This window comes from Canis lupus, chromosome 34 (assembly GCF_048164855.1).
Source record: "Canis lupus baileyi chromosome 34, mCanLup2.hap1, whole genome shotgun sequence".
In the NCBI taxonomy this organism is placed as follows: domain Eukaryota; kingdom Metazoa; phylum Chordata; class Mammalia; order Carnivora; family Canidae; genus Canis; species Canis lupus.
The window spans coordinates 11,630,027-11,702,115 of record NC_132871.1 but is presented as its reverse complement, the minus strand read 5'-3'; the positions used below and the strand labels follow the sequence as shown (position 1 = coordinate 11,702,115).

Below are 72,089 nucleotides of genomic sequence, written 5' to 3'. Positions count from 1 at the left end.
GAATTTTCCACATTCTGGATTTTGCTAATTTTATCCTCATGGTGTCATTTAACGTGTTCATCTGAACTCTATACTTTCTATAAATTGATAGATGGATCTAAAGGCTTGGTCAGCTTTTTTTCTTCTTAAAATACCTTTTACAGGTGGTGTTGAGTACTTCTTATGTGCATCATTTAGGAGATACATAATGTCTGGCTGTCTTTTTTCTGATATTAAAAAAATTGATCAATGTGGGTGCCTGAGTGGCTCAGTTGGTTGGGTGTTTGCCTTTGGTTCAGGTCATGGTCCCAGGGTCCTGAGATCTAGTCCTGCGTTGGGCTCCCTGCTCAGTGAGGAGTCTGATTCTCTCTCTGCCCTTCCTCCCTGCTTGTGATCTCTCTCTCTCACTCACTCTTTCTCTCTCAAATAAATAAAATCTTTTTTTTTTTTTTTTTTTTAATGATAGTCACACAGAGAGAGAGACAGAGAGGCAGAGACATAGGCAGAGGGAGAAGCAGGCTCCACGCACCGGGAGCCCGACGTTGGATTCGATCCCGGGTCTCCAGGATCGCGCCCTGGGCCAAAGGCAGGCGCCAAACTGCTGCGCCACCCAGGGATCCCTCAAATAAATAAAATCTTTAAAAAAAATTGATCATTGAAGTCAGCCTCAATAAAGTTTATAAAGTTTCCCATCAGCTTTTTACTTGATGATTTTAGCAGTCATTTATGATTACTTCTGAGATCCATTATTCCTTAGGATTGAAGTATGACAATATTCTTTTTCTATCATTTCTTATTCATTTATTAGCTCAAATTATTCTATAAAGAAGAGCTTTCCCATATCATCTATTTTTATTTCCTTATATTACAGTTAGGACAGACAAGACGGAATAAATAGTTGATTCTTTTTCTTTATAGATTTCAGAATAATGAGTTATATATCATTTAAATCATCAGGAAATGAATATCAAGTGATTTATCCTGTAGATTAAAAGTAGGTGCTGTATCTTTAGGGAACTCTGAATGATTTTCTGTTTTTGAAAGAAGCCTGGATCAGGTGATTTCTGAGGTCCCTTTGAGCTCTTACAGCTCATAATTTTTCTTCCTCATGAAAAACATGTATGCCTTAATTCTCAATTTAAAAAAGAATTAGTTAATATAGTCCAGTGATCTTTAGAGAGTAGACGTTCCTTTAACATGTAGCATAATTTGCCAAATAATTTGCACTAATTTCGTGGGTTTGTCTCAAATACTAGTTACCAGATTTTTGTTTTTTTTTTTTTTTTCAAGAGAGGGAGAGGGAGAGGGAGAGAGAAAGAGTAGAGGGGAGGGGCAGAAGGAGGGGGAGAGAGACAATCTTAAGCAGACTCCATGCTAAGTGCAGAGGCTGACTGGGGCTCAATCTCATGACCCTGAGATCATGACCCTGAGCCAAAATCAAGAGTCGGACACTTCACCGACTGGACCACTCAGCTGCTCCTACCAGATATTTTTTGAGGGGACTACTTCAGTGTCTTCTCAAATTTTTGTATAAAATATTTAAACCTAGATTGTTAAACTTTAAATATTGCAAAAAGAGAGCAGAAAACTATTATTCTTCTGTCCTGATTCATCAATTTTTACCATTTTCTATACTTTTTCATATTCTTATTCTGTCTGTAGATATGCACACACAGAGCATATGTATAGAGTTGTCTATAGTCATAGACATCTATTATCTATACGTGCATGCACACATAGTACACATTTTTCTGAACTATTTGAGAGTAGGTTGCATGCATCATGCCCCTTAATATTTCTTTTTTATTTTTTTATTTTTTTTATTTTTTTTATTTTTTTTTATTGGTGTTCAATTTACTAACATACAGAATAACACCCCGTGCCCGTCACCCATTCACTCCCACCCCCCCTTAATATTTCTATGTATATTTCTTAAGAATAAGAAGATGAGATGCTCTATATACAAATATTGCATCATTATGCTATACACCTGAGACTAATATAATGTTATATGTCAACTATACAACCATGAAGATAGATTCTGTCATCACAGTTTACCTATCAAATTCAGGAAATTTAACTCTGATAAAATATTTTTATTCAATCTGCAGTCCACATTCTACTTTCATCTGTTGTCCCAGTAAGGTCCTTTATAGAATTTTGTCCCTCTAATACAGGATCCAGTCCAGAATTACATATTGTACTTAGTTGTGTCTCATAACCTGTTATAATCTAGAATATTTCTTATTCCTTCTTTGTCTCTCATGACATTGGCAATTTTAAGGACTACAGGTTAACCTCACTCTTTTTCACTACTATAATCATACACATTGTTTAGTTCTCAGTCATAAGTCATAAATTGCTAATTTAAGCAAGAGATGAGTTTCATTGAAAAACTTTTCGGGAACTCCTAGAATTTCAAATAATCTCAATAAAAATATTTTACTTTGCATATATAAATCAAATAATATTGTTTACAGGAAAAAAATGATAAATGATACTTTATTAAGCACTTACAATGTGCTAGACACTCTCCGTATCACATTAAATGCATTGTCTTATCTAAAATAGCTCCATCAGGTAAGTTTCTTTCAAATACTCTTTTTTTAAAAAAAAGATTTTATTTATTTATTCATGAGAGATACAGAGAGAGAGGCAGAGGCACAGGAAGAGGTCGAAGCAGGGTCCCCACAAGGAGCCCCATGTGGGACTCGATCCTGGACCCTGGGATCCTACCCTGAGCCAAAGGCAGATGCTCAACTGCTGAGCCACCCAGGCAACCCCTTTCAAATACTCTTAACTCCCAGTTTAATAATGAGGGTAAGTGGATTGCCTGGGACAATTTATTAGGGACGAAGAGTTCAAAGTGAAGTTTTGTCTGACACTAAAGTCCATCCTTTTTCTATCCCACACTTTTAAAAGGCAGCATAACTTGAAATTTTTCTTATATTTGCTTGAAAATAAATGATTTGTGATAATCTGATTCATTAAGTATTGCTTCAGCTGATAATACATAATAAGACACGTATGCTGAAAAACATATATACTTTAATAGCTTTTATCATCCTTAAAAATACTTCACAGACATGACCTAATATGAGAAGAGCTGACCAGAAAATCTTCAGCATGCACATCAAAATGTACCCACTTGGGGGCACCCACAATGCAGCTTTTCTGCCTGTTTTCCTGCCCAGAAGCTTCAAGCCCTGCAGAGCTGGAGTGGAGCCAGCTGATGAATTTAGTCTGCTTTCCAGGACCCAGCCAGCCAGATCTGATGTCTCAAGAAATAGCCTTCTGTATCTCCAACTTTGCAGAATATCTCACTTAGCATGTTGCCCACACAATAAACTATTATGTGCTATTTAAAACATTAATAATGAGTGCACTCGCTATAGGCCAAATGTGCTAGATATGTTAGTAAGATTTAATAACCAAGAACCAAAAATAATTTGCTGACTAAAAATGATAGATTTGTCCAAAGAAGTTTTTGGATTATTGTTATGCCCAAATCAGGAACATAATCATTAACTAGCAGGGGTAAAAATGTGTCATACAATAAAGCTAAGTGTTTTATTTTTCAAAAAGATTTTATTTATTTATTCCTGATTGACACACAGAGAGAGGTAGAGACATAGGCAGAAGGAGAAGCAGGCTCCCTGTGGGGAGCCTGATGTGGGACTCAACTTCAGGACCCTGGGATCATGACGTGAGCCAAAGGCAGAGCTCAACCACTGAGCCACCACCCAGGCATCCCAAAATAAGTGTTTTAAATAGATTTTAGTACTCACCTGAGCCATGCTCTCTGATATGGGTACAACTGGTGATTCCTAGAGGAGGGGAGGTTTCTGCAGGTATTGGTGCTGATATAACCTCTAGGTCAGTCATGTGGTCTTTAGCTGCATCACATAGTAGAGATGCACCTGAAATATACGCCAAAGATGTCACTGACCCAGATGCAGTTACTGTGACTCTGCCTGGAAAGTGGTTATTATTCTAGAGCAGAAGGAAAGAAGGTATAGAAATGAGGTTGTACTGGGCATGGCTATCACAGTTTCTTTTCTGCCTATCACCTCTGCCAAAGAGGCAATTGAAGGTGGCTGTGTTTTTGCACCATATAAGTCTGTTTCTCATGTGTATTAGAAGAGAGCCGCAATGCAGGCTGGGGACATCATGTGGGGTGGCCTGGCTCAAAAACCTCTATTTGATGAGGGACAACCAGACTAATCACAGACATACTCATGGGAACCTAATTTGGGAAACAAAATATGAGGTGGGAATCAGAAAGAACTGATAAGAAAGGATGTATAGAGGGGATATAATGTTGGATAGAAGCCCCGATAAAATCTGGGTTATAAGGAAGCCACACTCTGACGAAAGTGAGACAATAATTAAGCAGAAGCTAGAAGAAGGAGAAAAGACAGAGTAGAGGGATTCAGTTTTTAGTGCAAGAAGTAGCAAGACATGGGAGGAAGCAGGGAAGGGAGAGGCTGGGGCATGTTTGTGGTGGAGCACTTGAGAGAAGAGTCATAGCTCTTGCCCCTGAGGGTCCTTGGGTTTCTCTTCCAGTCAGGTCTCTGTTCACTGATTGCCATGTGGTCCTGGCTCCAGCCTCTTACAAGAAACAGCCGTTACTTGTGGAAACTTGAGTGAATATTTGTTCCCTTGCTACCAAACCAACTGACTAGAATAGGAGTAAGATGAAAGAATAATATTGCTGCTTTGAGTCTTTAAAAAATTGTGATAAAATATACATAACAAAATTTATTGCTTTAACCATTTTTAAGTGTAGAGTAAGGGGCATCAGGGCCATTTGCATTGTTGTGCCACTAGTACCACTATCTTCCCAAATTCGATACCCATTTTTTTAAAGTAAGCTCTATGGCCAACATGGGGCTTGAACTCACAACCCCGGGATCAAGAGTTACATGCTCTACTGACTGAACCAGCCAGGTGCCCCGGTATCTGTTAAAAAAATCCCTTCTTTGCAACCGTTGGCCGCCGCCATTCTACCTTCTGTCTCTGTGAATGTGGGCAGCGTCTTTTTTGAATAAATACTATTAGTATTAAATGGTTAGGATATTATTTATGCAGCAAACCTGAAAATGACAAAACCACTGCCCAGAGTATTGGGAGCCGGAGTTACCCCAAATAGCCTGGAAAGTGTAAACTATTTATTGTGTGTAGTCAACTGCAGAAGGAACACAAACCAGACAGGAAACCAAACCTGAGTGGGAGGCTCCCAAGGGAGTCTGAGATGTTGGGCTACCATCTTTTGCCATGTTCTAGCAAAGGGGTTGCTATGTTTAGAGGAATACTTCCTTGAAGTTTGAAGTAAAATGACCATATCTGTGGGAGTAAAGACTAAGATCTGGGAAGAGAGGAAGCCAAGGAGATTGTGGGTTAAGGTCTGTCATCTGTATATGGCTAAAATAGAATTATTGTAGCAATATGACTCCTCAAAGTTATACTTTGGAAACATCCTTCTAAGAGGCTTCAAAGTGTCATGGAATGTATACCTTGCCAGTGGTCATCCTGGACCCTTAACAGTGGGCCTATGAGGAGATGGGAATAAACTTAAGCTTTTAAGGGTTTGGGGGACTGACCTCATCAATTTCCAAGGAAGCTGGACCGGAAGTCCAAATCACAAAACTCAAACTAAGGCATTAGATAAGGTGAGCTGGGATCCTGCAGCAAGACTTCCTGAGCAGTAGCTATGCTGGTGAAACTCAATGGGTGACATCATTTTGGTTCAGGTGAAAACAGGATCCTAGTGAGCATGCAGGGATCAGGGACACGGTCCCTGCAAAAATAGATCAACCAAGACTAGGTGAATTGATAGAGTCCCAGCCAAACAAATGCATTCAAGGCAGGTCTGGACGACTGAATAAACCAGAACTGGTGTCAAAAACCCATTCCTACCAACTCAATTTCTATGACAGAGATTTATGTAGAGGCTACTGTTTGTCCCTTTTAAGCAAGATTGATGAGAGAAAGAGAGAGGCAGCACCTAAACATAGCCATGTTAGGTTCTCTTTAACAGACCAGTGGAATGAAACTAAGCCAGAAGGTTGAACATTTTAACCGCCTAACCCTGGGCTTGAGCACCCAAGAACAGAGAATGTGACAACCAGTATCTTGCTGCAGAGTCTGGAAAAATTCCATGGCTTTATTGACCAATCCCCTCTTTCAGACCATGCCAAGTAAGGCTAACTGGGCATTGTCCTGAGAAAATGCAACTTTCCTGTGTCAGTGGCCATCAACCAAACTCTGAAAGTGGGACTAATATGTTTGGTCAGGGAACTCACGCTGAAAGCTGACCTGGAAGAGAGCGTTGTTGCACGTACCACTAGGATTCCACATTATTCTACATACTTTGTCTATCCCTGTTACACACCATTCAGATTCTCTTTTAATGGAACGTATTAGCCAGCTATTAGGAGTGTGGTCAGCAGACAGCCTTCAGTTGTTAGCCTGTTTAGCAGTTACCTAACAAGGAGAATGGTCTTGCCCAAGATTATACCCTTTCCAGGGCAGCCCATGTCCAGTGATTGATTAACGGGGGATATAAAGACACTGACATCTCAGCTCAACTTGAGGACAACTTTGCAGGACCATTCTAGCTTCAGCACTTCCGTAGAGTCAGCTGAGGCAGCTTGATTTCTGTCCAATCTACTTCTGCCTCTGGTATGATCTGAATGTCTGTGTTTCCCCCAAATTCGTATGTTGAAATCACAACCCCAGAGATACCTGGGTGGCTCAGTGGTTGAGTGTCTGCCTTTGGCTCGGGTCGTGATCCTGGGGTCATGGGATTGAGTCCCACATCAGGCTCCTCATGGGGAGTCTGCCTATGTCTCTGCCTCTCTCTGTGTCTCTCATGAATAAATAAATAAAATCTAAAAAAGAAAAGAAAAGAAAAGAAAAGAAAAGAAAAGAAATCCTAACCCCAAAAGGTGATGGTATTGGTAAGGGGTATTTGGGAGGTGACTAGGTCATTAGGATAAAGGCATCATGAACGGAAATAGTGGTCTTATAAAAGAGATCCCACGGAGCTCTCTGGCCCCTTCTACCATATTGAGGACATAGTAACAGGTGCTGGCTATGAACCAGAAAGAGTTTCCTTTCCAGAAAAGGTTACCAAGCTGGTGTCTTGATCTTGGACTTCGAGATTCCAGGATTGTGAGAAATAAATTTCTTTTGTTTATAAGCCACTCAATTGGTGATGTTTTGTTATAACAAATAGACTAAGATAGTCCCCTTCCCTTCACAGATGTTTATCTGAAGGGTGTCCCTTTATAAACAACCTTACCATGGGCCTCAGTTTTATTTTTAGTGCTCACTCTTAGTTCTTGTTCTTATGCCTCTCTTCTGGTGACCTGCTTTATGCCTAGTCAATACTGGGGCCTACATGGTTCTGCTCTTTGTTCTCAATGTGGCTGCTATTGCCATTTCGGTTTCCATTCATTTGAGGTCATGTAGCAACACTGGCTAAACGCTAGTAGCTGCGTATAACCAGAAATGTTTCTAATGGCTCAGTAATATCCCATTGTATACATAGACCACATCTTCTTTATCCATTCATCTGTCGATGGACACCAAGGCTCCTTCCACAGTTTGGCTATTGTGGACATTGCTGCTATAAACATCGGGGTGCAGAGTGTTTTGGTTTTTCACTGCATCCGTATCTTTGGGGTAAATCCCCAGCAGTGCAATTGCTGGGTCGTAGGGTAGCTCTGTTTTTAACTCTTTGAGGAACCTCCACACAGTTTTCCAGAGTGGCTGCACCAGTTCACATTCCCACCAACAGTGCAAGAGGTTTCCCCTTGCTCCACATCCTCTCCAACATTTGTTGTTTCCTGTCTTATTAATTTTTCCCCCTTCTCACTGGTGTGAGGTGGTATCTCATTGTGGTTTTTGAGCATTTCCCTGATGGCAAATGATGTGGAGCATTTTCTCATGTGTTTGTTGGCCATGTGTAGAGACAGCCCATTTAAAAACCATTAAGTCAGAATACCACCCCAGGACCCAGGGGCTTTGTGCTGAACCCGGCCTAGAACCTTGTTCTCTGAGGGCAAAGCATGCCTTATATGCCTGGATTTTGTTGTGCCCTGTTGTGTTCATCTGCTAGAATGGTTGAATAATCACACCTCAGTAGGTCCATCTGTTGGAGCCAGGTGAGACTAAGGCAAGGAAAATGAGGCTGAGGGCTAGTAATAGGTCCACACAACATTGTCATTACATGTAACTACTGTTAATGAGAATAGTGACCACTTAATCTTGGTTTATTCTGGGCTTTTATATATTAGTTACCCAATGAGGTAGGAACCTCAACCACCCTATGAGATAGGAACTATCATTTCTCCATTTAATGGGTAGGGAAATTGAAGTACAACATGACTGAGTTACTTGCCCAGGTCCCACAGCTGGTAGGGGGTGCAGAACCAAGATGCCACCACAAGAAGCTGGGTGCACTCATTTGCTTCAACGTGGATGGAACTGGAGGGTATTACGCTGAGTGAAGTAAGTCAGTCGGAGAAGGACAATCATTATATGGTTTCACTCATTCAGGGAATATAAAAAATAGTGAAAGGGATTATAGGGGAAAGGAGAGAAAATAAGTGGGAAAAATTAGAGAGGGACACAAAACATGAGAGACTCCTAACTCTGGGAAACGAACAAGGGGTAGTGGAAAGGGAGGTGGGCAGGTGGATGGGGTGACTGGTGACGGGCACTGAGGGGAGCACTTGATGGGATGAGCACTGGGTGTTATGCTATATGTTGGCAAATTGAACCCAATAAAAAAATATACAAAGAAAAAATAAGCTGGGTGCATTCAACCTATCACTTCCCTTTTTTATTTTCAGTGTTAAGTGGGACCTTAACAAAGTCAATAGTAGTGTAAAGGGTTATCGTCATCATTTTGCAATAGATTAGTTGCTGAAAAGTTGAAGGGAAACCAAATATTTGTCTCATAAGATAAAATCCTAAGATTTTATTCATGAACTTGAACTGTCATCAATTCAGAGCATCCTAACAGTGAATTTAGTGTGTGTGAGATCCTAATCTCTTGCCCTCTTGCCCTCTCTTGCTAGGTGGCCAGCAGCCTCTTCCATTCCTCTGCTGGGATGTGCAATTATGATCATGTCTGTGTGTGCCTTCATGTGAAATAGGGAGTAAAAGCACAGAAAAATGGTGGATATTTCAAGTTTTTCTACTCTTGCCTTCTTAGTCAAATACTTGTACTATTGCAAATGTAATGGGTAAGTTTTAAACTTACAGGGGCTTATTTATTTATTTATTTTTTAATTAAATCTCAATTTAGACTGAAGCCTACATTTTTGGATATGAGGCTTCCTCCTAGCTGAGAAATGAAGTTTCAGCATTTGAAAGACACAGAGGTGTGAGGTACCAGTAGTGAGTTTGGGGATATTACATTAGAAGACGTCAAGATAAAATTGAAAGAGCACACTGAAATCTGAAATCTGGAGCAACTTCAATATGGTGCTGTGAGGAAGAGTCATCTTGAAAGTGACTCACAGAACACATAGGGCTTTGCTTAAATCCACAGATTACATAAACATCTAAGGGCTTAAAATAAAGTGAAGGGACCAATCAAAGAATTATTTAGGCTAAGATCTGTATAAATGCTCTTTCAATGAAGACTTACCTGCATTTGCCAAGGTCTGAAGGACTCCTCAACGCTTCTGTGAGGTATTCTGAGTAGTTAGAACAACTCTTCTCAAACTTTGCTGCACATTAGAATCACCTGGGGAAATTTAAAAACTCTTGAGGCCCAGGCTTCCCCCTATGCCAACTATATTAGAATCTCTGGGCCTAAGACATAGGCATCGGTATTTAAAAAAAATTCTCGGGGGATCCCTGGGTGGCTCAGCGGTTTGGCGGCTGCCTTTGGCCCAGGGGCGATCCTGGAGTCCCGGGATCTGGTCCCGTGTCGGGCTCCTGGCATGGAGCCTGCTTCTCCCTCTCCTCTGCCTGTGTCTCTGCCTCTCTCTCTCTATTTCTATCATAAATAAATAAAAATAAGTTAAAAAAAAAAACTTCTCAAGTAACTCAAACATTTGAGAATGTGGTTGAGAGCGGTGGTTCTCAAACTTGAGTTGTGCATTTGAATCCCCTGGGAGTCTTGTTAAATCCCAGATTGCTGGGCTCCACCCCCAGAATTTCTGATTCAACAAGTCTCAGGTGGGGCCTAAGAACTTGAATTTCCAGTAGTCTGCTGAATGGTGCCAAAGCTGCTGGTCCAGGGAACCACACTTTGAGAAGTACTAATTTGAAAAATTAATTTACATATTCATTAGTGCCATTTGAAGATATGCAAGTCATAAATTTTTTGCTGGGCAGCTTAAGTAGATGCAACATCCTTGGAAAGGAATCTAACCACAGTTGTGAGCTCACTGCACACACTGGTTCTTTGGCAGGATTACATTCATGCCCATCTGTTAGGCTGGCAGCGTGCCCATGAAGAATGTGCTATGCCAACTTCAGCAGGGCATAGGTGCTAACCAAACACGGTTGTAGAGGGGCAGCTTTCATCACACAGCAAGCGCCATTTCTTGGGCCAGGCAATCCTGCTGTTTGCAAACAGCTCCAGCCTGAGGCCACATGCTTCTTTACATCTGTAGATGGTTGAAGACATGATTAAAAAAATAAATAATCAACAAATGGTTGATTATATTTCTCCCTCAATCTGCCTTAGTGCTGTAATTTGGCATGTAGTGAAGGACTCTCTCTTCGGTGAGCTGGAAGCCATTCCTAAGGACTGCATGTGCAGTGCTTTAAAACTAAGATTTGGATCAACTGCATTTATTTGTTTGTAGATGTTATGGTCTTTTTTTGCTTTCTTTATATTTATTTACATTTAAAATTTTATTTCTTTTTTATGATTTAAAAAAGTTTTTTTTTCCTTAGGTTTTCACTCTATTTCTGAGCTTGGCATCCCCATCATAAGTTTTCTGAAGTATCTGATTTGATTTTTAAAATATAGAAGAGTCCTATTAAAAAATTAGATCAGTACTGGGGAAGTTTCTGCTACAGAATTCCAATTACATTATAAATCAACTTCATTGATTATAAATGTAAGTGTATATATTATTTTATTTGGGCCATCATCAAACCTGGGCTATGAGATCTTTGAGCACTTTGAGTTAAAACATTGGTGTTTAGGTTAAAAATTGCTTGAGCTTTTTAAAATAAATAAAAAGTAAAACACTGAGAAAGAAATCCATTGATTCATGAGACAGAAACTCTTTGATTTATAAGAACTGCAAAAATGTTATTTTCTTTTAAGAAGGCATAGTGACAATGCTGGGTTTGGACATGGGAACCTATGGCTGTAGAATGAATGTGCAAGGAAAAATGAGAAGAGGCAGCCCTCTCTCTTTACTATGGTTTGATTTTATATTGGGTTAAGTGGACTTGAAAGGGGAGTCAGTGGTCTGAAGCATTATGTACCCCAAATTCCAGGGAAAAGAACCTCTGGCTGTAAGATCCAAAGCAAAGCTGAATAATGAATTGTGACTATGGAAAACCTTTTTTATCAGTTATCCCCCCTTGGTTGGATGAGGAAAGTCACAAGTAAAAGTGAATTCAGAAATGAGAGAGAGGGCAGCCCGGGTGGCTCAGCGGTTTAGCGCCGGCTTCAGCCCAGGGCCTGATCCTGGAGACCTGGGAAGGAGTCCCACGTCGGGCTCCCTGCATGGAGCCTGCTTCTCCCTCTGCCTGTGTCTCTGCCTCTTTGTGTGTGTCTCTCGTGAATAAATAAATAAAATCTTAAAAAAAAAAAAGAAATGAGAGAGAATCAACTAACATTCCTCATTAGCCTCTAAAGTCTTTGAAAGTGTCTAGAAGTATCCCTCACGATTTCCACATTGACCATTTCTCCAACTTCTGTATATAAACAAGTACTTTCTCTTGATGGCAAGTTTTGAAGTTAAAGAAAAAAAAACTCTTTAAAAAATTAAGTGTTATTTACTTTATTAGTAATAAGTATTTTTCAAGAAATTTTTCATTCCTTTTTCTTTTCTTTTTTCTTTTTTTTAATCAAGTTTTTTTTTAATTTTTATTTATTATGATAGTCACAGAGAGAGAGAGGCAGAGGGAGAAGCAGGCTCCATGCACTGGGAGCCCGACGTGGGACCGATCCCGGGTCTCCAGGATCGCGCCCTGGGCCAAAGGCAGGCGCTAAACCGCTGCGCCACCCAGGGATCCCTCTTTTTTCTTTTTTTTTTTTTAAGATTTTATTTATTTATTCATGAGAGACACAGAAAAAGAAAGGCTTAGACACAGGCAGAGGGAGAAGCAGGCTCCAGGCAGGGAGCCCGACGTGGGATTCGATCCCCGGTCTCCAGGATCACACCTTGGGCCGAAAGTGGTGCTAAACCACTGAGCCACCTGGGCTGCCCTCCTTTTTATTTTCAAGGTTGGATTTGTGGCCATATTCAAATAGAATTTGGGGAATGAGTCTATGGACTTGTTTAGCATGTGCATCATCATTCCTTTGTGAAAATATGATCCAAGAGTGGAGCACACAGCTCAGAAATAGACAAGGAACTTGGGAAGACAATCTATTCAAAACTTGTGAATCACCCGCACTTGAGTCTTATGAGTAGGTATTCAGCACACTAGGTATACTTTTTTTTTTTTAAGATTTTATTTATTTATTCATGAGAGACACAGAGAGAGAAAGAGGCAGAGACACAGGCAGAGGGAGAAGCAGGTTCCATGCAGGGAGCCCGATGTGGGACTCGATCCCGTGTCTCCAGGATTACGCCCTGGGCTGAAAGCAGGTGCTAAGCCACTGAGCCACCCAGGGATCCCCTAGGTATACTTTTAATACACTTCTCAGAATAGTATGCAGTTCACAGACTAAATTACTATTCTGCTACAACCTTAAAGAAACGTTCTCTTAGAACAATTTCTAATTATTTGAATAAATCCACTTTGTTTAAAAAAATTTTTTTTAATAAATTTTTGTTTATTTATGATAGTCACACACACAGAGAGAGAGAAAGAGAGAGAGAGAGAGAGGCAAAGGGAGAAGCAGGCTCCATGCTCCGGGAGCCCGACGTGGGATTCCATCCTGGGTCTCCAGGATCGCACCCTGGGCCAAAGGCAGGCGCCAAACTGCTGCGCCACCCAGGGATCCCATAAATCCACTGTGTATACAGAAAATCTATAGTTAAGAATCTGTTTCTTGCATTCCTCTCTCTCTTTTCCCCTTTGCTCATTTGCTTTGTTTCTTAAATTCCACATATGAGGGATCCCTGGGTGGCGCAACGGTTTAGCGCCTGCCTTTGGTTCAGGGCGCGATCCTGGAGAGCCGGGATCGAATCCCACGTCGGGCTGCCGGTGCATGGAGCCTGCTTCTCACTCTGCCTATGTCTCTGCCTCCCTCTCTCTGTGACTATCATAAATAAATAAAAATTAAAAAAAAAACATTTAAATTCCACATATGAGTGAAATCATATGGTATGATTTATGGTTTTCTATAGGCCTTTCTCTCACTGACTTATTTCACTTAGCATGATACTCTCTAGCTTCATCTATGTCATTGCAAACGGCAAGATTTCATTCCTTTTTATGGCTAAGTAATACTCTATCGTATGTATATACCATGAATCTCTATATAGAAAACCCAAAAGACCCCATCAAAAAACTTCTAGAACTGATAAATGAATTCAGTGAAGTCCCAGGATATGAAATCAACATACAGAAATCTGTTGCATTTCTATACAATAATAATGAAGCAGCAGAAAGAGAAATTAAGGAATCAGTCCCATATACAATTGCACCAAAAACAATAAGATATCTAGGAATAAAACTAACTAAAGGAGTGAAAAACCTATACTCTGAAAACTGTAAAATGCTCATGAGGAGCGCCTGGGTGGCTCAGTCAGTTAAGCATTAGACTATTGATCTCAGCTCAGGTCTTGACCTCAGGGTCATGAGTTCAAGCCCCACCTTGGGCCCAATGGTGGGTGGGGAGCCTACCTAAAAAACAAATAAACAACAACAAAATACTGGTGAAAGAAATTTAAGATGATGCCAAGAAATGGAAAGACGTGGCAGGCTCATGGATTGGAAGCACAGATATGGTTAAAACATCTATACTACCCAAAGCAATCTACACATTTAATGCAATCTCTATAAAAATGCCAATAGGATTTTTCACAGAACTAGAACAAACAATCCTAAAATTTGTATGGAACAACAAAAGACCCTGAGTAGCCAAAAAAAATCTTGAAAAAGAAAAGCAAAGCTATAGGCATCACAATTTCAGACTTTGTTACATTACAAAGCTATGGTGATCAAAACAGTATGATACTGGCACAAACTAAACACAGAGATCAGTAGAACAGAATAGAAACCTCAGAAATGAACCCACAACCATATGGTCAATTAATATTTGACAAAAGATTATCTAATGGGAAAAAGAATATCCAGTGGGAAAAAGACCATTTGTTCAACAAATGGTGCTGAGAAAACCGGGCAGCAATAGGCAAAAAGAATGAAACCGGACCACTTTCTTACACCATACACAAAAATAAATTCAAAATGGATTAAAGACCTAAATGTGAGACAGGAAACCATAAAAACACTAGAGGAGGACACAGGCATTAATTTCTTTGACATCAGCTGCAGCAACATCTTTCTAGATATGTCTCCTGAAGCAAGGGAAACAAAAGCAAAAGTAAACTATTGGGACTTCACCAAAATAAAAAGCTTCTGCACCGTGAAGGAAATAATCAACAAAACCAAAAGGCAAACTACCAAATGGGAGATGTTTGCAAATGGCATATCTGATAAAGGGTTAGTATCCAAAATATATAAAGAACTTAGACAACTCAATACCCAAAAAACAAATAATCCAGTTAAAAAATGGTTAGAAGATACAAATAGACATTTCTCCAAAGAAGACACAGATGGCCAACAGACACATGAAAACATGCTTAGCATCACTGATTATCATTCATGATTTGAAATACAAATCAAAACCACAATGAGATATCACCTCACACCTGTCTGAATGTCTAAAATCAACAACACAAGAAACAATGAGCGTTGGTGAGGATGTTGAGAAATTAGAACCCTCTTGCTCTGTTGGTAAGAATGCAAACTGGTGCAGCCATTCTGGAAAACAGTATAGAGGCTACTAAGAAAGTTCAAAAAAGATCACTGAGCCTTTTAAAGTGCTCTTAAATTTTGTACTCTACGTGAGTGCCTCACTACTTCACTGACTATACTAAAAAGAAAGAGCTCAATAAGTAACCTAACTTTTCACTTTAAGACATTTTGAAAAGGAAGAAGAAACTAAACCTAAGCTAGGAGAAGGAAATAAATAATAAGGATGAGGGCAAAAATAAATGAACTAAAGAATAGAAAAATAATAGAGAAAAATCAGTGAACTGAAAAGTTGGTCTTTTGAAATGATCAGCAAAATTGACAACTTTTTACCTAAACTAACCAAGTAAAAAAGAGAGAAGACTCAGCTTCCTAACATCAGGATGAAAGAAGGAATGTAACTACTGATATTAAAAAAATCAAGAAGAGGGCAGCCCCAGTGGCGCAGCGGTTTAGCGCCGCCTGCAGCCCAGGGTGTGATCCTGGAAACTTGGGATCGAGTCCCACATCAGGCTCCTTGCATGGAGCCTGCTTCTCCCTCTGCCTGTGTCTCTGCCTCTCTCTCTCTCTCTCTGTGTTTCTCATGAATAAATAAATAAATAATTCTTTAAAAAAAAATCAAGAAGATTATAAGGAAATGCCATAAACAATTACATGCCAACAAATATATAATCTACATTATATATATACATTATATAATGTAGATGAAATGGATGAATTTTCGGAAAGACACAGACTATTAAAACAGACTCAAGAGGAAATATAAAACCTTGAATAGACATACAACAAGTAAAGAGACTGAATCAGTAATCAAAAAAACTTCCCATAAAGAAAAGCCAAGGATCAGATGGCTTCACGGATAAACTCCATCAAGTTTAAGAGAAAAATTAATATCAATCCTGTAAACTCCTCCAAAAAACAGAAGTAGAGGGAACACATTCCAACTCATTTTGTGAAGCCAGTGTTATCCCCAAACCAGAAAAAGACATTGTAAGAGAAGAAAATTACTGCTCAATATCCCTAATGCATGTAAAATTCCTCAACAAAACTACCAAACTCAATGCAACAAAATATAAAAGGAATTATATTCCATGATCAAATGGTACTTACCCTAGGAATGCAAGGTTGGCTTAACCTTTAAAAAATCAATGAATATAATATACTACTTTAGTTGAATAAAGGACAAAAACCACAAGACTACCTCAAAAGTCATAAAAAAGCATCTGACAAAATTTGCCAACCTTTCATGACAAAAACACTCAACAAACTAAGAGTAGAAGAAGACTACCTCAACCTGTTAAAGGGATCTATGAAGAATGCACAATTATGTTATACTTGATGAAAGACAGAATGCTCTTCCCCCAAGAGCAGAAACAAGGCAAAAATATCTATTCTCTCCACTTCTACTTAACATGGTACTAGAAGCTCTAAGGCAATTAAGCACGATTAAGGAATAAAAGACATCCAGTCTGAAAAGGAAGAGGTAAAAATATCTTAATATGCAGGTGATATGATCTTATATATAGAAAATCCCATGGGATTCACTAAAAAGCTAATAGAACTAACCTATGAATTCAGCAAGTTGCAAGACATGAGATTAGTATACAAATCAATTTTATTTCATATACTAGCAATGAACAATCTGAAAATGAAATTAAGAAAACATTTTCATTTTTAATAGCATCAAAAAATAAAATACTCAAAATAAATTTAACAAAACAAATGTCAAATTTGCACATTGAAAACCATAAAACGTTGAAAGGAATTGAAGAATATTTCAATAGGTAGGAAAACATTCATGCATGTGGATTGGAAGACTTAGTATCGTTAAGATGACAATACTCCCCAAATTAATCTCCAGATTCAACACAATCCATATAAAAATTCCAGCTAACTTTTTGTCGTAAATGACAATCTGATCCTAAGATATATATGAAAATGAACGAGACTCAGAATAACCAAAATAATTTTAAAAAATAGGAATAAAGTTGGACAATTCACATTTCCTGATTTCAAAGCTATAGCAATCATGCCAGTGTATTGCCAATATAAGGACAGACATATAGATTAATGGAATAGAATTGAGAATCCAGAAACAAATTTTTACATTTATGATCAATTCATGTTTCGGCAGGCGTGCCCAGACAATTCAATGGGGAAGAATATTATTTTCAACAAGTAGTGCTGGGACAACTGGATATCCACATACAAAAGAATGAATTTGGATGCGTGTCCCATGCCATATACACAATTTAGCTCTAATTAGATACAAAACCTAAATTTAAGCAATAACATTACAAAGCTCTTAGAAGAAAACATAGTCATAAATCTTCATGACTTTGAATTAGTCAACAGTTTCTTAGCTATTACACAATAGAAGAAAAAAAGATAAATTTGACTTCATCAAAGTAAAAAACTTTTGTGTTTCAAAGGACACTATCAAAAAGTGAAAAGATAGCCCACAAAGTAAGAACACATTTGCAAATCATATATCTGATAAGGGTCCTGAATATATAAAGAACTTTCACAAGTCAAGAATAAAAAGACAAATAGTTCAATTAAAAATTGGCAAAGGATTTTTTTTTAAGATTTTATTTATTTATTCATGAGGGACACAGGGAGAGAGAGCGAGAGAGACAGACAGAGAGGCAGAGTCATAGGCAGAGGGAGAAGCAGGCTTCTTGCAGGGAGCCCGACATGGGACTCGATCCTGGGACTCCAGGATCATGCCCTGGGCCAAAGGAAGGCGCTAAACTGCTGAGCCACTCAGGTGTCCCAGCAAAGGATTTGAATAGACATTTCTCCAAAGAAGGTATACAAATGGCTAATAAGCACATGAAAAGATGCCAAATATCATTAGCCGTTAGGGCAATGTGAATCAAAATCACAATGAGATACTACTTGTTGTGGGTTGAATTGTGTCCCCCAAAAAGATGTGTTGAAATCCTAACTGTAGTATCTGGGAATATGACTTTATTTGGAAATAGAGTCTGCAGATGTAGTCAAGTCAGAATGAGGTCATACTGGATTAGGGTCGGTCCCAGTAAGATTGCAGAAGAGACCCAGAGACACAGTAGGGAATTTCATGTGATGATAGAGTCAGAGATGAAAGTGATGCATCTATAAGCCAAGTAATGCTAAGCATTGCCGGCAACACAAGAAATCAAGAGAAAGGTATGGAATGGCTTTCCATTAAAGCTCTTAGGAGAGCATGACCTTGCTGATGTTTTGATTTCAGACTTCTAGCCCCCAACACTGTGAAAGAATAAATATGTGTTATTTTACATCACTCAGTTTGTGATAATTTGTCGCAGCAGCCCTAGAAAGCTAATACACCACTTCACTCCCACTAGGATGACTATAATAAAAAAGATAGACAATAACAAGTGTTGTGGAATTGTGAAGAAATCAGAACCCTCATATACTGCCAGTGGAAATGTAAAATGGGGCAACCACTGTAGAAGACAGTTTGCAGTTCTTCAAAAAGTAACCATATAGAGTTACTGTATAACCCAGCGATTCTACTTCTAAGTATGTACCCAAGAAAAATGGAAATGTGTGTCCACATAAAAACTTGTACAGGAATGTTTATAGCCACACTCTTAATAGCCAAAAAATGGGAATAATCCAAACGTCCATCAACTGTGGATTGGATTAACAAAATGTGACGCATCCATATACTGGAATGTTATTTGGCAATGAAAAGGAATGAACTACTGAGCCATGCCACAAAATGGATGAACCCTGAAAGCATTAGGCAAAATGGAAGAATCGCAAAAGACCATATATCATATGATTCCTTTAATATGAAATGTCCAGAATAGGCAAATCCTATGGAGGCAGAAAGTAGATTAACGGTTGCTTAGGGCTGGGGGTGGGGAATGGGGAGTAACTGCTAAAGGCGATGGTGCTTCACTGGAGGCTGATGAAATGTTCTAAAATTAGATAGTGATGATGGTTGTACAACTTTGTGACTATACTAAAACTCACTCAAGTGTACCCTTTAAATTGGTAAATTTTATGATATGTGAATTATATCCTAATAAAGCTACTAAAAAGGAATCTGTTCTATGGGCACTTTTCATTTTAGCTGTGCTGAACTCACTTTGCTGTTTCCCATGTCTGAGATCTTATACATGCTCTGCCTGGAATGTTCTTTCCAGTTTTATCTACTGGTAAATCCTATTTATTTTTCAAAACCCAGCTGGTGCATCACCTCTTCTGTGAAGTGTCTGTCCTCCCAGGAAAGTAAGCACTTTTCTCTATTGCCTCTTCTTGTTTTTTAATTGATATATAATTGACATATAACATTATATTAGCTTCAGGTGTACAACATAATGATTCGGTATTTGTATATGTTGTGAAATGACCACCACAAAGTCTAGCTAACATCCATCACCACCTATGGTTACATATTTTCTTTCTTATGATGAGAAATTTTAAGATCTACTCTCTTAATATCCTGCTAAGTGAAATAAGTCAATCAGAGAAAGACAAATACCATATGATTTCACTTATATGTGGAATTTAAGAAATAGAACAAATGAGCAGAGAGGAAAGGGAAGAGAAAAAGAGAGAGACTCTCCAAGAAACAGACTTTTAACTATAGAGAACAAACTGATAGTTACCAGAAGGGAGGTGCGTGGGGGATGGGTTAAGTAGGTGACAGGGATGAAGGAGGACACCTGTGATGAGCACCAGGTGTTCTACGGAAGTGTTGAGTCACTATGTTGTGCACCCGAAAATAAAATTACACTGTATGTTAACTGGAATTTAAGTAAAAGCTTAAAGAATGAAAAAGATCTACTCTCTTAGTAAGTTTTTTTTTTTTTAAGATTTATTTTAGAAAGAGAGAGCACGTGTGAGCATGAGTAGGGGAAGGGGGAGAGGGAGAGGGAGAGGAGAATCTCAGACTCCCTGTTGAGCATGGAGCCAGACACTCAGCCCGACTAGGCGCTCGATCCCAAGACCCTGAGATCATGACCTGAGCTGAAATTAAGAGTCGACGCTCAACTGACTGTGCCACCTGGACACTCACCTTAGTAACTTTCAAATATGTAATCCAGTATTATCAACTATAGTAACCACACTGTAAATGACACCCCCAGGAGTTCTTTATTTTATAACTGGAGGTTTGTACCTCTTGACTACCTTCACCCATTTTGCCCACCTCCCTACTCTCTGCAACTGGCAACCACCAATCAAATATGAGTTTGTTTGTTTTAGATTCCACATGTAAGTGAGATCATACACTAGTTGTCTGACTTATTTCACTTAGCCTAATGCCCTCGTGGTCTTGCCTCTTGATTTGGTCCTCGTGGGAACAGTTGTGTGTTCCTCACTGTATTGCCACATGGGTTTTTTCTGCTTCCGCTTCCCCTGTAGATTGTGTTTCTCTCTGAGGATGAGAAACGTGGGCATCTTACCACACTGTAGCTATCCAAAGTGCTTCTCACTGTGCCTGGCACATAGCAGGTGCTCAGCGCTTGCTAAATCCGATTGAATGATGTGAAAGCATATGGAACAAAGCTCAGGAGTAAACGGTAAAGAAAGGATTACGTAGCTTGTGGTCATGAATAACATCTCCTAATTAGACTGCTACGAATGTGGTAACAACATGGCACTTGAGGCATTAGCTTTCATTCCTTTTTTCCCTCCTCCTCTTCCCAGTCTCTTCCTCCCTTTTTAGTCATGAGTCAACAGATTCATGTTTTTCCTATTAAAAAAATGTTTAGAGGCACCTGGGTGGCTCAGTTGGTTAAGTGTCTGCCTTCACCTCAGGTCATGATCTCAGGGTCCTGGGATTGAGCCCCACATCTGGCTCCCTGTTCAGCGGGGAATCTGCTTCTCCCTCTCCCCCCTGCTCATGCTCTATCTCTCTCAAATAAATAAATAAAATCTTTAAAAAATTTTTTAACTTTCCATTTTGAAATAATTTCAGCTTACAAAAGAGGATTGCACGAATCAAAGAATTCTCATGAGCTCTTCATCCAGCTTCCCAAATGTTAACATCTTACAAAACCACAGTACAATGATCAAGACCAAGAAATTAATGTTGATACTATTAATTAACTTACCAACATTAAAAAAAAAAAGACTTATTTATTTATTTTAGAGAGAGAGGGAGAGAGAGCACACATGGGGGCGGGGTAGGGAGAAGGGCAGAGGGAGAGGGAGAAGGGGAAAGGCAGACTCCCTGCTGAGCATGGAGCCAGACACCAGACACACGGCTTGACCTAGGGCCCGATCCCATGACCCTGAGTTCATGACCTGAACTGAAATCAAGAGTGGGACATAACTGACTGAGCCCTCTGGCAGCCCCTAACCTACCAACCTTATTCAAATTTTGCCAATTGTCCCATTAAGGTTATTTTTCAGGTTCAGGATCCAATATAGGATTAGAGTCAGGCCTTCTTAATCTCCTCTACCCTGGGACAGTGTCTCAGTCTTTCATGATCACGACACTTTTATGGAGTATAGGCAATGGTTTTGAAGAATGTCTCTTAATTTAATAAAAGTATAGCAGATATTTTTAGGTGGACACTGTCCTAGTCTCTGGAATACCTTATGTTCAGTCTTTGCCCCCCCGGAAGCTGATCTTTCAGAGGATAGAGGTGCACAAATTTACAGGCAATTACAATACAGTGTAATAAATGCAGTAAGGGAGACAACCACTGAGAATGGACAGGGTGTTAGGAGGGGCAACTGACTATCTCTTGGGGGATCTGGAAACACTTCTTACAAACAATGACATCTAAACCAAGTGAGCAATGCAGAAATTGGGGGCCCAAGACAGAGGAATGTTCCAGACAAAATTTAATACAGCAAGTATAGCAGAATATTGCAGCCGTTTTAAGGAACAACCTAAATACTCTTTGTAAAAATCTTTATAATCAGGACCACATTTGAACATGTTGAAATCTGCTTTGACCTTTTCTGTCTTGTCAGAATTCATTTAAAAACCCTTGACCGCTGACATTCATCCTTGTGCTTCGGCAATTTCAGAAGCTCCGATGATAAAATTAACTTTAAGAAGCACGATAAATGTGAAGCTGAAGAAAAAGAAAGATTTTTTTATTGGGGTGAATTAATACAAGTAAATTCTGAAGTACATGAGCCTCTGAAGAGAATGATGAAGGGAGGGTATAAAATGAAATTAATTTATCAGAGGGACTCTGGCCTTGGTCATGGCCAAGATGCAATCACATAAATGTCATCATAAAGTTAGACAAAATCATGCAGTTGTGTAACCTTTTTGTATCTTGTAATATCCAACAGGAACAGTCTCCATTTGAACACAAGTGTTATAAGAGGTTCCATAAGAGACAGTTGGGCAGACTGATTTAAGGCTGGGCATCCTCAGGTTGACTTGCAAACTGGAGTCTATCATCGCTCAGGTTCAACTGGTTTTGGTTAGGAACCTTTGGATAATATTCTTGGTTGTGAGTTAGGAACAAATTATTTAAGGATGGGGCTATAGGCAAACTGTATACCTAAAGTACATCTCCTTTCCTTTTCATCTTCCTCCTTCATCTTCTTTTTAGTTCTCAACTTTACTATTAATTAAGAGAATGCAAATTAAAACCACATTGAGATAGCTTGGCAGAGTCATTAGACTGGCAAATGTTAACATGCTGGATGATGCCACATGTTGGAAACTACATGGAGAAATGGAAACTGACCTTTGCTATGGCAGGGCTTAAAATATTTATATCCACTCTGGAGACCAATTGGGTACTTGTAAGTGTGAAATTTGCACATCTCCCAGAGGTGAAAAATTGCAAGACACTTGCTTTCCTAGCCTACTGTGAAGATGGGAGGCATGTGTTTGACCCGGTCTGCCAAACAGGTGCATCAGCTCCAAACTTTGAAGATGGTGTTAAAAAGGAGGGACCAAGTGGAACCTCTGTAATTAGGGTGGCAGCAGTGAAAGTACACAATCTTTGGAGGCAGCAATGATTATAGATCAAGAAACAGGCCAACATCCGGCATGTGTCACTTTGGAAATAAAAGGGGGCAGTACCTGTTCCTTTAAGCAGAGTACCATTGTCCTCATTAGGTCAAGTCCATGGTGTGATATTAGATAGTTTATTTTCAAGTTAGTTCACAAGCCTTTCCTGAAATTCTGTAAGCTATCTAACATCCTTTAAAAAATATTTACCTTGTTTACATAATCTATAATGACTTTCTGTTGCTTATAACTAAGAATCTTGACTCATATAGAAAGCACTTTGGTAAAATCTATTAAAACAGAGGCTATGTGGGACGCCTGAGTGGCTCAGCGGTTGAGCGTCTGCCTTTGGCCCAGGGTGTAGTCCCGGGATCTGGGATTGAGTCCCGCTTTGGGCTCCTTGCAGGGACCCTGCTTCTCCCTCTGCCTATGTCTCTGCCTCTGTTTCTCTGTGTCTCTCATGAATAAATAAATAAAAACTTAAAAAAAATAAAACAGAGGATACCTTACAAACTCAGCAATTCCTCTACTGTATATATATTTTAGAGCAGTATTGTCCATTAGAAATTTCTGTGATGATGGCTATGCCATCCAGTATGCTAGTCACTGGCCACTAGCCACATGTGGCTACTGACCACTTGAAATGTGGCTACCGTGGCTGAGAAGTTAAAAATTTAATGTTATTTGATTACTTTTAATTAAATGTAAGTAACCACATGTGGCTAGTAGCTACTTTATTAAACAATACGATTCTAGCAAGACTCCCACGTACACAAAGAAGTTCATTGCAGCAATATTTGTAATAACAAAAGATCAGAAATAAGCCATATCTTCACATATAAATACCATAAAGCTGTCAAAAAAAGGAATTGAGTTTTTATTCCTAACATGGATAAGTCTAAAGACCATAATTTGTATTATGATAGATACAGTGTGGTACCACTTTATGTAATACAGAATTATTCTTCATATTGTTTATTGATTTAAAATGTAGAAAAATTTAAAAAGAACAAGAAGGGAAGACTTCTCACTAAATTCACAAGTGTGTTCCCTCTGGTAAGGGAGGGAAGAGAATTAGAGTCTTCCACTTATAAATTCTAAGATTTGTCAATGTGGGGATGAGCACCATTTTACGTTATTTTATTATATTAGAATTTTTATCCATATCTTTAAAAATATTAAAATGTATATATCTGTACATACATTTTATACATTGAGTTACAGACTAACTTGCCTCTTCAGGCTTCTTTCATTCCAGTGGCCATAAGGATTATCTGTCCTTTCAAATCCATTCTCCTCTTCGTCTGTAATCATGGAGATGAGGCTAGGATGAGCCTTCCCATTTCCTAGCCATCCCTTGCAGCTAGGTGTGGGTGTGTGGGGGAATTCATGCCAACAGAAGGGAGATGGAGGCCATGTGAGCAACTTGCCTCTCACCGACTCCTGGTCCTGGAGTTCTAGGCATCTGCCCTCCTGGTGGCTGGAATGGCAACAAAGTGGCTTTGGAAGCTACTGAGAGAGTCTCAGGCTATGTGGAAGGGGCTTCCTGCCTACCTGTGACTGTTACCTGAGAGAGAATTAAGGTGCCTTGTTTCTTAAGCCTTATTATTGTTGGGTCTCTTTACAGCAGTTCCTTTAGATATGTAATCATCTCTCTCTTTTTTCATTTATTGTGTTCCAAATTATTTTTCTGATATCTGCACTGGTCATGGTGTTAATGTTCCCTTTACTAAAATATGGAATTAGATTAAGTATAATAGCAAATGTCACTCCTATTTTGGAAATTTAGAAGGTATGGTAAGTTTTTACAACAGCCAGAAATAGGATCATGATAATATCCTATTATAAGATAGTATTATCCTATAATATCCTATTATAAGATAGAAGATAATATAAATATAGCATTTTCAGGGGCGCCTGGGTGGCTCAGTTGGTTAAGCGACTGTCTTCAGCTCGGGTCATGATCTCAGGGTCCTGGGCATCCCTGCTGGGCAAGGAGCCCTCTTTTCCCTCTTCCTTTACCAGCTGTTCCCCTGCTTGTGCTCTCTGTCAAATAAAGTCTTAAAGAAAAACAAATAGTATTTTCACAACAGTTATAATTTACTAAGAATTTCACATGTGGCACATGTGGGCCTGCCTGTAGTTCCAACCTCTCCTTTACAATAAAGACACCATGGCCCAATGTTGTATTTTACTAAGGTCACCCAAGAGTTAGGGGGAGAACCTCTTTATTTATTTCCCATTCCATTCCTCACCTCCTACCACTGCCTCCCTTGCTTAGAATGGAACATTGAGATAACTTGGTTGATGTAAGATGCCTTGAACTCTACCCACAATAATGTATTGAAACATCAGGACAAGACACACATACTCTTGGGAATTTATATATCTGAGCCACTCTGAATGCTCGCTTGTACACATATCAGTGGAATAAACTTCTCAAAACTAGTTAAAAGTTATGATACATGGTAATAAGTCTGAATAGAAATTCTGCTGCACTGACTCAAAGGTAAAAGTGATAATTTTCATGTTGGAAGATGAGAATTCACTTTCTGAAGGTAAAGGTCTCTCCAACTTTTCTGTTAAGCTTCCTCAGTGACCAGGAACAACCCTTTATGTGAGGGGACAAGGGGAGAGAAGGCTTCTGGCCATGAAATCTAAAGCTCTTTCCTCAAGAACAAAATTTCTCTGAAGTGTTGTATTTTACTTTTAAAATTCATGTTGATTTTTCCATGCTGCTCTACAACAGCATTGGTATAAATTTTAAAAGAATCTTGGTATAAATTGGTATAAATATTGGTATAAATATAAAAAGAATATTTTAAATTGTATAAATACAAAAAGAATCTTTTAAATTGTCAGTTAAATTTCTTAATTTCCCCTTCAAAATCTTCTTGGAAAGTTGCTACTGAATTTGCCCTGTGTTGGATATACTTCCTCATGTCCAAAAAGGCATCCTCCACTTTCTAGTCATAGCTGAAATATTTGGCATTAAAGTACTTGACATTTTTTTATCTCAGAATATCATTTCTCCTTCATCCCCCTTCCCTTGAAATTCAGGTTAAAGTTATTTAAAATTCAAATCTTTTTGTAGGTAGGGTTTTTTTTTTTTTTTAATTGCAGTAACTAAAAATCAGCCAAGAGATTCACAAAAGAAAAGAATGTATAGTGTGACACCATATACCTAAAATGTGGGAGAAAGAGGAGTAAAAAATAGGTTAAAAAAATAGGTTCAAACTTGAATGACCATCAACTTAATATAGACTGCCCAATATGCAGAAGATGTTACATACAAACTGAATGGTAACCGCAAATCCAAAGCCAATAATAAAAATATGAAAATAAAGAAAAAGGAATCCAAATATATCACTAAAGAAAGCCAATTCCTTGTGAGAGAAGAGAGCAAAAGAAAAAAGGAACGGAGAAGATCTATAAAACAACCATAAAGTAAGTAACACAATGGCAATAAGTACATACCTATCAATAATTACTCTGAATGTAAATGGATTAAACTCTCCAATCAAAAGACAAAGGGTCATAGAATGGATAAAAATGCAAGACCCATTTATATGCTGCCTACAAGAGACTCATTTTGGACTTAAAGACACACATAGATCGAGGAGCGCCTGAGTGACTTAGTTGGTTAAACATCTGACTTTGGCTCAGATCATGGACTCAGGGTCCTGAGGTCAAGCCCCCAACAGGCTCCATGTTCAGTGGAGAGTCTGTTTCTCCCTCTTCCTCTGCTCCCCATCCAGCTTATGCTCTCTCTAGAGCTTTCTCTCAAATAAATAACATTTAAAATAAAAAGATGCATGCAGATTGAAAGTGAAGGGATGGAGAAGTATTTATCATGCAAATGGATATGAAAGTGAAAAGAAAGCTGGGGTAGCAATACTTATATTGGACAAAATAGACTTTATAACAAAGACTTTAACAAGAGACAAAAAAGGACACTATATAATCATAAAGGAGACAACCCAACAAGAAGATGTAACAAGTGTAAATATTTATGCACCCAACATGGGAGCGCCCAAATACACAAAGCAGTTAATAACAAACATAAAGGAAGAAATCAACAGAAATACAATAATAGGGATCCCTGGGTGGCGCAGCGGTTTAGCGCCTGCCTTTGGCCCAGGGCGCGATCCTGGAGACCCGAGATCGAATCCCACATTGGGCTCCCGGTGCATGGAGCCTGCTTCTCCCTCTGCCTGTCTCTGCCTCTCTCTCTCTCTCTCTCTCTGTGTGTGACTATCATAAATAAAAAAAAAAAAAAAAAAAAAAAAAGCTTACCTACACTCTGAAGAAGGCCATTGAAAATCACTGTATTCAACTCAGATACACGTGAGTTCAGGTCCGACGCTTCCACATGCTTTAAAAAAAAAAAAAAAAAAAACAAAAAAAACAATAATAGTAGGGGACTTTAATATCCAATTACTTCAATGAACAGATCATCCAAACAGAAAATTAACAAAGAAATAGTGGCTTTGAATGACACACTTCAAGAGGCAAGAAAAATCTCAAATAAAACAACCTACCCAAAGGAGCCAGAAAGAACAAACACATCCCAAAATCAGTAAAAGGAAGGAAATAATAAGATCAGAGTAGAAATAAATGAAATAGAAACTAAAAAACCCATTAGAATAGATTAGATAAATGAACCCAAAAGCTGGTCCTTTGAAAAGAATCAAAGCTGGTTCTTGAAAAAGATCAAGAAATTGATCAGCCTTTACCATGACTCATAAAAGAGAGAGAGAGAGAACTCCTATAAACAAAATCAGAAATGAAAGAGGAGAAATAATAACTGACACCCAGAAATACAAAGGATTGTAAGAGAATATTACGAAAAATTATATGAACAAATTGGACAACTTAGAAGAAATGGATAAATTCTCCCAAATATAATGTACATAATATAATTATTATAATATAATACCTCCTAAAACTGAATCAGGAAGAAATAGAAAATTTGAACAGATTACCAGCAATAACTTGAATCAGTAACCAAAAAACTCCCAAGAAACAAGAATCTAGGACCAGATGGTATCACAGATGAATTGTACCAAACAGTTAAAGAAGAGTTAATGCCTATTCTTCTTGAATTATTCTAAAAAATAGAAGATGAAGGAGAGCTTCCAAATCCATTCTTATAAGGCCAGTGTTACCCTGGTACCAAAACCAGATAAAGACAGTACATAAAGAAAAAGAGAACTACAGGCTAATGTCTCTGATGAACATCCATGAAAAATCCTCAATAAAATATTAGCAAACCAAATCCAACAATACATTAAAAATATCATTATTTACAATACAGTGAGATTTATTCCAAGGATGCAAGTATGGTTCACTATTTGTAAATCAATCAATGTGCTACATCACATCTACAAGAGAAAATGGGCAAGACCCATTAGGTTAGGGGTGCCTGGTGGTGCCTGGGTGGCTTACATAGGGGTTAGGGGTGCCTGGGTGGCTCAGTCGGTTGAATATCTGCTTTTGGTTCCAGTCATGATCCCAGGGTCTTGGGATCGAGCCTCACATCAGGCTCTCTGCTCAGTGGGGAGCCTGCTTCTCCTTCTCCCTCTGCCTGCTGCTCTACCTGCTTGTGCCTTCTCTCTCTGTCGAATAAATTTAAAAAATTTAAAAACCATTAGATCATTTCAATAAATGTAGAAAAAGCATTTGGCAAAGTACAAGATCCATTCATGATAAAAACCCTTAACTAGGTAGGTTTAGAGGTAACATACTCAACATAATAAAGCTATATATGAAAAACCCACAGCTAATATCATACTCAATGGTGAAACACTTGAAAGTTTTTCTCCTAAGATCAGGAACAAGATAGGATGTCCAAATACATCACTCACCACTTTAATTCAATATTATATGGGAGTCGTAGCCACAAATTAGTAAGGAAGAAATAAAACTTTCACTATTTGTAGAAAACCCAAAAGACTCTGTCAAAAAAACAGCTAGAACTGATGAATGAATTCAGTAAGGTTGCAGTACATAAAATCAGTATACAGAAATCAATTGCATTTCTATATACTAGTTATCAATCAGCAGGAAGAAAAATTAAGAAAACATTCTCATTTACAGTTGCACCAAAATAATAAAATACCTAGGAATAAACTTAACTAAAGATATGAAAGACCTGTACTCTAAAACATCGATGAAAGCACTTGCAGATGACACAAATGGGAAGACATTCCATGCTCATAGGTTGGAAGAACACATGCTGTTAAAATGCCCATACTACCCAAAGAAATCTACAGATTCAATGCAGTCTCTATCAAAATACCAAGAGCATTTTTCACAGACTAGGACAAATCAATGTGATACATCACATCAACAAGAGAAAAGATACAAATCCTAAGATTTGTATGAAACCACAAAAAACCCTGAGTAATCTTGAAGAACAAAGTAATCTTGAAGAACAGAACTGGAGATATTATAATCCATATAGCAAGATATATTCCAAAACTGTAGTAATCAAAATAATATAGAACTGGCACAGAAATATAACATGAATCAATGGAAAGACTAGAGAGCCCAGAAATAAACCCCGATTAAATGGCCAATTAATATTTGACAAAGACAAGAATATACATGGGAAAAACTCTCTTCGAGAAATGGTATTGGGAAAACTGGACAGCTACCTTGCAAAATAACGAAATGGAACCATTTTCTTAAACCATACACAAAAATAAATTCAAAATGGATTAAAGACCTAAATGTGAGACCTGAAACCATCAAAGTCCTAGATGAGAGCATAGGCAGTAATTTCTTTGACATCAGCCATAGTAACATCTTTCTAGATATGTCCCTTGAGGGAAGGGAAACAAAAGCAAGGATAAATTAGTAAACAGTAAAAAGCTCCTGCACAGCAAAGGAAACAATCACATGAAATGGGAAGATATTTGCAAATGACACACCCAAAACAGGTTAGTATTTAAAAAATATAAGGAACTTATACAACCCATTATCAAAAGAATAGTCCAATTAAAAATGGTCAGAAAACATGAACAGGCATTTCTCCAAAGAAGACATCCAGATGGCCAACAGACACATGAAATGATGTTCAACATCACTAATCATCAGGGTGATGCACATCAAAACCACGAGATATCATCTTACACCTGTCAAGATGGCTAAAATAAAAAACACAAGAAAACAGTGCTGGCAAAGATATGGAGAAAAGGAAACCTCACACATTGTTGATGCAAATGCAAACTGGTGCAGCAATTTTGGGAAACACTATGGAGGTTCCTCAAAACATAAGAATAGAATCACCATATGACCATGTAGTTTTACTGCTGGGTATTTATCCAAAGAATAAGAAAGCACTAATTCAAAAAGATATATGCACCCCTATGTTTATCACAACATTGTTTAAAATACATATAGCCAATGGAATATTACTCAGCCATAAAAAGAATGAAATCTTGCCTTTGCAACAACACGGATGGACCTAGAGAGTATAATGCTAAGCGAAAAAAGTCAATGAAAGACAAATACCATATGATTTCACTCATATGTGGAATTTAAGAAACAAAACAAACGAACAAAGGGAAGAGGAGACAAACCAAAGAACAGACTCTTAATTATAGAAAACAAACAGATGATTACCAGAGGGGAGGTGGGGGGGATGGGTGAAATAGGTGATGAGGATTAAGGAGGATACTTATCATGATGAGCACTAAGCAATGTATAGCACTGTTGAATCACGATGCTGTACAGCTGAAACTAGTATAACATTATATGTTAATATCCTGGAGTTAAAATAAAAAACAACCATTGGGACTAACTATACTCCTATGAGAGCCTAGAAACTTTCTTTTTCCCCTTTGGCAGAGAGGCAGGGAGTGGGAAAAGAGGGTCACTTACACTTTGTGGAGTACACTACAGTTTTGAGTAGAATATGGGCAACAGAACATTAGTGCTGAAAGTGATGCCAGAGATTATTTAATACATGGCATTGATTCATAGATGAAGAAACAAAAGCCCAGATGGATTATGGTTCTTGCCCCAAATTATGGAACTGGACAGATACTAACACTGACTTTTTTTTCCTTGAGTAATAGTTGGCATATCTTTTTTTTTTTAAGTTGGCATATCTTTTGCTCACATTCCAGAATACTACCACCTGTAGAATGTACAGCGGCGATTAACTGCTTCTCAGATCACCAAGAAGTTGTTGAACATTTGTCACTTTTTAACTCTTTAAGGTGGTCAATTAATATACATTTTGGTAGATGATTTTAGAATCCTTTTGCATTTGAAATGCTATTTAAAATCAGATCATTTGAAGATACGTTCAGCAACAACACCAAATAACATTTCTGAGTCATAACAAGAAATTATTTATGTAAAAGTGACATGCAATGCCATAATTCAAAGACCTAGAACAGGGGTTGGCAAACTTTTTCAGTAAAAGGCCACATAGTAAATATTTTAGGCTTTGCAGTTCATATAGTCTCTGTTAAAACCACTCAACAATGCCTTGTAGTGTGAAAGCAGTCATAAACAATATGCAAAAGGATGGCTGTGACTATGTTCCAATAAAACGTTATTTACAAAAACAGGCAGTGTACTGAATTTGGCCTTCGGGCTGTAGTTTGCAGACTCCTGCCCTGGAGTCCTAAATTTTATAGGCTTTAAGTGGAGTGTATATATAAAGTCACCCAGAACGCTTGCTCTAAAAATGCTGTTAATCTTTTGTTTGGTTAGTTTTATTTATTTTTTAAATAGCTCCTACATATTTTAATAAATCTAATGTAAATCTAAGTGACAGGATCCTTCTAGAGATGTGTGTGTGGCCTGGCAAGAGTCATGTAATGTGACTGATTTCAGTTACCTTGTCTGAAAAATGGCATACCAAATATCCTCATTTACTTGCTTTTCCTGAACTAGCCAGCTCAGGAATGTTTTAGGATGCATAAAACCCACAAAGGGCATATTATTTTGTTTAGAGATGAGTTTGTTACATCTATATGTTTTTTTTGTTTTGTTTTGTTTTGTTTTGTTCCTTAAGAATGCCAAGTTCAGGACACCCAGCTGGATCAATTGGAGGAATGTGCAACTCTTGTCTTGGGGTTGTGAGTTCAAGCCCCATGTTGGGTGTAGAGATTACTTAGAAATACTTGGGCAGCCTGGGTGGCTCGGCAGTTTAGCACTGCCTTCAGCCCAGGGTGTGATCCTGAAGACCAGGGATCGAGTCCCACATTGGGCTCCCTGCATGGAGCTTGCTTCTCCCTTTGCCTGTGTCTCTGCTTCTCTCTCTCTCTCTCTCTGTGTGTGTGTGTCTCATGAATAAATAAATAAAATTTAGAAAAAAAAGAAATAAAGAAAATTCTTAAAAAAAAAAAAAAGAATGCGAGTTTCTATCCTAGCCTCTTGTGTGGCCTTCTGCGAGTTCCCTCAGCATCTTTATCTGAATCATAAAGAATGATGCTCACTCACATCTTACGGGTGTGGCACGGAAAGCTCTCCAGATATGCCAGATGTCATCTATCTAGCACTTATATGCTATTGGAGCTGGACATGTCCACACACTTTAATTGTTGCATACTGATGACTGCCAGGCCTCACAATCTTGTGGCTTTCCATCAAACAACCTGAGAAGGGAGATAAAAAGGAAAGAAAACTAACAAAAACAGAAAAGGAAAGACAATAAAATGTAAGGATAATGGCTGAGTGGGTAATGGCAGGCAACATCTTTAGCTACCATGAAAAGTATTAAGCCAATGTGTTTGTTGAATTCATTTTGTTGGTGGTCACTTTGTGTTCATTCTGAACATCCAGCAGTTAGCTAAGTAAACACACATGACTGATGAAAGAAGAAAGGGAACTATTTTTATAGGGACCATTAAACTTTAACTACCATCTGGCAGGGAATGATTAGAGAAGATCAAAATTAAGGCAGTCAACACAAATGCTGTGTGAATACCTCAGGGAATTAACATGGATAAAGACAGTGAACTTGTGGTTAAATAAAGAGACAGACATAAGAGGGAAGTGGCGAACACATCCTTTATAGCTTTAGACCTCATGGTCACATTCATTGCCAAAAGAGCTCAAAGAGGAGAGAAATAACAAGGAGACCATGAGAAAATCTGAAACACCTGGAAATAATCAGATGCTCTGCTCCAATCATAAAAAAGAAAGTTAAAGAACTACATAGGACCACATCATTTGGGCTTCCTCTCTACCCAGGAAGGAAATGTTTATAGGAGAGGTGTGTTGAAATTGGCAGATAGTTAATATTCAGATTAGCCTAGTACTTAATAGTAGGAAATGGTTGTATATACTGCTGGGAAAAACGCGTAAGGAACTAGATCCTTGTGAACACGAAAGACTCCATAATTTCTGGGAATCGCTGTTTTCCCACTAATTAAACAGTCACCCAGCAGGTAGTTTGAGAGAGAACAGGAAAAAGGGAGGCTTGGCCTGCCTCTTTCAGGGCGTACTTCTGCCTTCCATCAATTGATAGCCCAGTGCTTAACCCCAGGGCAGCCTCGCCCGCTCAGAGCACACGTGAAAGATCCTTAGAGAAGAGAAGGCTACTTGGGTTGTTTTGTACTTTGTCTCTGTATCAGGATGGAGTCAGAAGGCCAAACCTCTGAATATCTGAAAGAGGAATCATGACCGGAGAGCCTTGCTGGGTGGGTCCCTCAGCCTGTTCCCCCTTCTGAAGAAGCTCCAATTGGGACCAGTCCACAGCCCTGAATGAAGGAATGAATAAACTTTCTTTTCTTTTTCTTTCCTTCTTTCTCTTCCTTCCTTCCCTTTCTTTCTTGAAATATGGTTGACATATTACATAAACTTAAGGTGTTGATTTGGTACATTGATATATTGCATGATTGCTATTGAAGTGATCGTTACAGAATTATCATTTCTTTTTTATGGTGGGAATAACTAGCAAGCTTGATGATGATGATAATGGGACATTGTTGTCCACATTCACTTTACTGAGCGGAGGGCCCAGAGCTTTGATTATGGGAGTGATCAACACAGGTTTGGACCAAATGAGTTGAAACTAGTTTGTCCGGGGCATGGCAATGGAAACATCTTGAGGCAAAAGGGAGGAAGGGTGTGTTGCCTGAGGCAGTGTACAGAGAAATTCACTGTGCGGTTTTTCTCTCTCTGGTTTCTTCTTATTTAAGGGCTCAGCTCTACTGGGTAGTGTGCAAAGCGCATTTCCACCCTTTATCTCATTGATCGTCGATACAGTTTTATGAGGTATGCATTCTAATCCCATTATACAGAGGAGAAAACTGAGAACCAAGACAGAGAGTGGTTAAGTGACTGGTCCGAAGAGAAGTCCACGTGTTGGTGTCAGAACTCAAACCCAAGTCTTGCTCTCTGCATAGCCCTTGCTCTTATGCACTTCCTCACCATGAAAAAAAATCTTCCTCCTGTGCCTCTGCTGGCACCAAAATCCTCATGGCAGGTCCTCAGTATTATGGCCTCTACAATTTCCCTTTCTCGAGTGAGGGTGGGCTCAACTTCCTGCCAGGGTCAGGAAAATCATGGATACAGGGGCCTCTGGGTGGCTCAGTCAGCTAAGTGTCTGTCTTCAGCTCAGGTCATGATTCCAGGGTCCTGGGATAGAGCTCCAACTTGGGCTCCTTGCTCAGTATGGAGCCTGCTTCTCTCTCTGCCTGCCGCTCCCCCTGCTTGTGCTCTCTCTCTCTCTCTGACAAATAAATAAATAAAATCTAAGAAAAAATAATGGATACAGCCTAGTAAAGTGCTGAGGCAAACTGGCTATGGTTCCCCTGCAGCCGGGGCCAGAGGCTCCGAGCCCTGCACAGCCAGGGAGGCAGAGCCAGGGAGGACTGGGCAAATCGTTGCCACAAGGGTCTGTATATTTGGCCCTGGCCCCTTCCAGGGCTTTTGCAAAAAATAATCCATCAGAAGTAAAACAACTTAATTTTTTTCAAACTTTGAATAGTCTTTGGTATAGTCTGGCAATGGTTTATAAGACCATTTCCTTTGTTCCTTATTTTTAGAATAAAATATTCTAGAGTAAAATTCTATTTTAATTAAAATTCAGGTAATGGCACAATTCGTGCACATATACCCTATGTGCAAGAAAATGCAGTGTTAAAAGTAAGAAAATTCAAAGGTGTGCCAGAAACCTCATCATTAACGCACTTCCTTCTGCCTTTGTACTTCTGGAATCTCTAAACATCTGGTGATTTTACCATCAGGAAACAGTGCAGTGTCCATCTGTTAAATCAGGCTTTCGCTTCACTCACCTGGGAGGATCAACCAGATGTGGGCGTCGTTTACATTATTAATGATTTCAGTCTTCCCTTTGTACGTGCCCTGTGAGGGCACAGTGTGAGGTAGTCTATAAATCACTAAAAAGTGAAAAAGTCATATTTTACTTTATTTTAGGCATAATGAAGTAGCAAGACACTTTTTTTTTAAAAGTCAGAGCATAAATCATTAGCATCTATTTAAATGCTTGCCACCAGAAGACTTTTAACTCCTTTTTCTTTGACAGAAGGACCATCTCTAACATGGTTTGTGCAAATGTTTCTTGATCCGTAGGCAGAGGATGCTAAGTGACTCATGCAAAGCTAGTCCCCGGATCTCTCACTTGGTGGCAGTCTATATGATCTTTACAGCTTATTTATAAATAGCTTCAGAGGAAATTTCAGCCCATAGTCTTCCTATCCCGTCCTAGTTATTAGTCATGCCCACATGTTACAATGTCCTTGTGACAAAGCACTAACTTCAGTTGGCGTCAGCGGCCCAATAGAGCATGGCATGATGACGACAAGTGCAGGCTCCGTCCATTGTGACGTTGTGGCCTTTGGCAAGGTGCTCGGTCTCTCTAAGCCTCATTTCCTCCTCTGCAAAATGGGGAGGTTGACGATAAGAGCATCTACTTCACAGGGCAATGTTCAGGATTAAATAGGACCGGCTCTACACCTGCCTGACGCATAGTAAGGACTCAGCAAAGTTAGCAATTACCAAATGGCAAGACACTGTGAGTAGCCCACTTATAAACCTTCCTCAGCAAAACTGGGCAGGAGGTACAGATTTCCCATATACCCCCAGTTCCCATGCATTCACAGCCTCCCTCGTTATCATCACCCCTGCCTGGAAGCACATCTGTTGCAATGGACGGGCCTACACTGACACAGCACTAGGCCCCAAAGTCCGCTCTTCGCCTTAGGGCTCACTCTTGGTGTCGTACATTCTACGGGTTTGGACAAACGTGTGGCATGGATCCATCATTATGGTATCATACAGAGTAGTTTCCCTGCCCTAAAAAAACCCTCTGTGCTCAGCTTATCCATCTTCCCCTTCTTCCTAGTTCCTGGCAATCATTGATCGTCTGACCATCTCCATAGATTTGCCTTTTCCCGAATGTTGTATAGTTAGAGTCATGCAATAGGTAGTAGCCTTTTCATATTGGCTTCTTTCACTTAGCAACGCACAGTTAAGTTTTCTTCATGTCTTTTCATGGCTTTACAGGTCATTTCTTGTTAGCACCAAATAATATTCCATTGTCCGGATGTTCCACAGTTTATTTGGCCAACTCACCTCCAGAAGGATATTTTGGTTGCTTCCAATTTCCGACACTTGTGAATAAGGCTGCTAGAAACATCTGGGTGCATCTATTTGTGTGGACATACTGCGGAGTGCAATTGCTAGATCATATGGTAAAAGTATGTTTAGTTTTGTTTGAATCTGCCAAACTAGTTTCCAAAGTGGATGTGCCATTTTGTATTCCCACCAGCAATAAATGAGAGCTCTGCACAGTTTTGTTGTGAACTTAAAACTGCTCTAAAAAATAAAGGCCATCAAAAACTTAAGGAAAGCCTTTCTGTTGACAAAATGTTTTCTGTTATCTGTTTTCTTTCATGATCCGGATTAGTAGTCCTGTGGTCACAGACATGGCCAGCTTAGTCTTTCAAAGTTTCTAGTTCTCTGAATGTTGGTAAAAATTACTCCTAGAAAGGTTATTTTGCTTGTGAAGTCTAGAGGTATTCATGTCAAGAAGTATCACCATCTTCTCAGCAGCCATTTATCGAGAGCTCCACGGATGCCAGGTGTGTACCAGGGGCGGGGATATAGGGTGTCGGGTAAGACAGTAAAAGGGCATCAGGTAATTCCCAACCTGCACTATTGGAACTCTGAGATATAGCTTGCATCCTCAATTTGTAAACAAATTACCTAAATCTGGTAGAAATATAAGCTTTTCCATATTGTCTTCATGAGGGTAACTTAGTCTAGAAAATCACATTTAGCAGTGAGAATCAATCCATGTTTTCCAACCTCCAAGAAGCATAGAAATGGAGCAGCAAGGGGCACCTGGGTGGCTCGGTGGTTGAGTGACTGCCTTTGACTCATGTTGTGATCCCCAGGTCCTGGGATGGAGTCCTGCATTGAGCTCCCTACAGGGAGCCTACTCCTCCCTCCGCCTGTGTCTCTGCCTCTCTCTGTGTCTCTCTCATGAATAAATAAATAAAAATCTTGAAGAAAAAAAAAAAAGAAAAAGAAATGGAGCAATGAACATCTAAAACCAACATGAAAAATGTGAAAAGCCACCAGTTTTTCTTACCCTAGTTTGTGTTGCATCAATTCCTGCCATATGGACTGGGGGACACACCTCACTGGCCTTCAGTACTTTTTTTCTCTTCTGCTCCCCTTTCTGTGACTTTGATCCCACTCTTGCCCTCATCCTGCTCTTGCCTCTACCTGGGACATTTGCCATCACTTGCCAGCTTCCCCAAGGCTAGGTGAAGCATTTTTTCAGTTACTGTGGGAACCTCCCTTTCTTTCCCTCTTTTGCCTCCTGATCCCTTCTCTCATCTCTATTTCCTACACCCCAGCTCCTTCTCGTGGTTCAGAGTGCCACCACTTCTCACCATTCACCCCTTGGTGGTGGTTGTGGCTTGTATTTTAGAGCTTGGAAGCCCCCACTCCTTCTCTCTGACAGGAAAGGAGAAAGGAAAAAAGACAGAGTCCCGGTTCCCTTCCAGGGCTGCAGCCAGAGGAATTGCATCATTAGCATCTCTGCTCCATTTTCTGAACTTGGGTTTTCCAAGAAAGGTCGAACCAAGCTGTAGTTATTTTCTGCAGTGTTTGTTGATTCCACGTTTCACCTGTATTTGACATGAAAGGGAATTCTGTGCTGACCTGAGACATACTGATTCACAAGTCAACATTAGAAACATGACTCTTCACTAAAAAGGCATATTAGAAAAAAATAAAAATAAATGAAAAGGCATATTAGTGCTGGGGAACAAAAAGAATCTGCTTGACTATTCACCAACAATTTTTTGATCCAGATTTTTCTATATTGAGATTTTTGCTTGATCTGACTCGTCTAATACCAGTCTAATAACATATTACTTTGTAGAGCATTCTAAAATTGGCACTGAATTAAAATATCTGCCCAACTATGAATCGGTCTTTCTTTTTGCAGGTGGGTCATTTGAAGGGGGAAAAGATACAGTGAATAATCTAAGGATTGAGTGTTGACAGGTTAGGGTCCTGTGTGGCTGCAGGTTCTTCTGACTCTTATGATTGGGTCATAATCCATTTTGGAAGGCTTTCCGGATACCTTTTCAGTATTCTCAAATCCAGAATTTCACCTCCACCCCCCACCCTAAAAACAGGCCAAATTCCTGTTTATAGCTAAAAATTGAATATGGATTAAAGCATTAAGAAAGAACATGGGGGATCCCTGGGTGGCTCAGTGGTTTAGCGTCTGCCTTCAGCCCAGGGCGTGATCCTGGAGTCCTGGGATCGAGTCCCACATCAGGCTCCCGACATGGAGCCTGCTTCTCCCTCTGCCTGTGTCTTTACCTCTCTCTCTCTCTCTCTTTCTGTGTGTGTGTCTCTCATGAATAAATAAATAAAATATTAAAAAAAAAGAACATGGAGAATGTTAGTCAGAATACAGTTCATATTTCTTTATTGCAAAGGATAATCATTTATCGATACAGACACATAGCTATCTTTTTTTGGTGCTAAGCTTGTTTTACTTATTTTTAAAATTTTAATTCCAGGATAGTTAACATACAGTGTTCTATTAGTCTCAGATGTAAGATATATGATTCAGCAATTCTATACATTACTCAGTGCTCTTAATCTTAACTCTTAATCTCCTTTACCTATTTTACCGATCCCCACACACACTTCCCCTCTGGTAACCAGCAGCTTGTTCTCTACAGTTAAGAGTCCATTTTTTGATTTGTATCTTTTTTCTTTGTTCGCTTGTTTTGTTTCCTAAATTTCACATATGAGTGAAATCATAGAGTATTTGTCTTTCTCTGACTTAATTCATTCAGTATTCCACTCTCTAAGCCCATTCATGTTGTTGCAAATGGCATGATTTCATTCTTTATTATGGCTAAATATTCCATCACATATACATTTCATAGTGAGATATATGTATATATCTCCTTTATCCATTCATCAATCGATGGACACTTGGGCTGCTTCCATAATTTGACCACTGTAAATATGATGCAATAAACGTAGGGGTGCATATCTCTTTTTAAATTGTGTTTTTGTATTCTTTGGGTAAATGCCCAGTAGTGGAATTACTGGATCATATGGTGATTCTGTTCGTAATTTTTGAGGAACCACAGTGGTTGCACCAATTTGCAACAGTGCATAAGGGCTCCTTTTTCTCCACATCTTCACCAACACTTGTTTCTTGTGTTCTTGGTTTTAGCTATTCTGACAGGTGTGAAGTAATATCTCATTGTGGTTTTGATTTGCATTTCCTGGATGATGAGTGACACTGAACATCTTTTCATGTGTCTGTTGGCCACCTGTATGTCTTCTTTACGGAAATGTCTGTTCATATCTTCTGCTCATTTTTCAATAGGATTATTTGTTTTTTTTGTGTTGAGTTATGCAAGTCCTCATATATTTTGGATACTAACCCTGTATCGGATATGTCATTTGCAAATATCTTCCCCCATTCAGTATGACTATTTCCTTTGTTGTGTAGTAGGTTTTTATTTTGATGTAGTTTATTTTTGCTTTTGTTTTCCTTGCCTTGCCTCAGGAGACAGATCTAGAAAGATGTTGCTATGGCATACAGAAATTACAGCCTGTATTCTCTTCTAGGATTTTTATGGTTTCAGATCTCATATTTAGGTCTTTAATCCATTTTGAACTTACTTTTGTGTATTGTGTAAGAAAGTAGACACATCAATATCTTAATTATAAATATAATTGAGTGGAAATATTACTTGACTCCTAATATTTAATTTATGATTTCATTATGTAAAGTTCAAATATACTGTTATTAAATGACAAGTACTGACTTATAAAATATAATTCAGATTTAGTGAATAATTAAAACTGGAAGCGGAATTTTATTTTATTTATTTTTTTAAAGATTTTATTTATTTATTCATGAGAGACACAGAGAGAGAGAGAGAGACAGGCAGAGACACAGGCAGAGGGAGAAACAGGCTCCATGCAGGGAGCCCGAGATGGGACTCGATCCCAGGTCTCCAGGATCACGTCCCGGGCTGAAGGCGGCGCTAAACCGCTGAGCCACCTGGGCTGCCTGGAAGCAGAATTTTAGATTTTTTAAAAAAAATTTTATGTATTTATGATAGTCACAGAGAGAGAGAGAGGCAGAGACACAGGCAGAGGGAAAAGCAGGCTCCATGCAACGGGAGCCTGACGTGGGATTCGATCCCGGGTCTCCAGGATCGCGCCCTGGGCCAAAGGCAGGCGCCAAACCGCTGCGCCACCCAGGGATCCCGGAAGCAGAATTTTAAATAGGATACAAATTCATATTTGAGGCTCTCTGCTCCTCCCCGTTGGACAGACAGCCGCATCTTCTGGTGCAGTGCCAGCCGCGTCCCCGAGACACGATGGTGAAGGTCGGAGTGAACGGATTTGGCCGTATTGGGCGCCTGGTCACCAGGCCGTATTGGGGGCCCTGGTCACCAGGGCGCCTGGTCACCAGGCGCCACCACCAGTGGATACTGTCGCCATCAATGACCCCTTCATTGATCTCAACTACTTGTTGAGACATGTGTACATGTTCCAGTATGATTCTACCCACGGCAAATTCCACGGCACAGTCAAGGCTGAGAATGGGAAACTTGTCCTCAACGGGAAGTCCATCTCCATCTTCCAGGAGCGAGATCCCGCCAACATCAAATGCGGTGATGCTGGTGCTGAGTATGTTGTGGAGTCCACTGGGGTCTTCACCACCATGGAGAAGGCTGGGCCTCACTTGAAGGGCGGGGCCAAGAGGGTCATCATCTCTGCTCCTTCTGCTGATGCCCCCATGTTTGTGATGGGCGTGAACCACGAGAAGTATGACAACTCCCTCAAGATTGTCAGCAATGCCTCCTGCACCACCAACTGCTTGGCTCCTCTAGCCAAAGTCATCCATGACCACTTCGGCATTGTGGAGGGCCTCATGACCACCATCCATGCCATCACTGCCACCCAGAAGACTGTGGACGGCCCCTCTGGGAAGCTGTGGCGTGACGGCCAAGGGGCTGCCCAGAACATCATCCTTGCTTCCACTGGCACCGCCAAGGCTGTGGGCAAGGTCATCCCTGAGCTGAACGGGAAGCTCACTGGCATGGCCTTCCGTGTACCCACCCCCAATGTGTCAGTTGTGGATCTGACCTGCCGCCTGGAGAAAGCTGCCAAATATGACGACATCAAGAAGGTAGTGAAGCAGGCATTGGAGGGCCCCCTCAAGGGCATCCTGGGCTACACTGAGGACCAGGTTGTCTCCTGTGACTTCAACAGTGACACCCACTCTTCCACCTTCGACACCGGGGCTGGCATTGCCTCAATGACCACTTCATCAAGCTCATTTCCTGATATGACAATGAATTTGGCTACAGCAACCGGGTGGTGGACCTCATGGTCCACACGGCCTCCAAGGAGTAAGAGCCTCCTGGACCACCAGCCCCAGCAAGAACAAGAGGAAGAGAGAGGCCCTCAGCTGCTGGGGAGTCTCTGCCCCAACTTAATCCCCCAACACACTGAGAATCTCCTGACCTCCAATTTACATCCTAGACCCCGAGGAAGGGGAGGGGCTTGGGGAGCCCTACCTTGTCATGTACCATCAATAAAGTATACTGTACCCAGCCAAAAAAAAAAAAAAAATTCATATTTAAAATATCTTTTCCTCCATTTGTATAGATACAAAGATGTCAATGTGTCTTAGACGCTAACCAGAAATAAACTACTATTAGGATGGCATTGAACATACTTGGAATTTTTAAGGACTTGGTTGGTTTTCATATATTAAGTAGACTATTCATTTTCTTGCAAAATCAACCTGTACTCCGAGATGAAACAGAAAAACCAAGAGGGGATCCCTGGGTGGCTCAGCAGTTTGGCGCCTGCCTTTGGCCCAGGGCGCGATCCTGGAGACCCAGGATCGTGTCCCACATCGGGCTCCTGGCATGGAGCCTGCTTCTCCCTCTGCCTGTGTCTCTGCCTCTCTCTCTCTATCATAAATAAATTAATCTTAAAAAAAAAAAAGAAAAAGCAAGAAAGAAGATAAGGACCCAAACAAGGTAATTTTGATGTCCTAACAAGTTTATCAATGCAAATATTGATGATTTTTTAAAACAGAGAATTTATGGGTCATAAGGTACCATTTTTAGGAAAATGATGATACAATTTTGTGAGCACCTACTCTCTGCTAGGCATGATGTTTATGCTTCATATTTGTTAATTTTTCATTTTGTACAACTCTTCAAGGTCACCAATTTTCTCCAGAAAATCTGATGCTCAAGGAAATTAAAAAAATGGATATGCTTATTAATATTCCATAGAGTTTGATTAGCAGCACAGTGCTTACTTGCCTTAGAGTTTGCCCTCCATTTGCATTTACAGCATCTCTTGAAGTCAAAATGAGGAGAGCTGCTTCAAAAGCATGGCCAATTGCAAATGCCTCCTTACTTGTCTTCCCACTTCCAGTATTGGCAAACTTGAGTCCATTTAGCACACAGTCAATCAAAGAGAGGCCTTTTTAAAAAAGATTTATTTGAGAGAGACAGAGACAGAGATAGAGCACAAGTGGGTGGGGGGGCAAAGGGAGAGGGAGAAGGAGAAGCAGATTCCCCACTGAGCAAGGACCCTGAGATCATGACCTCAGCCAAAGGCAGATGCTTAACCAACTGAGCTACCTAGGTGCCCCATGAAGAGAGGTCTTTTAAACACACACCACTCCTTTGCTTAAGACCTTTCAAAGGCTTCTTGCAATTCAGAAAACCCGAATTAATAAACCTTGCATGATCTGGCCCTAGCCCTTCTCCATTGTGATTGCCCCCATACTGCTCCTCACTTGCTCTGCCTCAGCCACACTGATCTTCTGTGCCTTCTGGGAATACCCAGGAATCCTTGAGCACATTCCTACTGTTCCTACATCCTGGGAAGCTCTGGGTGCTTCTCATCTTACAGACTGTGGCTTGAATGTTACACCACAGAGGATCTCTAGGTTTGACTGTCACCTTGCTACTTATTTCCTTCAGTGTGGACCACAATCTGTAGTTGTGTGTTCATTTGTTTATCTTTGTCTCTCCCACAGATTATAACCTACCCAATGGTAGGGAGTATATACATATGTATACTTAGTGCCTGGCATACAGTAGGAGCTCAATAAGTGCTTATGGAAGGGATGAATGGATTTAAGAATGATAGGAGCCTGAATGGGAAACTGAGAATTTACTAGAACAATGCCTAGGCCTAATATGCCCTCAGGAAAGCAGAGAGGAACTAGGATACGTGGGCCTAATGTAATGGGTGACTTTGTATGAATTCTTAAACCTTATACGGGGAAGCAACCCATCACACAGACTCAGGTGAAGGTGGTAACAGTATCTATATCCTTCATAGAACTGTTGTATGATTTAACCAAACTATTATGTAGTACATTTAGATATTTTTATTAATCATATATCTTATGATTAAAACCTCAATATTTTGAAAAGTTAGGGAACTGGATCCCAAATATTTTATGCTAACTTTCTCTTAGCCCTGTCTGTGCTCCAGGAGCCCAAAGGCTGTGACAAAAAAACATTCTGCATAGAACATTTACACGCTTGATGTAGTACATGGCAGTTGCTAAGGCAGAAAGCCAGAGGTAATGAGCACTGTGAGAATTATGTGCAGATCTTCCTTGCAGCACTTCCCAACTGTAATTGAACTATCCCCTCCTGATCCTTCAGGTGCTATCAGGATGATTTTCTGCAGACTTCAAGAAAATCCCTGAAGGGCCAAGGGTACTTTCTTGATGTTACAATCCTTATTTCGAGTGAAGCTAAATGTTTGGCTCCTAAGTATTTTAATAAGTTACAAGAAAAAAGGAAATTCTAAGTTGAGATCTCTTCCCTCTCTTCTCACCAAATATGAAGAACTAGACTTTTATACCTATTCATTGTCAAGGTAAAAAAAATGCATAATATTCAGAGTTATAAAAAATGGGAAGTGGAGGACAGTCTGGGTAGCTCAGTGGTTTAGCTCCGCCTTCAGCTCCGGGTGTGATCCTGGAGACAGAGATGGGGATCAAGTCCCCGTGGGCTCCCTGCAGGGAGCCTGCTTCTCCCTCTGCCTGTGTCTTTGCCTCTCTCTGGTCTCTCATGAATTAAAAAAAAATATCTTAAAAGAAATGAAGTGGAAACTCTTTTAGCTTAAAGCCACAACATATTTGTGATTCATATTTTTTTCAATTGTTTTGAGGTAGTAGTGGAAAGCAATTAATATTCTATTAAAGAAAAACTGCAGTATCAGCATATGAGCCCATCTGAGAGTCTTTTTGACAATAAACAATCTCTAAATCTAGCAGTGGGATACATATGCCTATTTAAACATGGAAACCTGGCTTCCTCTCACAAATGAGATCTATAAATTTCACGTAAGCAAGAAGGTCTGAAAACTATGTCTCTGTCATAATCCATGCTTGTCTCAAACATTCTCCTAGGTCTATGGGCTTTTTTTTTTTTTTTAAGTATGAGAATTGCTTAATTCTTCTGCAAGTGGTTCCTGTAATACCAAGAGTGTAGACACCATTTAGTACTCGTGGCCTCAGCAAAGAGCCCAAGCACAAAATAAACAGTGATAAAAATTCCTTCTCTCATCTCCTGGAGCTGACTTAAGTAGAGTAAGGATAGCTACCTATCTGCACTCTCTTTGCATTTTGGGCCTTTGGCTTTCAGGTCTGTTTGCAATTTGTTCTTCCTTTACGTATACTAAAAATATATTAGCTTTCTAAAGGTACAGCTCACTTGTGCATCCATTCACAGGCAAAATTCTCTAAGCATAATAATGGCCACCATTTTTTGAGATATCAATATGCACCAAGTACTTTATAGTACTTCGTCCGACCTTTATCATTATTTTCTCTAATGAAGGTACTATTCTTATTTTACATATGAAACATAGGTGTGAAGAAACTCAAGATCCTACAGTTGGCTAGGGCTGAGACCTGGTGTTAAATTCATGGCTCTGAAAACTCAGTGCTTATTCACTACAAGACTCTCCTACTTAATCATTCTGTAAGTTTCTTTCTTTCTTTCTTTCTTTTTTTTTAAGATTTTATTTATTTATTAGAGACCGAGAGAGAGGGAGAGAGAGAGAGAGAGTGAGAGAGAGGCAGAGACCAGGCAGAGGGAGAAGCAGGCTCCATGCAGGGAGCCCGACATGGGACTCCAGCATCCTGGGTCTCCAGAATCACACCCTGGGCCGAAGGCAGTGCTAAGCCTCCGAGCCACCCAGGCTGCCCCATTCTGTAAGTTTCTGCCTTTTTCCCCCCCCTAGGATAAAAGATAAAATGGGGGAAAAAAAAACCAACAAAATATTTTTCTCACATAAGGATAGGTTTTTAATGACATCCCTTCCTGTGTTAAAATGTAATGGCTCTTTGGTTTCAATGACAGTCAAGTATTCAGTTTTTCTGTTTCTTTATCCTATTTATATTCAAAATGCACTTGATCTAAAAAAGGCGGGGAAGACAGTTAATTTGATCTTTTCCCCAGATTCTTGCCAAATTAAAACCTGCCCACATTCAAAATGGTCAGATGTTCTTTCAGCTACTTAATATTTTCATGAGTTTAGTCATTCTAAAGAAGTAGTTTCCAATCTGTGGGTCTTAGTTTGTAGAGCCCTTGGAGTTACTGTGAAAGGTGTGTGAGTGGGTCTTGAATTTGTGTCTCCTATATATTTGTATTGCTAACTTTCAAATATATGAGATGTTATGATTAAATGCACGTTAATTTAAAATTAAATTGTTAACCTGGCACAGTGGCTTGTCATCACTATGTAGCTTTCTAATCAGCAGATACTAAAAGTTCAAGGATTTGCAGCAAAGGATCTTTATTAAGAAGGTTGAGACCTGGTTTTGAATGATCACTTGGAGATTCTCTAAATTGTCTAGCCAAACATTTCCAAATGTTTGCTTGAAGATTCTCAAAGATATCCACTTAAATTAGAAACTTCTCTCATGATATTGTCTTTTATAGAATAGTCCGATTTTTGTTGGGCTCAACATTTAAAGAGAGAACCAAAGAAACACAGCAACTATGACTTCATCAAATTAAGGTTATATTTATAGAGAGAAAAATGGGACTAAACACAGTATTGAAAGGTTGATTGGCAAAAGGTATTTGATATGGCTTTCTGATTTAACCACGATTTATCACTTTGGGAAGACAACTGGTCATCAAACATGTAAACCTGAGTTTCTATTTCTAGCTCTTGTCAGACTGCTCCAATATCAAAAGGAGAAAATCTTCCTTCACTTCCACCCCTGTTGGATGCTACCCAGGAGGGGTGGGGACGCAGCTTTCCTGTGTCAAAGTACAAGCAGAACAGAAGAACCTGCAATGGAGGCCCTGTAGAAGTGGCCTTGCATGGATAAGTGAATGCGGGTTACATGGGCTGCCAACTCTGGTTGTTCCCTCCTGGCGAGGCCCTTCTCTGGGCCTCTGAACCTGTGTTTGCACTCAGGTGTGGAGGAAGAGATTTGGCCTCCCCTCCCTAGAGTAAACTTGCTCAGGGGTCTCTCTCTCTCTCTCTCTGTGATAGCCCCACCGAAGCCAAGCAATAGGGTTAGCAGGCAGTATAGGGTCTTTAGCTTATTGTGCGTTAGAAATTATAAGTGTACATTTCAATCTTGCTCTCTGCTATTATGACAGACTAGACACGAATTGGTGTGTGTTTTACAATTTTACAATCCTTTCTCTGGACATGAGTGGTAGTTTGACTTATATCTGGTATATATAAAACGCTGTTCTTAATGTCAATATGCCCACCTCTAGCAATACTTTTCTTCCTGGGTAATCAAGCTTGTTGGAACGTTAAAAATAAGAGGAAATAGACTATAAAAGAGGTGCCAAGGAACTTTCTTGCGAATAAAGTGAATGAACTTAGGTCTGATTTATTTTTATTTCTTAGATTTTTTTTTTTTTTTGGTTTTCTTCTGCTTCCTTGGTTGTTGTGTCTGAAGAATGAAGTAATCAGATATATGAGATAATGTTAAAGTGTTATTATATTTTTTGAAAGCACAGTTAGGTCTATTTTCTTGATTGTTGACAAGATCCAGAAAATAACACAATTTTGAACATGTGTGTATCTAAAGGTCAGGTGGAACAGATTCATTCCAATTAAGAGTTAGTGAAGTAGAATTTGTGAGGTAGAAGATGACAATTCTATCCATCAGTATTACCTAACATTGAAATGTAGTTGAAATTGAGTTGATTTCACGGTAGGCTTTCTAGAGGCAAAATGCTTACTGAAATTTCTATTCAGAAAAATATTTTTTTTGCAATTGAATGGATTTTATGGTGATGAAAAACAATAATTTTGTATTTCTGGTCTTTATTTCTTATTTGAAGATAGAAGTAGCATCTATTCTATAATAAAATAGACTTTTTCTTGCTATGAAAACAGTAATTTTATATATTTTTTTTAAGATGCAGGTAGTATCTTTTCTATAATAAAAGATATATTTTTGCATTTTTATTCAACTTGAAGAACAAGTATAAATCTTTAGAACTGACTTCTGAACCAAAATATTTTTTTAAATGAAAAGTTGTCAATTGTAGTAGTTAACAAGGATAAAATTGCAGGTGTCTTTATGTTCTAGCATATAAGCTTAGGTTGAGCATTCCACTGTCATGTCACTGCTGTTCTCTGTAACCTTGATAGATCGCCCCTATAAATATCTCTTGGGGTGAAAAGTAATTTAATCTGTGGATCTGTATATTACCTCCTCATGAACATCCTATCAATTGTGCCAGAGTGCTTTCATGATATGCACTCAACTGAAACCATCAAACCTATTTCACTGAGGATTGTTAGTTAGACCAGAATCTTTGGTCTCAACTCTGTCATTAAATTTTGCTAAAAGGTTGTTCACTTATGCATGGGGAAAAAAAGCTAAGTTCGTGATTTGGTTTTGAAAGACTCTACTTTATAGGCCTGGGTGACTCCTGGGAACTGGAGTATTCATTTGTTTTTATCTTGAGGTTGACCCAATTAGAACCCAGGTTACATTTCTATACAATCACCTAACTCTTATCACTTCCCAAATGATCTTAGAACTTGGTCAGGAGAACACAGCCCTCCCCAATTCTTGCACCAACCCAGTGGATAATGCTAAACTGGTCCCCACTTGGTTCTTTTTTCTCTCTTCTATTTCTTTACCAGGACACTTAGTTGAAAATTGTCTATAGCTTTCAGAAGATTTGGGTTCATTAAGAGGTGATCTGAATAGGGGATTGTGAAGCATAAATATGGATAGGCAATTCAAGACAACACGGTTAATAAAAAACTAGACAAGTTAGATAATTTTCTTAATGCCTTTTTATTAAATAGCTCTCAAAAGAGAGGCCTGCAGACCCTTTTGGAAGAGCTGAAGCCTCTTTTCTGCTAACTAGTGCATAATGGGGCCAATCATTTAACTTCTCTGATCTCAGTTACTTTGTCTGTAAAATAGGGATAATTGTATCTGCTCTGTCTCACGGGCTTTGGGATAAAATGTGATGATAAATGTGAAAATGCTTTTCAAAGTTTAAACAGCACTGTATACACAAATACTCAGAGAATTGCAAGTCGAATATATTTTTTCCAAATTGCAATGTATTTTTATGTGTTATGTTGAGATCTTATGGCCTAAAAAGTAATTGTTTTATTGGATGGTATGTGGGGTGTGTATTTACGTTGTACAGGATTTATATAGGAGAGGATAAAGTAGTTTGGGTAGCTACTAAATCTTCAGTATGTCTTTATTAAGTGTTCCGTTTCTGCTTATGAAAGCTGTTGGTGATCATTTGTATAAGTGATGTTATAAATTAATCTGTATAACTCTGGCAAATATTTATTTTAAATACAAAATAGTTCAATTTTCTGTGATGAAAATATGAATTAATTTAACCACAAAATATCGCTTAATCTTTAGTGAGAAAACTGGCTAGCTATAAACCAAAAAACTTGGTTTTATTACATGAATGTCTAACAATAAATTTCGCTTTACTGTAAAAGGCAAAATTGCGGAAATAGTGATACTACTCTCATTCTTAAGTTCTCTGTAAATCTGTTGTCTTTTACTACCAGCAGAGGGAGCCTGAGAATTAAATCGTGCCAAGATGGCTTTGTTAATTCTTTTGAATTTACACATTTAGCTCATAATAAAGAAATAAAAACCCATCACAGATTAATGGAAAGTCATCATGCTTGGATTCGGCTGTAGATTAGCATTCGATTCCAGACTGCCAATCATAATGAGCTTCAATAGACTAGGAATATCTATAATTTGCCTCCACTTACCCCATCAAAACGTTGCTGTAAACTTCCACAATCTAACAAAGTTAATAATATCCTAATGCACAATTTACTTCACAGGGCATCAGAAAGGATGTACTCCTCAAAATATAATTTTATCAAATACACAGCAACAGTATTATGAATTGTTCTCATTGACTACATTATTTTCACATGAGAATTGGAACACACACATATGATACAATCTGTCTTTCCTCCTTTAAGTGTGTTTCATTGTCTACATTTTTTTTAAAGATTTTATTTATTTATTCATAGAGACACAGAGAGAGAGAGAGAGGCAGAGACACAGGCAGAGGGAGAAGCAGGCTCCATGCAGGGAGCCCGATGTGGGATTCGATCCTGGGTCTCCAGGATCACTCCCTGGTCTGAAGATGGTGCTAAACTGCTGAGCTACCTGGGCTACTCTAAATTTTATTTTAAAAAGAGGAATAAAGTAATCTGAGTAGAAAATAATGATGAAATCCCAGCATTTATGATTCAACAAAAAGGTCTCTCATTGAAAAATAAAAGGTTTTCCAGACTTCAAGAAAAAAAAAAAAACATATCAGAGCACATTTTCATTGCTTTATTTCCCTTGATTAGATATGACAGTGCAATGCAATTGTGTATTTTTTGTACTTGTGACTAAAGAAACCTGTTGGAAATATGATATTACAGAGTGACTCTCATTATAATGATAATGCTTTATTTTATTTTATTTTTTTGCATGATAATGCTTTAATAGTGGTGTAACTACTATCAAAATTCCACCTTTCTTAGAATGAAGACATTTACAAGCATGGGTCTCTGCCTTCAAAGAGTTTATCTATTACAGCTGGAAATCCAATAATGATTGATTCCTTCTTGCTAAGGAAGTCACTTCAGCAAATGTTTATTGAGTAGTTATTATGAGCCAGCCACTGTGCACAATGCAGAGGTACAGATGTGAATAAGAAAGCATTGCTGCTCATAACCAAGAGGTCAGGGCTGACAAGCCAGCGACGACCTACAAGGTAAGGTGGTACATACAGTCATAAAGACAACACTCTGTTGGGCTTTAAGATTACTGAAGGCAGGGCAGCCCCTGTGGCCCAGAGGTTTAGCGCTGCCTTCAGCCCGGGGTGTGATCCTGGAGACCCGGGATCCCCTGCACCTAGCCTGCTTCTCCCTCTGCCTGTGTCTCTCTCTCTGTCTGTCATGAATAAATAAATAAAATAAAAAAAAAAAAGATTACGGAAGGCAGGTGGCATATCTCATATTTGTAACCTCAATTCCAAGCATAGTACTTTGCATACACTTAGTGCTCAGTAAATATGTAGTGAATTAGTTAACAACATATGGAGTGTGTTAGTAAAACATCTTCTTGGTAAATAAGTTCATGTTTCCCACTATTTCCCCTGCCCATTGCTCCAGTCCTCTTTTCCTTAGTTCTCACAGCCTGGGGAATAGCCATGCTTTCTTCAATACAGCATAGCAATTTTATACTATAATAATCGGTGCTTGATTCTTTGATATTCCCTGACTTTTTATTTGCTATTCTCTATTCTGCTGTGATATCTTAGAATCCATAAGATGTATATGAAATCAATAATCCCCCTAAAACCCACAATAAAGAGAAGTGATGGCCTTTCTGTTAAGTACCATTTATACATTATGTCACTTCAACCTTAATATAGCTGTCATTATTCCTATTTTCAGGAGGGGGCTCTTATGCACAGAAAAATAACTTGGATAGTAAATGGAGCTCATATTTGAATCTAGGACTCTGACATCAGACTTCCTGCACTGAATGACTACAATATAGGGTCTCTTTATTTAGGCTCCTTAGAGGCCATTTGAATTAGTAGTGGAAATACTTTCTTGAAAGAGATGGTCTACTTCCTCCAAGACTATTATAAATAAATTGTTTTTAATGTATAAGATATATTTGAGCTATAAGAAGTTATTTTATAAATACAGTAAGATATTTAGGTTATAGAAGCACCAATGAATCACAACTGGTAATTCTTTCTAAGCAAAAGGTTTCTTTTAAAACTGAAGAATGAAGAATTTGATTTTTATAACAGCCAAAACACCTTCAAATGTATCTTCAGATGCTCAACAGACCCCAAAAGACTCCCCAGAACTGGACCACGGTGCAGTCTGCTGTGGAATGCTTTGCTGCTTTGTTTTCCCAACTAGACTCATTAGCAGTGCCAGGTGGTAATAACTATCCAACTGATTCCTACTAGTAAAATAAAATCTGCCTAAGATCACTATGGACTCTTTCCCCCATTCTCTGCTTCATTTCTGACCTGATACGCTTTTGGAAAATAATTATGCATGGCAGGAAGTTGCCATACAACAGAGAAGGATTGTTGCATCCTGGGATTATATAGGATTTCAGATCAAATACTTTTTATTGTGAGAATAAATTGAAAAACATGGTTTTCATCAGTATAGCACAGTCAAATCTATTTCTTGCTTTTCTTCTTTCCTGTTCATTTCATCATTAAAGACTAAACAAAAGAAATTTTTATTAATTTAAGAGAATGTTAGCACTGGTGTTTAGCATTCAGTAACATAATGTAGATTCTAGAAACAAAACTAGCCCCAGGATCTGTTCAAGTAAGCTGGAATAAAGGAGTGTATCTTTTAAAGTTGTCTTTTTTTTCACCCATTATACATTGTTACTCAACAGGTAGAAATATGAAGCAGTAAAATAGTATTTAGTAAGCCATTCTCTTATCTAGGAGGCTTTTTTAGTCAGTTAAATTTTGTTTCTGCTTCATTTTTATTAAAAAGAGTAAGGTAACAAAGGGACATAAATGAGGATATGTTTTTAAAAGTAACCGCCTGCCACCTTCCAAAGAAGATAGCCAAATTCCTAGACCTGTGCTATTCCATACAGTAGCCACTAAGCCACACTTGGCTACTGAGCACTGGAAATGTGCCTAGTTCAAATGGAGATGTGAGGGACACCTGGGTGGCTCAGAGGCTGAGCATCTGCCTTTGTCTCAGGGCATGATCCCTGGTTCCAGGATTGAATCCTGCATCTGGCTCCTTGTGGGGAGCCTGCGTCTCTGCCTCTCTGTGTCTCTCATGAATAAATAAAATCTCAAAACAAAACAAAACAAAAACAAACCAGAAACAAAAACAAATGGAGATGTAAAGTGTAAAACACATGTTAGATTTCAGAAACTGAATGTGAATAAAGAAGAAAAAAAACCTTAGCAATAATTTTTAAATATATAGTTTGAAAAGATATATTTTGGATATATTGAGTTCAATAAAATATATTATTAAAATTAATTTCACTTATTACTTTTTTAAAGACTTATTTGAGAGAGAAAGAGAGAGAGCACGTGAGTGTGCAAGGGGAGAGGCAGAAGGAGAGGCAGAGAGAAACCCAAGCAGACTTGGTGCTCAGCACAGAACCCGAGGTGAGGTTCAATCTCATGTCTCTGAGATCATGACCTGAGCTGAAATCAAGAGTCAGATAGATGCTTAACGGACTACACCACCCACACTCCCCTGTTTATTACTTTTTAAAAAAATGTGTCTACTAGAAGATTTTAAATTACCTAATGAGTTGTATGATATTTTTATTGGACAACACTGTCCTAGGCTGTTATTTTGGGACATCATTACTCCTGAGAACCGACCATGAATAACAGTAAGATCTTCAATCATAGAGTTAAAACTTAATTCAAAGCTTTTTGAAAAGCAACTTGGAGATACATATTAAGAGACTTACATGTATCTTAACTCTCTTGGGCAGGAATTTATATTTCTGTGACCTATATTTCTGTGATGTAGCCCTATGATCTAGCAATTCCATTCCTAGGTATATACACTAAAGAATGAAAGCATAGGTACACGCAGAAATGTGTACACAAATGCTTATAGCAGCATTACTCACAGTAGCTCAAAGTGGAAACAACTCAATTGCCCATTAACTAAAGGAATGGATAAACAAAATGTGGTATATCCATATAATGGAATATTACTCAGCTATAAAAGGAAACATTATGCTAAGTAAAAGAAGACAGTTGTAAAAGACCACATAGTACATGATTCCATTCATATGGAATGTCCAGAACAGGGAAATCTGTACAGATAGAGAATAGAGTAGTGGTTGCCTAGGGCTGGTGAGAGGTGGGTGTTGGGTGAGGAGTAGGGAGGTGATAGCTAAACAGTATAGGATTTCTTTTGGGGGCAATAAAAATGCTCTAAAACTGGCTGTGGTAATGGTTGCACATATTTGTGAATATATGAAAAACAACTGTATCCTTTAAATGAGTGACTTCCAAGATATGTAAACTATACTAAAAAAAAGAGGTCAAAAAATTTATTCCTGGGAAATCAAGGTAAAGAAAACAATCCTAAATAAATTAGAAAATATCTTTTCTTTATATGGTTGTGTGCTGTTGCATTACATATAATAGTGAAAAATTAAAAACAACCCAAATGTCCAAATAGAGGGGTAGGTGGATAATTTATGGTATAGTCTTATCATGGAATACAGATATTAAAATGATGAGTGTAAGCAAATTCTTGTAAGAGTTTGCAGTAATATGAGAAAATTCTTGGTTTTTTGGTTAAGTGAAAAAAGACCCACTGTGATATATGTTAACAATTTGCATAATATCATAACAATAAAAATCCCTAGAAAAAAACTAGGAGGAAATACTGGCCCCAAAATCTTAGTAATATTTGGATTGGGGGGGGTATGTGAGAATTTTTCCTCTTTGAATTTTTTATAATTAACAATTTTTAAATTAAAATCCAATAAATCCTATCCTTAAGTCCACCTTTATGCTTTTTTTTTTAAATAAAGATTTTATTTATTTATTCATGGGAGACACAGGGGGGGGGGGCAGAGACACAGGCAGAGGGAGAAGCAGGCACCATGCAGGAAGCCTGACGTGGGACTTGATCCTGGGCCTCCAGGATCACGTCCTGGGTGGAAGGTGGCGCTAAACTGTTGAGCCACCCAGGCTGCCCACCTTTATGCTTTAATTGCCAGGAGAGGAGAATAGATCAATAGATTTTTATAAAATCCAAAAAAACAGAAGTTGGAACAAGGCATAATTTCTATTTGAAACATTCAATAAACCTTCAGTTAACCAAAACATTATCCTGTTAATTGAACACCACTGTCCTTGTTCCGTACCCACGAAGATAATTCACCATATTGAGGTGATAGTTAAATCAACTAAAAGGGTTAGCATGGTGGCATTGACTGGTATTTTATTCTGTTGATTGAGACCAGGAAACCCATTCTACCACCGCTTGGCTTCTCTGGAGTTTTCTTTTATTCCCGTGCCCAAATGAGGGAAGAAGAAAACCCCCTGCTCCTTTCCAAAGTGAACTTTTCTATGTATGTTCTCTCTGCTGCAAATTTGTCAAGTATTGCAACCATGTCCCCTCTTTTCTAAAGAAACCTTCCCTTGGCCTTGCTCTGGTTCCACTTTAGATTTTCATCTCTCTCCTCCTCATTACCCAAGGCCTCCATTTTCTTTCTCACTTGGCAGTGGGTGGTATTGCAAAGACCCTCTTTTACTAGAGCTCTCTGGAGTATTTATTCTCTGCTCTCAGCAAACCTCATGACCTATCTCCACAGTCTGCACTAGGATTCCAGCCTACTAGCATTCTCCCCTCCATTCAGACTGTTGCCTCTGTCCTCAGTATCTTGCCATCTACAGCCCATTCATGTTTTACCTAACCTTTAGACCCTGGTTACCAACTTCTTGCCAGAGATTCCTCAGATTCTAGTAGGCAAAAATAATGCTCACTTGGTCCTATGTGAGTGTAGGTCTGGGGCTGGATCTCATTCACCTTGTTTCTATCCAGCAGAAAGTTCTCAACATAGTAGACAATGCTTGATACACGCTCACAGCATGGGAGGGGCTGACGAGACAAGGAACATTGAGCTTTTCCATTGCCTTTTGGTGATGTTCAGATATTTTCCTAGCACGTGAGCATTTCTGACTATTCCTTTCTTTTTTATTTTTTTTTAAAAAATTCATTTATGATAGTCACACAGAGAGAGAGAGAGAGAGTCAGAGACATAGGCAGAGGGAGAAGCAGGCTCCATGCACCGGGAGCCCAACGTGGGATTCAATCCCGGGTCTCCAGGATCGCACCCTGGGCCAAAGGCAGGCGCCAAACCGCTGCGCCACCCAGGGATCCCATTTCTGACTATTCCTAAAGTAGACTTTTAGAGCTAAGAAAGAGCTGGTTTAAAGTTCTCATTTACAGCTGATGAACCCAAAGCCCAGTAGCACTGAAGCCACACTGTTGGTCTTCAACCAGAACCAGAACTAAATAAAACTCAGGCCGTCTGGCTCCCAAGTCAAGTCACTACTCACCTTTCCTTGCCTATCTTGTGCTTCTGTTGTCTAAAAGTTTCAGAGCTGACTTTTTGTATCCTCCTCTCAGAAGTTCCCCAAGAAACAAAACAACCTACTATGGGTGCTATTGCCCTCCCTACTCTGTGCACTCAAGATTTTAATTCGCAATGAATATTCCTTTTGTACCAGTTGGGTGACTAGCTGTCCAGATCTGCCCTGGACTGAGGGGTTTCCCAGTGGGTAGGACTTGCAGTACTGAAGGAAAGAGTCCCAGGCAAACCAAGACTATTGGCCACTCTACTATCAGGCATTCTACTAAACAATTTAATATGCCTTTTAAATGACAGCCCTGCGAATAGGCATTCTCATTCCCATTTTACAGATAAGGAAGACTGAGGATTAAAGAGGTTAAATGATTTGTCCAAGGATATGTAGTTTATAAATGTCAGAGTCAAGATTAAACCCCAGATTTGTTTAACTATAAGCTCATGATCTCTCCATGACTTTCCAATTGGAAGTGCTGGTGTTTTACAGCTGTTAAAATCTGTACAGGGAAAGATAATCCTGTGAAATACTTAGTTTAAAAATTGATTTATTATAGGCTAGTTTCATTGAGGGGTTGCTAATTTGCATGATTGACACATAAGGAGAAGAAAAGCAGCTGCTTAAAATGCATAAATTATTTGAAAGTGATAATGAGCCAGGTAAAATTTAAATTACACAGTCTCAATCCATTTAGTCCTCCCTTCCTGGAATGGGAGGTGGGGTGGATGGGAGACAAGCCTGACATTTATTTACATGTCTAGAAAAAAAATGAATCCAGTTAATTTTATTAAGGTACATTTGAATCAAAGACAGTACACTCCAGTCAAATTAGTATAGAGAAAAGTGAGGAGAAATATTAGTACTTTGGTAGTGGTTAGATTAGTAGTCTGTCAAATGAGATAGTTTGATGAATTAGAGCTTGGTTTTCTTTTCTCTAATTCCAAGATCAATTTATTAATTAATTCTTTTCTTTCTTCAGGAAAAAGCAGTAATTGTAGTTAAATACTACAATTTAAAAAATGAATGCCTGAATTTTATTATCATAAAAAGATAATATATTCAAGTGGTGAAGAGAAAAGCATAGAAAGGCTATTCGATGAAGAGTCTCCCAACCTCAAGTCACACCACACAGTTGTTTCCCCTCACACACCAATCACCGCTATTTATTTCCTGTGTGTTCCTTCAGAGCTAATTAATCACATGCAAGCAAATACTCATCCTCCTTCCACAAAAATGGTAGCATATTAAGGACATTATTCTGTATATGGATTTCCTTTTAAACACAATAACGCATCTAGGGATCTTTCTAAATCAGTAGATAGAAAGCTTCCTTATTCTGTTTTATGGCCACATAATATTCCACTCTATGAATATACCATATTTATTAAACTCATTCCCTGCTGATAATACATATACCACTTATATAACTTTTAATTTCTCAAATAATTATTCACATGTTTAAAATCATATATATGAATATATAAAAGCATCTTCTACTCATTCCTGTCTTTCATCCACCCCAGTACCCCCAACCCCCCACACACACCCAGATGAAAAATGTTATCAGTTTTAGATACAGCTTTCAGTTTCCTTATTTATAAAGAAGTAAATACATATGTATATCTTTAATTTTTCTCCTTTTACACATAAAAGATAGCCTCCTGTATACACTATGCAGGAGGATAGTGTTGTGCTTTGCGGGACAAAATACCTTGGAGAAGTTTTTGTATCAGTATATAGTGGGTGTCCTCATTTTTCATTTATCAGCCATGTAATCTCTTATGGTGGGGGTATGCTATATTGTATTGGTCCTCGATTAATTAATGGTCATCACGTACTATTTTTCCCATTCAAATGCCCTGTGGCTCAGTGTCCTCTGACTATTGTCCGGCACAGAGAAGTGCTGAAATGTTTCTTTCCTTAAGAATGTTTCTCATTAGGGGTTAAATATTAGCACTGAATTTTTTGATATTCTACACATGGCACAAACCTCTTACCTTAAGCACCATAAATAGTCTCTCTGAATATTATTGAAATGCTGTTGCTACCACAATGAGGAATTACAGAAAACGCGGCGGCAATGATTACATTACTCTTCCCTATTGATTGAGCTGTTGCGGCCGATCCCGCGAGCGGGTGTGCGGAGAATGCCTGAGAACAACTGACAATACCAGAGGAATTTGTTTTTAATCTTTCTTTCTTTTGGGTGTGGAGAGGGTGGAATGCGGAATGTGGAATTTGGAAGCCTCCGATGTTCATTGATCTTTAAAATACTCCCTGACTAGGATCCAAAATGATAATTTCCAATGATCCCTAATTACTTCAAGAGCCGGAGTTTTATGTGGCCAAATAACATGGAATATATACAAATCTTGTTTTAGATTTTAATGCAAACAGTTTGCATATCATATACAATACTCTAAAATCCTTCATATGTAAGAGATATTAGAAGCCTTTTATTTAAAGGGCTAAACCTAAATGATGTAAAGTGGCTTTGGCTATAAGATGGTTTAAATGGAAACGATCCAGTGATGGCTGGGTGGGGGGGTGGGAGGCAAGACAATTAGTCTACTTTTCTAAAATAGAGCCACATTTTGCAATAAAATAGGGCAGACTCTTGCTATTTCAGAGGGGATCTTTAATTCCAACGTATCTGTACAACAGTGTCTCCATCAGGCATAGCTTGGCAGCATTAAGTAAAAGGAAATAGCACTAGAATATAGTAATAATTCAGCTTTTGCATCAGGGTGGGTTTCTGGGATGTAAATTTTGTTACTCAAGGTATAATTCATAGATTTAAAATTTTAAAGAATGAGGATTTAGGCTTCAGAGATAGCATGACATTCTGGCATCTGATGGGTGAGGTGGCACAGTGGTTAAGAGCATGGGTACTCTTACTGTCTGCAGTAACATCCATAGCCCTGAAATTCATAGCCAAGATGGGTGTGCATTCTAGTTCCAAAGTTTTGTTAGCTCTTAATCAATTCCTAAGCCTCTGCTTCCCCATCCACCATGTGGGGGTGGATGTGACAAACTCCATGCCTGCATATTTCAAGCTCTTAACTAGTGGCAGCCTTTCATAGCTTAGTCACTATATCAAGGCACTTCTCCAAAGCTTTTCATTCTAACCTCTGATGTGCCTCATCTTTGGGGCAAGTTCTGATGTCACTCTGGGGTGTCAGATGAAGGTCTTGGGAAATGATCATGAAGGCCTGAGTGCTGGGTAGCCACATCTCTCTCTTCACCCCTTTGAACATCCCATGGCTGATTTTGTTAGGGATAGGCCAAAGGGGGGTAAAGTTTAGTAACCCCTTGAAAGCCTCCCCATCATGTGACTGCCATGCCAGGGCCCATTTGTCCTCCAGTTGCAGCCCTGCTGTTGGAATGTTACTTCGATTGGGTGAAGATCATACTGTGGGATAAAGAACATAAACTCAATACTATCTATTGAAACTCCTCTTCTGTATCTGGTCATATATATATATATATATTTTTTGTCATATATTTTTGAGCACCCAGCAGAAATGGTGAGAAACTAATGATCGGTATACAGCAATTTAAAAGGGTGCTTTTCACATCTAATTCCTACGTTCTAAAGTAGCTATATAGTAACCTGTCAAGCATTTTCTTATTTCTTTAATGCACATAATAAAGAATGGGAAAAAATAGGGTAATGAAATCAAAGCTGTATTTTGACTGGTTTGTATATGTATTATGAAGAATTCATAAGCTATCAAAATCATCTATGATACAGAAGAATCAAAACCGTATTTAAAGAGTATGCCCTTCAGAAAAGGTCAAAGAAAGCCAAGCCCATGGTTTAGAAATGGTAACAATGTACAGATTCAATGAGAAGTTTTAGGTCATGGCTGATTTTTAAAGATACCTGAAAAGCAAATAAAGTCTAAATAAACATCCAAAATAAACAACACATTAAGTGTATGTAGGTCTGAAATTTTTCTTGCATTTATAATCCTCGGTCTGCAGGAGAAGGGTCACATTTTTAGGCACTATTTATCTTAGGTAGGTATTAGGCATTTAATGAATAAATAAATTGATGAATAAATGAATCAATTAGTGAACTGGATAATGTCAGTGTCTAAAAAACTTCTGACAAATTACAACATTTATAATATTTTCAATGTGATAATAGCAAGATGCAGATCTACGTCTTGAATGTCAAATGTCTCATGGTTGAATGATAAATCTAAAAATAAGACAAAAGAATTCTTCAGTACTTAAGGAAAAAACCATAAATGTCATCCATAAATTTGCTGCCTTTATAAAAATGCAGACTTTTGATTAAATATGTAACAAAAGATATGTCTCATGACCATATTATGCACAATTAGTTAATAATTTGCAGTGAGGGGCAATGAGTTAATGTGTCATTAGTAATATTCAAACACAACAAAACCTAAGCTGGGATCCTAGAGTAGCTATATTTGAGGTCAAGGAATTATATTAATCCTTCCTCTAATTTTTTTTTTTTGCCATTTTCTTATTTTAGGAGCAAAAATAGAAACCAAAAAACTATATAGCGTATTTTTCAGTAGTGCAATTAGTTCATCTGCTTTATTATCTGGAGATCTTATAAAGTAATATTTTATTCTGAGTGATTCTTGCAAGCTATCTGAAATTGAACATTTTCTCTGCACCTGTAAAAATGTGTAACTGATGAAGCTGGCAGCATGATGATCGCTTTACAGAGAAGCATTTCCTTCATCATCTTCAAGGTCATTCAGATTTATGATCTAATCACCCATGGCTCTTTAACAGGATGCATTTGAATCTGATTAAAGAAAAAACAAATAGCAGTATAGATTTAATAATAAAATGTGCCTGAGCCTTTCACTTATGTACTTCTGTCAACATATTAGGAGTTAAAATTCACAATAAAAGAAGGGAGTTCCTGGGGATTTAATCTCAAATGTTTCAGCTTCTGAGTTGCTTCGGGAGTTCCTGCCTGTGTATTGGTGTGTGTGGATTGTGGAGGCATAGCTGTTTCCCCCCGTCTTGCTCTTTGGGGTTTAATTACTTCACCTCCATCCTAATTCAGGTAACTCATAAAGCTTAGCCTTTGTTGTAGGTCCAATAGCTGTCTTATGTCAGTAGCAAGTAAAATGTTCACAAAGTACCGGAATGCTGCAAGACGCTTTATAGTGGTGCAATAAAAGGTAAATTGAATTTACAAAGATGCATTGGTCACTGATTAAAAACTTACAAAGTTAATTGGAAACACTGTGGAGGTGTTACCACACAACTCGAGGTGTAATGGGTGGTTCTAATTCAGCCTGGAGGAGAGTTGCGGGTCCCATTATGGTCTCCCACAGTAAGATCCCCGGCGACATGCTCCAATTTAAGTAGCAAAGCAACACAGTAAAGATCTCAAATGTTTTTAATATGAGGTGAGTGTAAATTGACTCACATTTATTCTTGAAAATTAGCTAAAGGAAGAAAACCTTCCATGTTACAAACATGCTAAATGGGCTAATCACATGGCTTCCCCCAAGAAAACATATTGAAAGTTTTTTAAATTTTCTCTATCTGCAACTATTCTTATTTTTCTGATATTTACATTGGCAGCACCACTGCAAGAAGCAGATCAGTTTGGAAGGGAAAAATAAGACCAAAACGGCCAGCGATCTGAAGTTAGCAGAACCCTCCCTTGGGACCTTGGCGAATTATCTCCACATAATTCACTTAACCTTTGCCATTTGGGGACTTGGGAAACTGAATGTATTTCTAAACTCGAGGCTTTTAATTGCTGGTTTTAGTGTCACTGGTCCGGCTCAGTTGGAGAGATGATGATTGAAAAACAGTTCTAGGAGGCTTTTCACCTCTGGTGCGCATCCTGGATATAATTAAGTTGGTGGCCTGGGGTGGCCTTTACATTTCTGCAGACAGGAGCGAGCAGTTAAGCCCCAAGTGATGGGCCTTATGTGGACATTCTGTGTGTGCCTTGACTAGACTAGGTATATGTTAAGACATTAAAAGAAAAAAAAAAAAGACATTAAAAGAAAAAAAAAAACTGAGGTAACTAAACTGAGGAATTATCTTCAGTAAACTCATATCAAATAACTAGTACCAAATTACCGTAGTCATAGAATTTTTGGCCTGGAGTCTTAGAGATTCTATGTTTAAATGCAAATCTCATGTATTGAAGTTTATACATATTTTTATTTCCATATAATTTCCACTCTATACTTTCTAATACTCTAGTACTATTTACCAGAAGTGTTTTTGATGTTAGAGATGGTACTGACAATGGCATTTTCATATGTCTTCAATTTGTTACCTTCACTGGATGGGCAAAATTTTAAGTCTGCTGGATTCTTTTAGTCAACAAAGGGGAACATACAGCCACACAACTCTATTTCTTTTAAACTAGTGTTTAGTCAGTGCTTACTACGTGCTAAGCGCTCTTTGTATTTAACCCCATTTAATCCTCACAACAATGCCATAAAATAGGTGCTATCATTATCCCCATAGTACAGATGAGGAAACTGAGCTTCTATGATATTGGGAAACTTGCCCAGCTAAGCATCGGAGCCAGAATTCCAATCTTGTACCGTCGGATTAGAGAGGAAGTGCTCTCTGCTATATGGCCTCATTACTACTGACTCTGGAGGTCAGAGCCCTATTGTGTTTGTTTGTTGGTTTTTAAAAGATTTTATTTATTTATTTGAGAGAGAGAGAGAACGAAAGTGGGGAGGGGAGATAGTAGGGAGGAGCAGAGGGAGAGGGAAAAGCAGGGAGCCTGATGCAGGGCTTGATCCCAGGACCCTGGGATCTTGACCTGAGCTGAAAGCAGACACTTAGCCTTAGTGACTAAGCCACCCAAGTGCCTCAGAGCCCTATTGTTAATATGCAGAGATAACATATTTACTTGACCTTTGCTGGTTCCCTAGGATTGGGGACTGACTGACATTAGTAATGAATAGTACAAGCAAAAGTGGAGCTCATTTCTAAGAGTTAACGTGCTATAGTGGAAAGTGCACAGAATTTGGTATTTGAGTTCCAAACTTCCCCCATAGGCTTCCACTGACCTGGAGAAGGCAAATTCTTGAAACCTCAACTCCTTTATCCATAAGATGGGAATACACCTTATGGTGGCTGTGAGGATTAAATGGGACAACATGGGGAAAAATACTAGGTAAATAGCAAAATTCTATTTAAATATTAATTACAATTCTTCTTCATCTTCATATAATTTTCAGGATTTTCCCCAGAATCGCATAAAATAGTTGCACTCACGAACTGCTGGACAAACTTAAGTTCACTTGGAAGGAGCAATGAATATCACAGAATACCAATCCTAGGAGGACTCATTGGTACTTGCAGTTACCTACCTTGTTCAGAATATTCCTTAGGTATTAGGAATAGGTAATGTATGTAACTGTCAGGAAATTGTCTTCTTGAATGATTCGTATGCATTGTTCAAGGAATCAATCATTTTGCAACCACAGAAAAACTTGAAGATAGAGGAAGGTTTCAAGTTAAAAACTCTGAAAGTTTGCAGAATTTCATTAGACTCTTTGAAAAATCAGAAATTCATCATTTTGGAAGGGATTTTAGAAGAATGTTAATTATTTCCATTGTTTGGGGGTGTAAAAAGCAGCTCAGCCAGAGGTACCCAGGAAAGTGTCCCAATCAGCAGGCAGCTCCATTTACCCTTTAATTCCTTCCGCTATTGATTAAACTTCTTCTTTTTATCTTGTATCTGTGGCTTATTGGATTTTGTAAAGCCTTTGTTTATAAAATTGTCCTTTTATTGATGCTGCTTATTAAGTAAATATAGTGGCAACACAAATCCATTATTATATTTACAAGATATCAACAATTCACTGTCATCAACTCTTGGCACCCATCTCTAATGAGACACAAGCAGAATCTGAATGATTTCAATCCACAGATAAAGGAAACAAATTTTAGTTCTACTTCTTTTTCTCACTAAGCTTTTGGGGAAAGAGTCAAAATGTTGTAAAACAGCCAAAAGTCAAAGTGAAATTCACAGACTTAATGATCACTTCCCAAAATCTCTGTAGTTGAGAGACCAGCTACCCCATAAAGTTTAGATTACTATCATGCCATTCTTTTTATAATAAGGAAATCAAGGTTTTAAGAGACTTGTCTAAGATTGGTGAAAGCCAGTCAGAGAAGACCCTGGGATTTACATGACAAATCCTTTCACAGAAGGGCTCACAGGGATGTCTCTGCCACAAAGGATAATGACTCTCAATACAAGCAAATTTGTATTCTCATCTTTGAGTCCAAGGAATTAGCATCACCTTCCACAAACAATATCAAATTTATTTATAAATGTGTGTAAATATATATCAAAAATAATTCTATATTTTAAAAGCATTTACCTCAACAAATCCTTCTTTGGCAAGTAGAAATATATTAACTGAACTGTGGTTTGAGAGGAAAAGTTTGAACAACAAAAATACTCAGATAAATGAGAGGTAACTTTTCCTTGGTCTCTAAGTAGGGTATTTCCTCCGACCTTGGAGAGTAATCTCTAGTTTGACGGGCAGATCTACAAGATTTCAAGACTTGAATGAAACATGAATACTTCAAAATAACATTTAAATGGTTATACAGCCTCTTTTGACTAAAGATTTCAAAATATTTATGAAGAAATGAGCCTGCATGTTTTATTACAATTAGGAAGTATTGGTAATACACACCTATTATCCAAATTATACGATCTAACAAGCAGAGGAGCTGAGCCCCAGAAAACTTTTAAGTCCTATCTCTGAGGCAAGGATCTTCCTTCTCACTGGGCTCTATGGTACTGCACTTCCTGTTTACATAGTTAAAATTTTACGTAGCTAGCATGGAATCATCACTGAGTATAGAAATTAGAGTTTAGATACCAATAAAAATGATTAGCTGTGTAATTTCGACAGTCATATAACCTCTCTAGGCTTTACCCTGCTCATCTTTAAGGCATACATTTATAGGCGAGAGGATGGGGAAGGAAAGAAGGTACACCAACTCAGCATTTCCAAACTCTGTCCCAAGGAACACTAGTGTCCCATGCTGGGGCCCAAAGCTTGGGAAATGGTGGATGCCATGTTGGCAGCTTGAAATTGACCATGGTGAGAATTTACACCATGGAAACAGGTAAATGCTACAAATCAGGCCCCTCCCTTTCCCAAAAGTCGTTAAACATTTGCCGGCACATCACTAACGTTCATGGATACTCTTTGCATAAAGAGTTCTATAGTCAGATCAGTTTTGGAAACACAAGGTTTTACAAAGTTAAACAGTTCCTTTCTCTCTTTCTCTATCCTTCTATCCTGCCTCTTCTCCTTCCCTTCCTTCTTCTCACCCTCCCTCTTTCCTTTCCTTCCTTCATTCTCTTGCTCTGACAAGTAATGCGATTCTTCTTCTTTTTAAAGATTTTGTTTATTTATTCATGAGAGACACAGAGAGAGGCAGAGACATAGGCAGAGGGAGAAGCAGGCTCCCTGCAGGGAGCCCGATGTGGGACTGGATCCCAGGACCCGGGGATCATGACCTGAGACAAAGGCAGGTGCTCAACCATTGAGCCACCCAGGTGCCCCAATAATGTGATTCTTAAGGACACCAGCAAGGGATATACAGCACCTCGCATTATAAAACTTTATACCAGAGCTCTTCAGACATATCTCTTAATCCTTAAATGCCAGTCCTCTACCGGGACTGGATCAAATCTTTCCCTATTTCTTTCTTTTTTTAATTTTTTAATTTATGATAGTCACAGAGAGAGAGAGAGAGGCAGAGACACAGGCAGAGGGAGAAGCAGGCTCCATGCACCGGGAGCCCGACGTGGGATTCGATCCCCGGTCTCCAGGATCGCGCCCTGGGCCAAAGGCGCCAAACCACTGCGCCACCCAGGGATCTCTCTTTCCCTATTTCTCTTCTCTTTCTCCACTTCCTCTGAGATCTAGATCTTCACTTCTTTTTCAGTTAGCATGCCATATATTTTTATATAAGGTAATAAATATATAGAGAATAAAATATGAAAGCCCCACCCCCTTCCATCAGTAGGTTTTTTTTTTTTTTTTAAACAAAAGTCCGCCAGGCCTTTAATATGCTAACATGCTCTGTGAGCCTCCAGAGAGGACATTTCAAACTTTATTTGAATACAGAAACCATTTCCCTAAACACCTATTAACAAGTTGAAGTACATGAATTTTTTTTTGGAGGGAATTTTCAGAAATAATGAACTAATGGATTGCTAAAAAGCCTTCAAGCTGCAAAATTATACTAAGTGTATGATTTTAAAGATGGCTATTACTTCAGATGTAGAATGAATCACATGATGTGTAGAGGTCCTAGGTTTTGGATAAGCTTTTAAATAAGGACTAATGATTCTGTCGACTTACTTTGAGGATGGTAGAGAGTCACATTGTTTTCAGGTATCAAAATGTTCAGATTTCTTTTACACTTATCTCAAAAGAGGATAGGTATAAAAGATTTTGTAAAATTTCAAGAAATGTTATGTTGTTGCCCTAATCCAAAATGTCCTGGAAATGGACCATGTGTAGTGCCTTTTGAAGTAGAAAAATCAATGACAATTCTCAGAAAAAAGCTAAGCATATTTAAGCATATATGTACAGATATACACTGCTGTGGAGATAGATGGGTAGATGGATGGATAGATAAAAACATAAAGAAGTTTGGGACCAAATACTTCTATTTAAAATCTGGCTTTTACCTCTACAGATCCTGTTCACTAAGTTTATGTTATTTCTAGCATACATTTGCAAGTTCATGCCTAGTGCTTCAACAAGTGTTAAGGGATGTTATAAGACTCTAATTCCTTATGAAAAAAAATCTATCCAATTATCATTATGAAGTGTAATATAAATGCCTGGTCCAGTACCTTGCCTTGCCCATACAAAGTTCATGCTACTAGCGTTCTTGTTACATTGAATTAGTATATGGATTCGGATAATTGCTATTAAAGTAAGGTGAGATGTTAAAAGACCAAAGTGAAGCAAAAGACCAGGGGAGATGGCAACATGGATTAAAGGAATTACTGAACGTTTATTCCAGAACACAGGGATAAATCTTAAAGATTGCCTTCTTTAAACTCACCCTGTGTCTTATTGAAGAGAGCAATAAAAACTCCTGTCTGGTCTCAGTGTGTTAAAGCTACTGCTGAAAGGGTGTGAGACTGAAGGGATCCAGTGGTGAGCTGTAAGTGACACATGCATGAACCTGTTCACAATTAACCTTTTTCTCCCTCCCAGAATTCCGTGGGGACTTGGCCCACAGGAAGCTGGAGCTAGCTTTCTTCTCCTTTCAGTTTGGAGAAAATGCCTTTTGCAGAAAATACTGGCTGTTCACCGTAGTAGAGATCATGTGGAGAATAAGTTAATGTCCCATCACCATCCACAGGTTAGCTAAGTGTTGAAAGAAGTTGGTATGGATAAAGGCTGGGAAGATTTAACAGTGTAAACCCTGAATAATGTCAAAATGCAAGCAAACTGAACAGCAAAAATAGAGATATTACGAACAACTGCTGTGGGCAGCAAGGATAAGCTGGGGGGGACTATTTTTGAATATTCCTAAGGGGCAGATTAGAAATTGTTGCTTACTTGAAGGAAGACTATCCAGGAAATGCCTGTGATATAGCAATGGAAGGCTTTTTATTTTGGGCTTTCCCCCCCAAAGAACAGATACTCTCAGCTCAGGGGAAGTGACTCCTCTCCCATGAAAGTAGAGCTGCTTTTAGAAAGGGTAAATGCTGGAATGTGCTAAATTTATTCACTTAGTTTTTAAAAGATTTTATTTATTTATTCATGAGAGATACACAGAAAGAGAAGCAGAGACACAGGCAGAGGGAGAAGCAGGCTCCCCGTGTGGAGCCCGATGCAGGACTCGATCTCAGGACCCAGGATCACGACCTGAGCCAAAGGCAGAGGCTCAACCACTGAGCCACCCAGGAGTCCCATGGGCTGAATTTATGCTAGTAGATTGATATTATTCTTCAAAAACTCCAGGTAATTTTGTGAAAATATATGTATACCTAGTGTCCATCACACATTAGGCAAACAATACATATTTGTTGAGTAAATAGTGAACTAATGAATACATGAATACTTTTTTTTAAACATAGGTGGATAGAGAGGTCAGTGAGCAAATAGAAAAAAAGAGAGCTAGGTACCTTTATATATCCTGTACAAGTTGATACATTCAACTTTCTTTTTGGCAAATAAATATACTATTCTTCATGATAATTACATAGTTCCATATGCTTAACTAATACTTGTGATCTTACTGTATTCTTCCCTCTTTATGCTAAAACTCTTATTTCCACCAGTGATGGGAATTAGCTCTAGGACCATAAGGGTGTTGGGGAAATCTATCTTCAAAGGACAGTCCTCATGGCAGACCCAGGTTAATGTGAGGAGAAGGCCTCACCCACAAGAGTCTGTAAGCACTATCCTTACCTCCCCGTACCTCACTGACTGTCCAGTTACCCTCTCTCCTTCTCCAGGACCCAGCTCCTATTTGGAAACTTTGCTCTCATGTCTGACAACAGTGAGAGTGTGGTTCTCAAGCTCCTTTGCCCCATGCCATCCTCTTGACTGCACATTCTCCAGCAGGAGGACCAGGTCCATACTTAACCTCACTTTCAGCCTCAGATCCTAGAATGTCAGCTGTGGCTAAAAACCTAGCCCTTCTGTCCTTAGAGGGAAGATCAGACTTGGTTCTGTTTCCTCAAGGGGATTTAACTAGCTCATTTCTAAGGCTGTGTTCAAATATAACAGTCTTTGAATTTTGATATTTATGGTTCTAGGATTTAACTACCTTAGAAAGTAATAACCACGATTATAAAAGGCCCATTTCAAAAGTCTGGCCTCTGTTTCATTAGGCAGGTGGATGGAAGTTGCAGAAAAGCTGTAGGGTACCCCTGAAGAGACTATTGAGGCCACAGCAGGCACAGCGTGCATGTGTAGGTGACTACACCCCACGGCTTCCCAGAGAGAATGCATACGTACAGCTATTCCTAGAGGTGCATGTGTGTGTGGGGTGGCGGGGAGTGGGGTGTCAAGGCCCATCTGCCACCCGGTCCAATCATTGAGAAGATTATCATGTTCCCTCGTCCCCTGAATCTGGCATATATTCCAAAATTTAAACATTTCTTCACCATGAGACTAAAAATTTATACAATTTTTTTCTAAAGATCTTATTTATCTGAGAGAGAGAGAGCATGAGGGGGGGGTGGCAGAGGGAGAGGGAGAAGCAGACTCCCTGCTGAGTGGGGAGCCCCACGTGGGGCTCAATTCCCAGGACCCTGAGATTATAACCTGAGCTGAAGGCAGACACTTAACCAACTGAGCCACCCAGGAGCCCCTACAAATTCTAAAATAGAAACTTTTTAAGGTTTTTTTGATTGTAAACTTCTGGACAAGCTCAAAGTTCAAGCTGAATTTTTTTTTGATTGTACCATAAGCACACATTTGGGTCTTCTTGTTTGAAGATCTCACATGGATGTTGAGTTCAGGTCTGAAGATAGATTCTCTTGTTTTTGCCAGTGGCCAACACCATTGTTCTATCAACCATGTGTGGAGAACAAGGAGTCTTAAAAACCACAGCTGGGTCACCCTGTAGGTGCAGATTGACCCCCGGACAGCTTCAGCCCTTGTCTGCTTCTGTCATTCCAGGGCACTCTCATCTATCCTAGGGCTTCACCAATCACTTCTAGGTCAGCAGTTCAAGAAGCGCTGTCCAGGTCCACCTTGGGTGACCCCAATACTCCATTTTCTCCCTGATGCTCCTGTTACCAATTTCTCCTCCCACTTCCATAACATTCTCTTAGCTATGGAACCCACAAATTTAGAGGTAATCTTTGACTCTCTTCCTTCCTTTTATCCAGTCAGTCAGCGATTCCTGTCTTTTCTACCTCTTTGATTCACCTGTTCATTTCACAGCAGCCACAGTGTCCCTTCTATAAAGCACGAGGCACTATGTCAGGGACCGGGCCTATGACTGGTTCTGGTTTCCTGTGGTCTGAAGACAGGCAGGTTTAAAAGAGCATGTACACCTTGCCCCTTCCACCTTATTCCCTCGGTTCCTGTTCCCATCTACCTGGACTAAGGTGATACTGTACTAATGCTGATTTTTTAATCCAGTTTACATAGGGACTACCCAATCAGTCTTCTAAAACACAGAGAGGACCAGGTCATTTCTTTGCTCAAACTTCCAGTGGCTTCCAGTTCCTTCCCTATTGTAATGCAGCCCATTGTACAACACTGAGGGAGGAGTCTGTAGGTTGAGTCCTGGAAGCTACAACAGAAGCCCAGTAGGTCCCTAATCCTGGCTCAGCCCAAAGCTCACTGTCCTTCTTCTGGACCTCTGTTTCCTTTTCTTTCTTTCTTTCTTTTTTTTTTTTTAACGATTTTATTTGAGAGACAGAGACAGAGCACAAGCAGGGGGAGGGGCAGAGGAAGAAAAGCAGACTCTCTGCTGAGCGAGCCCAATGTGGGGCTTGATCCCAGGACCCCAGAATTATTATCTGAGCCAAAGGCAGACACTTAACCGAATGAGCCACTCAGGTGCCCCTGGACCTCTGTTCCCTCGTCAGTAATGGGATGACAGGGGTCGGTATCAGGTATGGTGAATTCTAAACACCCATTCAGCTTTCTTTCTATTTATCAGTGTTGTTTTCTTTCAGAGCCCCTCCCTTCTGCAGACTCAGAGATCTTTGAACTTTGACACATCTTCTAGCAGGTGTCCATGAGATTTCTAAAGAAATTTCAGAAAAATCCTCTCAGGCCTTCTGCTTTTTCATATGGCATTGGAAGAGCTCCTTTGTTTTACTGCCAGGATGAGGTGGTTTTATAATTCTCTGCTGCCTTCTTTTCCATGTGAAAACAGCTACCAGTGCAGCCCTCGGCCCCTGCCGGCATAGGTCTCCTCCCAGCGCCCGCCCAGGGAGCATTAGGAAAAAAGGCGGCTGGCTCTGTTGTTTCCTCAATCAAATGCTTAGGGTTTAAAACTTCAAACATGAAATCATCTTCTGGCGTTAGATGAATATTGGAGCTGGTTGGAAAGCAGTTAACCTCTCCCAGGTGGGGCTGCGGCCACTGGCTTTTCTGCAGCGCCCAGCGCCCAGCTCAGGGAGACTCATGATGGTTCTCCCTGTTGCTAAGAGGTTTTCAGCCTTCCTCTGGCAAGGCCTCCTTTCTGTTGCTTGACATTGAGGTGACAGCAGTGGCACATTTGGTGCCTTTGGAACACTGATATTTAAGAGTAGCCATTTCTACACATGAAGCAAATACGGTTGTGAATATATCTGGATTTATATTAGAACAAAATCATATGTTCCCAGAACAGACGTATGCAAGCTCGTTGATTCTTCCCCCCCCCCCCTTCTTTGAAGGTTCTATGACAAATTTGTTGTTGAGTTATGGTCATCACGGCTACATAAGGAACAGCAAGGGAGAATGATAGCTCATCATATATTACCATGATGTGCCTGTGTTATTCAGGGTGATTATACGGATTCTAGAGGTATATCATGTTGACTACCAGCTCGAGGCTTACCCACCGCTGTGCCCCCTCTGTGACCTCACAGCTACCCAGTCTTGCCTGCTGGCTTCATGGGGACCTTGTGCTTGCAGAGAAGAGTAAGATGGGGAGATAATGAGAACTACTTTTCAACTTTATTATTACATTTGTAATTATGTACTTGAATTTCACTTAGAGAACAGCAATTTGTAGCTTAGTTTAGAGAAAAAAATAGGGTATGTTAGGTGCCTATTATGTAGTTTACATAATTTTTGGTGATCCTGTGAAATAATGCCTTATAAAGCCATGTCCAAATTATTTAGAAAATCATT

The 72,089-nt window shown here is 39.1% G+C and overlaps 1 long non-coding RNA gene across 1 annotated transcript; it reads right to left on the bottom strand.

Annotated features, from left to right (window-relative positions):
- Positions 1-21,926: 21,926 nt before the first annotated feature.
- On the bottom strand, positions 21,927-58,715 carry LOC140624264 (uncharacterized). The gene is made up of 3 exons (XR_012023754.1): positions 58,239-58,715; positions 32,531-32,685; positions 21,927-22,169 (listed from the first exon to the last, which is right to left on the bottom strand). It is a non-coding gene; the product is annotated as an uncharacterized lncRNA (long non-coding RNA).
- Between the last annotated feature and the right edge of the window lie 13,374 nt (positions 58,716-72,089).